The 72,089-nt window shown below is 36.4% G+C and overlaps 1 protein-coding gene across 1 annotated transcript; it reads right to left on the bottom strand.

Moving 5' to 3' along the window:
• Nucleotides 1-41,586: 41,586 nt before the first annotated feature.
• Nucleotides 41,587-46,608, bottom strand: LOC130613854 (uncharacterized). The gene is made up of 7 exons (XM_057435209.1): nt 45,948-46,608; nt 45,635-45,817; nt 45,397-45,542; nt 45,063-45,234; nt 44,103-44,825; nt 43,347-43,678; nt 41,587-43,113 (listed from the first exon to the last, which is right to left on the bottom strand). Exons 1-7 carry the CDS (start codon nt 46,312-46,314, stop codon nt 42,451-42,453), a joined length of 2,586 nt encoding a protein of 861 aa, XP_057291192.1. The 5' UTR covers nt 46,315-46,608; the 3' UTR covers nt 41,587-42,450.
• Nucleotides 46,609-72,089: the final 25,481 nt, after the last annotated feature.

Genomic DNA, 72,089 nt, shown 5'->3' with positions numbered 1-72,089 from the left:
CGTTTTAGTGGTGAAAAAGTAATTTAAAAAATCGTTCGGGAAATGAGTTTACTCACTAAGTACTTTCTTTGTATACTTTTGACTATACGAGCCAAGCCCGGGATTTACGGGAAATCGCGGATTTTTGTTTGCCGGCGATTAAACTTCTTTTATTCAGCGTCCCATCAAATATAAAAATATTTTTGAAAACTACGAGTCTCATGCGTTTAGTGGTAAAAAAATAATATAAAAAATCGTTCGGGAAATGAGTTTACTCCCTGGGTACTTTCTTTGTGTACTTTTGACTATACGGGTCAAGCCCGGGATTTACGGGAAATCGCGGGTTTTCGTTTGCCGGCGATTAAACCTCTTTTATTCAGCGTCTCATCAAAAATGAAAACATTTTTAAAAACTACAAGTCTCATGCGTTTTAGTGGTGAAAAAGTAATTTAAAAAATCGTTCAGGAAATGAGTTTACTCACTGGGTACTTTCTTTGTATACTTTTGACTATACGGGCCGAGTCCGGGATTTACGGGAAATCGCGGATTTTCGTTTGCCTGCGATTAAACTGCTTTTATTCAGCGTCTCATCAAAAATGAAAACATTTTTGAAAACTACAAGTCTCATGCGTTTTAGTGGTGAAAAAATAATTTAAAAAATCGTTCGGGAAATGAGTTTACTCTCTGGGTACTTTCTTTGTATACTTTTGACTATACGGGCCGAGTCCGGGATTTACGGAAAATCGCGGATTTTCGTTTGCCGGCGATTAAACTGCTTTTATTCAGCGTCTCATCAAAAATGAAAACATTTTTGAAAACTACAAGTCTCATGCGTTTTAGTGGTGAAAAAATAATTTAAAAAATCGTTCGGGAAATGAGTTTACTCTCTGGGTACTTTCTTTGTATACTTTTGACTATACGGACCAAGCCGGGATTTACGGGAAATCGCGGGTTTTCGTTTGCCGGCAATTAAACTACTTTTATTCAGCGTCTCATCAAAAATGAAAACATTTTTAAAAACTACAAGTCTTATGCGTTTTAGTGGTGAAAAAATAATTTAAAAAATCGCTCTGGAAATGAGTTTACTCACAGGGTACTTTCTTTGTATACATTCGACTATACGTGCCAAGCCCGGGATTTACGGGAAATCGCGGGTTTTCGTTTGCCGGCGATTAAACTGCTTTTATTCAGGGTCTCATCCAAAATGAGAACATTCTTGAAAACTACAAGTGTCATGCGTTTTAGTGGTGAAATAATAATTTAAAAAATCGTTTGGGAAATGAGTTTACTCCCTGGGTACTTTCTTTGTATACTTTTGACTATACGGGCCGAGTCCGGGATTTACGGGAAATCGCGGATTTTCGTTTGCCGGCGATTAAACTGCTTTTATTCAGCGTCTCATCAAAAATGAAAACATTTTTGAAAACTACAAGTCTCATGCGTTTTAGTGGTGAAAAAATAATTTAAAAAATCGTTCGGGAAATGAGATTACTCTCTGGGTACTTTCTTTGTATACTTTTGACTATACGGGCCGAGTCCGGGATTTACGGGAAATCGTGGATTTTCGTTTGCCGGCGATTAAACTGCTTTTATTCAGCGTCTCATCAAAAATGAAAACATTTTTGAAAACTACAAGTCTCATGCGTTTTAGTGGTGAAAAAATAATTTAAAAAATCGTTCGGGAAATGAGTTTACTCTCTGGGTACTTTCTTTGTATACTTTTGACTATACGGACCAAGCCGGGATTTACGGGAAATCGCGGGTTTTCGTTTGCCGGCAATTAAACTACTTTTATTCAGCGTCTCATCAAAAATGAAAACATTTTTAAAAACTACAAGTCTTATGCGTTTTAGTGGTGAAAAAATAATTTAAAAAATCGCTCTGGAAATGAGTTTACTCACAGGGTACTTTCTTTGTATACATTCGACTATACGTGCCAAGCCCGGCATTTACGGGAAATCGCGGGTTTTCGTTTGCCGGCGATTAAACTGCTTTTATTCAGGGTCTCATCCAAAATGAGAACATTCTTGAAAACTACAAGTCTCATGCGTTTTAGTGGTGAAATAATAATTTAAAAAATCGTTTGGGAAATGAGTTTACTCCCTGGGTACTTTCTTTGTATACTTTTGACTATACGGGCCGAGTCCAGGATTTACGGGAAATCGCAGGTTTTCGTTTGCCGGCGATTAAACTTCTTTTATTCAGCGTCTCATTTAAAAATGAAAACATTTTTAAAAACTACAAGTCTCATGCGTTTTAGTGGTGAAAAAGTAATTTAAAAAATCGTTCGGGAAATGAGTTTACTCACTGGGTACTTTCTTTGTATACTTTTGACTATACGGGCCAAGCCCGGGATTTACGGGAAATCGCGGATTTTTGTTTGCCGGCGATTAAACTTCTTTTATTCAGCGTCTCATCAAAAATGAAAACATTTTTGAAAACTACAAGTCTCATGCGTTTTAGTGGTGAAAAAATAATTTAAACAATCGTTCGGGAAATGAGTTTACTCCCTGGGTACTTTCTTTGTATACTTTTGACTATACGGGCCGAGTCCAGGATTTACGGGAAATTGCAGGTTTTCGTTTGCCGGCGATTAAACTTCTTTTATTCAGCGTCTCATTTAAAAATGAAAACATTTTTAAAAACTACAAGTCTCATGCGTTTTAGTGGTGAAAAAGTAATTTAAAAAATCGTTCGGGAAATGAGTTTACTCACTAAGTACTTTCTTTGTATACTTTTGACTATACGAGCCAAGCCCGGGATTTACGGGAAATCGCGGATTTTTGTTTGCCGGCGATTAAACTTCTTTTATTCAGCGTCCCATCAAATATAAAAATATTTTTGAAAACTACGAGTCTCATGCGTTTAGTGGTAAAAAAATAATATAAAAAATCGTTCGGGAAATGAGTTTACTCCCTGGGTACTTTCTTTGTGTACTTTTGACTATACGGGCCAAGCCCGGGATTTACGGGAAATCGCGGGTTTTCGTTTGCCGGCGATTAAACCTCTTTTATTCAGCGTCTCATCAAAAATGAAAACATTTTTAAAAACTACAAGTCTTATGCGTTTTAGTGGTGAAAAAATAATTTAAAAAATCGTTCTGGAAATGAGTTTACTCCCTGGGTACTTTGTTTGTATACTTTTGACTATACGGGCCGAGTCCGGGATTTAGGGAAATCGCAGGTTTTCGTTTGCCGGCGGTTAAACTGCTTTTATTCAGCGTCTCATCAAAAATGAAAATATTTTTGAAAACTACAAGTCTCATGCGTTTTAGTGGTGAAAAAAAAATTTAAAAAATCGTTCGGGAAATGAGTTTACTCTCTGGGTACTTTCTTTGTATACATTCGACTATACGGGCCAAGCCCCGGATTTACGGGAAAACGCGGAATTTCGTTTGCCGGAGATTAAACCTCTTTCATTAAGCGTCTCATCAAAAATGAAAACATTTTTGAAAACTACAAGTCTCATGCGCTTTAGTGGTGAAAAAATAATTTAAAAAATCGTTCGGGAAATGAGTTTACTCCCTGGGTACTTTCTTTGTATACTTTTGACTATACGGGCCAAGCCCGGGATTTACGGGAAATCGCGGGTTTTCGTTTGCCGGCGATTAAACTTCTTTTATTCAGCGTCTCATTTAAAAATGAAAACATTTCTAAAAACTACAAGTCTCATGCGTTTTAGTGGTGAAAAAGTATTTTAAAAAATCGTTCGGGAAATGAGTTTACTCACTGGGTACTTTCTTTGTATACTTTTGCCTATACGGGCCAAGCCCGGGATTTACGGGAAATCGCGGATTTTTGTTTGCCGGCGATTAAACTTCTTTTATTCAGCGTCTCATCAAAAATGAAAACATTTTTGAAAACTACAAGTCTCATGCGTGTTAGTGGTTAAAAAATAATTTAAACAATCGTTCGGGAAATGAGTTTACTCCCTGGGTACTTTCTATGTATACTTTTGACTATACGGGCCAAGCCCGGGATTTACGGGAAATCGCGGGTTTTCGTTTGCCGGCGATTAAACTTCTTTTATTCAGCCTCTCATTTAAAAATGAAAACATTTTTAAAAACTACAAGTCTCATGCGTTTTAGTGGTGAAAAAGTAATTTAAAAAATCGTTCGGGAAATGAGTTTACTCACTGGGTACTTTCTTTGTATACTTTTGACTATACGAGCCAAGCCCGGGATTTACGGGAAATCGCGGATTTTTGTTTGCCGGCGATTAAACTTCTTTTATTCAGCGTCCCATCAAATATAAAAATATTTTTGAAAACTACGAGTCTCATGCGTTTAGTGGTAAAAAAATAATATAAAAAATCGTTCGGGAAATGAGTTTACTCCCTGGGTACTTTCTTTGTGTACTTTTGACTATACGGGCCAAGCCCGGGATTTACGGGAAATCGCGGGTTTTCGTTTGCCGGCGATTAAACCTCTTTTATTCAGCGTCTCATCAAAAATGAAAACATTTTTAAAAACTACAAGTCTTATGCGTTTTAGTGGTGAAAAAATAATTAAAAAAATCGTTCTGGAAATGAGTTTACTCCCTGGGTACTTTGTTTGTATACTTTTGACTATACGGGCCGAGTCCGGGATTTAGGGAAATCGCAGGTTTTCGTTTGCCGGCGGTGAAACTGCTTTTATTCAGCGTCTCATCAAAAATGAAAATATTTTTGAAAACTACAAGTCTCATGCGTTTTAGTGGTGAAAAAAAAATTTAAAAAATCGTTCGGGAAATGAGTTTACTCTCTGGGTACTTTCTTTGTATACATTCGACTATACGGGCCAAGCCCCGGATTTACGGGAAAACGCGGAATTTCGTTTGCCGGAGATTAAACCTCTTTTATTAAGCGTCTCATCAAAAATGAAAACATTTTTGAAAACTACAAGTCTCATGCGCTTTAGTGGTGAAAAAATAATTTAAAAAATCGTTCGGGAAATGAGTTTACTCCCTGGGTACTTTCTTTGTATACTTTTGACTATACGGGCCAAGCCCGGGATTTACGGGAAATCGCGGGTTTTCGTTTGCCGGCGATTAAACTTCTTTTATTCAGCGTCTCATTTAAAAATGAAAACATTTCTAAAAACTACAAGTCTCATGCGTTTTAGTGGTGAAAAAGTATTTTAAAAAATCGTTCGGGAAATGAGTTTACTCACTGGGTACTTTCTTTGTATACTTTTGCCTATACGGGCCAAGCCCGGGATTTACGGGAAATCGCGGATTTTTGTTTGCCGGCGATTAAACTTCTTTTATTCAGCGTCTCATCAAAAATGAAAACATTTTTGAAAACTACAAGTCTCATGCGTGTTAGTGTTTAAAAAATAATTTAAACAATCGTTCGGGAAATGAGTTTACTCCCTGGGTACTTTCTTTGTATACTTTTGACTATACGGGCCGAGTCCGGGATTTACGGGAAATCGCGGATTTTCGTTTGCCGGCGATTAAACTGCTTTTATTCAGCGTCTCATCAAAAATGAAAACATTTTTGAAAACTACAAGTCTCATGCGTTTTAGTGGTGAAAAAATAATTTAAAAAATCGTTCGGGAAATGAGTTTACTCTCTGGGTACTCTCTTTGTATACTTTTGACTATACGGACCAAGCCGGGATTTACGGGAAATCGCGGTTTTTCGTTTGCCGGCGATTAAACTACTTTTATTCAGCGTCTCATCAAAAATGTAAACATTTTTAAAAACTACAAGTCTTATGCGTTTTAGTGGTGAAAAAATAATTTAAAAAATCGTTCTGGAAATGAGTTTACTCACAGGGTACTTTCTTTGTATACATTCGACTATACGTGCCAAGCCCGGGATTTACGGGAAATCGCGGGTTTTCGTTTGCCGGCGATTAAACTGCTTTTATTCAGCGTCTCATCAAAAATGAAAACATTCTTGAAAACTACAAGTCTCATGCGTTTTAGTGGTGAAATAATAATTTAAAAAATCGTTTGGGAAATGAGTTTACTCCCTGGGTACTTTCTTTGTATACTTTAGACTATACGGGCCGAGTCCAGGATTTACGGGAAATCGCAGGTTTTCGTTTGCCGGCGATTAAACTTCTTCTATTCAGCGTCCCATCAAATATGAAAATATTTTTGAAAACTACGAGTCTCATGCGTTTAGTGGTAAAAAAATAATATAAAAAATCGTTCGGGAAATGAGTTTACTCCCTGGGTACTTTCTTTGTATACTTTTGACTATACGGGCCAAGCCCGGGATTTACGGGAAATCGCGGGTTTTCTTTTGCCGGCGATTAAACTTCTTTTATTCAGCGTCTCATCAAAAATGAAAACATTTTTAAAAACTACAAGTCTTATGCGTTTTAGTGGTGAAAAAGTAATTTAAAAAATCGTTCGGGAAATGAGTTTACTCCCTGGGTACTTTGTTTGTATACTTTTGACTATACGGGCCAAGCCCGGGATTTACGGGAAATCGCAGGTTTTCGTTTGCCGGCGATTAAACTTCTTTTATTCAGCGTCTCATCAAAAATGAAAACATTTTTGAAAACTTCAAGTCTCATGCGTGTTAGTGGTGAAAAAATAATTTAAACAATCGTTCGGGAAATGAGTTTACTCCCTGGGTACTTTCTTTGTATACTTTTGACTATACGGGCCGAGTCCGGGATTTACGGGAAATCGCGGATTTTCGTTTGCCGGCGATTAAACTGCTTTTATTCAGCGTCTCATCAAAAATGAAAACATTTTTGAAAACTACAAGTCTCATGCGTTTTAGTGGTGAAAAAATAATTTAAAAAATCGTTCGGGAAATGAGTTTGCTCTCTGGGTACTTTCTTTGTATACTTTTGACTATACGGACCAAGCCGGGATTTACGGGAAATCGCGGGTTTTCGTTTGCCGGCGATTAAACTACTTTTATTCAGCGTCTCATCAAAAATGTAAACATTTTTAAAAACTACAAGTCTTATGCGTTTTAGTGGTGAAAGAATAATTTAAAAAATCGTTCTTCAAATGAGTTTACTCACAGGATACTTTCTTTGTATACATTCGACTATACGTGCCAAGCCCGGGATTTACGGGAAATCGCGGGTTTTCGTTTGCCGGCGATTAAACTGCTTTTATTCAGCGTCTCATCAAAAATGAAAACATTCTTAAAAACTACAAGTCTCATGCGTTTTAGTGGTGAAATAATAATTTAAAAAATCGTTTGGGAAATGAGTTTACTCCCTGGGTACTATCTTTGTATACTTTTGACTATACGGGCCGAGTCCAGGATTTACGGGAAATCGCAGGTTTTCGTTTGCCGGCGATTAAACTTCTTTTATTCAGCGTCTCATTTAAAAATGAAAACATTTTTAAAAACTACAAGTCTCATGCGTTTTAGTGGTGAAAAAGTAATTTAAAAAATCGTTCGGGAAATGAGTTTACTCACTGGGTACTTTCTTTGTATACTTTTGACTACACGGGCCAAGCCCGGGATTTACGGGAAATCGCGGATTTTTGTTTGCCGGCGATTAAACTTCTTTTATTCAGCGTCCCATCAAATATGAAAATATTTTTGAAAACTACGAGTCTCATGCGTTTAGTGGTAAAAAAATAATATAAAAAATCGTTCGGGAAATGAGTTTACTCCCTGGGTACTTTCTTTGTATACTTTTGACTATACGGGCCAATCCCGGGATTTACAGGAAATCGCGGGTTTTCGTTTGCCGGCGATTAAACTTCTTTTATTCAGCGTCTCATCAAAAATGAAAATCATTTTAAAAACTACAAGTCTTATGCGTTTTAGTGGTGAAAAAATAATTTAAAAAATCGTTCTGGAAATGAGTTTACTCCCTGGGTACTTTCTTTGTATACTTTTGACTATACGGGCTAAGCCCGGGACTTACAGGAAATCGCGGGTTTTCGTTTGCCGGCGATTAAACTACTTTTATTCAGCGTCTCATCAAAAATGAAAACATTTTTAAAAACTACAAGTCTCATGGGCTTTACTGGTGAAAAAATAATTTAAAAAATCGTTCGGGAAATGAGTTTACTCTCTGGGTACTTTCTTTGTATACTTTTGACTATACGGACCAAGCCGGGACTTACAGGAAATCGCGGGTTTTCGTTTGCCGGCGATTAAACTACTTTTATTCAGCGTCTCATCAAAAATGTAAACATTTTTAAGAACTACAAGTCTTATGCGTTTTAGTGGTAAAAAAATAATTTAAAAAATCGTTCTAGAAATGAGTTTACTCACAGGGTACTTTCTTTGTATACATTCGACTATGCGTGCCAAGCCCGGGATTTACGGGAAATCGCGGGTTTTCGTTTGCCGGCGATTAAACTGCTTTTATTCAGCGTCTCATCAAAAATGAAAACATTCTTGAAAACTACAAGTCTCATGCGTTTTAGTGGTGAAATAATATATTAAAAAATCGTTTGGGAAATGAGTTTACTCCCTGGGTACTTTCTTTGTATACTTTTGAATATACGGGCCGAGTCCAGGATTTACGGGAAATCGCAGGTTTTCGTTTGCCGGCGATTAAACTTCTTTTATTCAGCGTCTCATTTAAAAATGAAAACATTTTTAAAAACTACAAGTCTCATGCGTTTTAGTGGTGAAAAAGTAATTTAAAAAATCGTTCGGGAAATGAGTTTACTCACTGGGTACTTTCTTTGTATACTTTTGACTATACGGGCCAAGCCCGGGATTTACGGGAAATCGCGGATTTTTGTTTGCCGGCGATTAAACTTCTTTTATTCAGCGTCCCATCAAATATGAAAATATTTTTGAAAACTACGAGTCTCATGCGTTTAGTGGTAAAAAAATAATATAAAAAATCGTTCGGGAAATGAGTTTGCTCTCTGGGTACTTTCTTTGTATACTTTTGACTATACGGACCAAGCCGGGATTTACGGGAAATCGCGGGTTTTCGTTTGCCGGCGATTAAACTACTTTTATTCAGCGTCTCATCAAAAATGTAAACATTTTTAAAAACTACAAGTCTCATGCGTTTTAGTGGTGAAAAAGTAATTTAAAAAATCGTTCGGGAAATGAGTTTACTCACTGGGTACTTTCTTTGTATACTTTTGACTACACGGGCCAAGCCCGGGATTTACGGGAAATCGCGGATTTTTGTTTGCCGGCGATTAAACTTCTTTTATTCAGCGTCCCATCAAATATGAAAATATTTTTGAAAACTACGAGTCTCATGCGTTTAGTGGTAAAAAAATAATATAAAAAATCGTTCGGGAAATGAGTTTACTCCCTGGGTACTTTCTTTGTATACTTTTGACTATACGGGCCAATCCCGGGATTTACAGGAAATCGCGGGTTTTCGTTTGCCGGCGATTAAACTTCTTTTATTCAGCGTCTCATCAAAAATGAAAATCATTTTAAAAACTACAAGTCTTATGCGTTTTAGTGGTGAAAAAATAATTTAAAAAATCGTTCTGGAAATGAGTTTACTCCCTGGGTACTTTCTTTGTATACTTTTGACTATACGGGCTAAGCCCGGGACTTACAGGAAATCGCGGGTTTTCGTTTGCCGGCGATTAAACTACTTTTATTCAGCGTCTCATCAAAAATGAAAACATTTTTAAAAACTACAAGTCTCATGGGCTTTACTGGTAAAAAAATAATTTAAAAAATCGTTCGGGAAATGAGTTTACTCCCTGGGTACTTTCTTTGTATACTTTTGACTATACGGACCAAGCCGGGACTTACAGGAAATCGCGGGTTTTCGTTTGACGGCGATTAAACTACTTTTATTCAGCGTCTCATCAAAAATGTAAACATTTTTAAGAACTACAAGTCTTATGCGTTTTAGTGGTAAAAAAATAATTTAAAAAATCGTTCTAGAAATGAGTTTACTCACAGGGTACTTTCTTTGTATACATTCGACTATGCGTGCCAAGCCCGGGATTTACGGGAAATCGCGGGTTTTCGTTTGCCGGCGATTAAACTGCTTTTATTCAGCGTCTCATCAAAAATGAAAACATTCTTGAAAACTACAAGTCTCATGCGTTTTAGTGGTGAAATAATATATTAAAAAATCGTTTGGGAAATGAGTTTACTCCCTGGGTACTTTCTTTGTATACTTTTGAATATACGGGCCGAGTCCAGGATTTACGGGAAATCGCAGGTTTTCGTTTGCCGGCGATTAAACTTCTTTTATTCAGCGTCTCATTTAAAAATGAAAACATTTTTAAAAACTACAAGTCTCATGCGTTTTAGTGGTGAAAAAGTAATTTAAAAAATCGTTCGGGAAATGAGTTTACTCACTGGGTACTTTCTTTGTATACTTTTGACTATACGGGCCAAGCCCGGGATTTACGGGAAATCGCGGATTTTTGTTTGCCGGCGATTAAACTTCTTTTATTCAGCGTCCCATCAAATATGAAAATATTTTTGAAAACTACGAGTCTCATGCGTTTAGTGGTAAAAAAATAATATAAAAAATCGTTCGGGAAATGAGTTTACTCCCTGGGTACTTTGTTTGTATACTTTTGACTATACGGGCCGAGTCTGGGATTTAGGAAAATCGCAGGTTTTCGTTTGCCGGCGGTTAAACTGCTTTTATTCAGCGTTTCATCAAAAATGAAAATATTTTTGAAAACTACAAGTCTCATGCGTTTTAGTGGTGAAAAAGTAATTTAAAAAATCGTTCGGGAAATGAGTTTACTCACTGGGTACTTTCTTTGTATACTTTTGACTACACGGGCCAAGCCCGGGATTTACGGGAAATCGCGGATTTTTGTTTGCCGGCGATTAAACTTCTTTTATTCAGCGTCCCATCAAATATGAAAATATTTTTGAAAACTACGAGTCTCATGCGTTTAGTGGTAAAAAAATAATATAAAAAATCGTTCGGGAAATGAGTTTACTCCCTGGGTACTTTCTTTGTATACTTTTGACTATACGGGCCAATCCCGGGATTTACAGGAAATCGCGGGTTTTCGTTTGCCGGCGATTAAACTTCTTTTATTCAGCGTCTCATCAAAAATGAAAATCATTTTAAAAACTACAAGTCTTATGCGTTTTAGTGGTGAAAAAATAATTTAAAAAATCGTTCTGGAAATGAGTTTACTCCCTGGGTACTTTCTTTGTATACTTTTGACTATACGGGCTAAGCCCGGGACTTACAGGAAATCGCGGGTTTTCGTTTGCCGGCGATTAAACTACTTTTATTCAGCGTCTCATCAAAAATGAAAACATTTTTAAAAACTACAAGTCTCATGGGCTTTACTGGTAAAAAAATAATTTAAAAAATCGTTCGGGAAATGAGTTTACTCCCTGGGTACTTTCTTTGTATACTTTTGACTATACGGACCAAGCCGGGACTTACAGGAAATCGCGGGTTTTCGTTTGACGGCGATTAAACTACTTTTATTCAGCGTCTCATCAAAAATGTAAACATTTTTAAGAACTACAAGTCTTATGCGTTTTAGTGGTAAAAAAATAATTTAAAAAATCGTTCTAGAAATGAGTTTACTCACAGGGTACTTTCTTTGTATACATTCGACTATGCGTGCCAAGCCCGGGATTTACGGGAAATCGCGGGTTTTCGTTTGCCGGCGATTAAACTGCTTTTATTCAGCGTCTCATCAAAAATGAAAACATTCTTGAAAACTACAAGTCTCATGCGTTTTAGTGGTGAAATAATATATTAAAAAATCGTTTGGGAAATGAGTTTACTCCCTGGGTACTTTCTTTGTATACTTTTGAATATACGGGCCGAGTCCAGGATTTACGGGAAATCGCAGGTTTTCGTTTGCCGGCGATTAAACTTCTTTTATTCAGCGTCTCATTTAAAAATGAAAACATTTTTAAAAACTACAAGTCTCATGCGTTTTAGTGGTGAAAAAGTAATTTAAAAAATCGTTCGGGAAATGAGTTTACTCACTGGGTACTTTCTTTGTATACTTTTGACTATACGGGCCAAGCCCGGGATTTACGGGAAATCGCGGATTTTTGTTTGCCGGCGATTAAACTTCTTTTATTCAGCGTCCCATCAAATATGAAAATATTTTTGAAAACTACGAGTCTCATGCGTTTAGTGGTAAAAAAATAATATAAAAAATCGTTCGGGAAATGAGTTTACTCCCTGGGTACTTTGTTTGTATACTTTTGACTATACGGGCCGAGTCTGGGATTTAGGAAAATCGCAGGTTTTCGTTTGCCGGCGGTTAAACTGCTTTTATTCAGCGTTTCATCAAAAATGAAAATATTTTTGAAAACTACAAGTCTCATGCGTTTTAGTGGTAAAAAAAAAATTTAAAAAATCGTTCGGGAAATGAGTTTACTCCCTGGGTACTTTCTTTGTATACATTCGACTATACGGGCCAAGCCCCGGATTTACGGGAAAACGCGGGATTTCGTTTGCCGGAGATTAAACCTCTTTCATTAAGCGTCTCATCAAAAATGAAAACATTTTTGAAAACTACAAGTCTCATGCGTTTTAGTGGTGAAAAATAATTTAAAAAATCGTTCGGGAAATGAGTTTACTCCCTGGGTACTTTCTTTGTATACTTTTGACTATACGGGCCAAGCCCGGGATTTACGGGAAATCGCGGATTTTCGTTTGCCGGCGATTAAACTTCTTTTATTCAGCGTCTCATTTAAAAATGAAAACATTTTTAAAAACTACAAGTCTCATGCGTTTTAGTGGTGAAAAAGTAATTTAAAAAATCGTTCGGGAAATGAGTTTACTCACTGGGTACTTTCTTTGTATACTTTTGACTATACGGGCCAAGCCCGGGATTTACGGGAAATCGCGGATTTTTGTTTGCCGGCGATTAAACTTCTTTTATTAAGCGTCTCATCAAAAATGAAAACATTTTTGAAAACTACAAGTCTCATGCGTTTTAGTGGTGAAAAAATAATTTAAACAATCGTTCGGGAAATGAGTTTACTCCCTAGGTACTTTCTTTGTATACTTTTGACTATACGGGCCGAGTCCGGGATTTACGGGAAATCGCGGATTTTCGTTTGCCGGCGATTAAACTGCTTTTATTCAGCGTCTCATCAAAAATGAAAACATTTTTGAAAACTACAAGTCTCATGCGTTTTAGTGGTGAAAAAATAATTTAAAAAATCGTTCGGGAAATGAGTTTACTCTCTGGGTACTTTCTTTGTATACTTTTGACTATACGGACCAAGCCGGGATTTACGGGAAATCGCGGGTTTTCGTTTGCCGGCGATTAAACTACTTTTATTCAGCGTCTCATCAAAAATGTAAACATTTTAAAAACTACAAGTCTTATGCGTTTTAGTGGTGAAAAAATAATTTAAAAAATCGTTCTGGAAATGAGTTTACTCTCTGGGTACTTTCTTTGTATACATTCGACTATACGTGCCAAGCCCGGGATTTACGGGAAATCGCGGGTTTTCGTTTGCCGGCGATTAAACTGCGTTTATTCAGCGTCTCATCAAAAATGAAAACATTCTTGAAAACTACAAGTCTCATGCGTTTTAGTGGTGAAATAATAATTTAAAAAATCGTTTGGGAAATGAGTTTACTCCCTGGGTACTTTCTTTGTATACTTTTGACTATACGGGCCGAGTCCAGGATTTACGGGAAATCGCAGGTTTTCGTTTGCCGGCAATTAAACTTCTTTTATTCAGCGTCTCATTTAAAAATGAAAACATTTTTAAAAACTATAAGTCTCATGCGTTTTAGTGGTGAAAAAGTAATTTAAAAAATCGTTCGGGAAATGAGTTTACTCACTGGGTACTTTCTTTGTATACTTTTGACTATACGGGCCAAGCCCGGGATTTACGGGAAATCGCGGATTTTTGTTTGCCGGCGATTAAACTTCTTTTATTCAGCGTCCCATCAAATATGAAAATATTTTTGAAAACTACGAGTCTCATGCGTTTAGTGGTAAAAAAAATAATATAAAAAATCGTTCGGGAAATGAGTTTACTCCCTGGGTACTTTCTTTGTATACTTTTGACTATACGGGCCAAGCCCGGGATTTACGGGAAATCGCGGGTTTTCGTTTGCCAGCGATTAAACATCTTTTATTCAGCGTCTCATCAAAAATGAAAACATTTTTAAAAACTACAAGTCTTATGCGTTTTAGTGGTGAAAAAATAATTTAAAAAATCGTTCTGGAAATGAGTTTACTTCCTGGGTACTTTCTTTGTATACTTTTGACTATACGGGCCGAGTCCGGGATTCAGGGAAATCGCAGGTTTTCGTTTGCCGCCGGTTAAACTGCTTTTTTTCAGCGTCTCATCAAAAATGAAAACATTTTTGAAAACTACAAGTCTCATGCGTTTTAGTGGTGAAAAAAAATTTTAAAAAATCGTTCGGGAAATGAGTTTACTCCCTGGGTACTTTCTTTGTATACATTCGACTATACGGTTCAAGCACCGGATTTACGGGAAAACGCGGGATTTCGTTTGCCGGAGATTAAACCTCTTTCATTAAGCGTCTCATCAAAAATGAAAACATTTTTGAAAACTACAAGTCTCATGCGTTTTAGTGGTGAAAAAATAATTTAAAAAATCGTTCGGGAAATGAGTTTACTCCCTGGGTACTTTCTTTGTATACTTTTGACTATACGGGCCAAGCCCGGGATTTACGGGAATCGCGGGTTTTCGTTTGCCGGCGATTAAACTTCTTTTATTCAGCGTCTCATCAAAAATAAAAACATTTTTAAAAACTACAAGTCTCATGGGCTTTAGTGGTGAAAAAATAATTTAAAAAATCGTTCTGGAAATGCGTTTACTCCCTGGGTACTTTCTTTGTATACTTTTGACTATACGGGCCGAGTCCGGGATTCAGGGAAATCGCAGGTTTTCGTTTGCCGCCGGTTAAACTGCTTTTTTTCAGCGTCTCATCAAAAATGAAAACATTTTTGAAAACTACAAGTCTCATGCGTTTTAGTGGTGAAAAAAAATTTTAAAAAATCGTTCGGGAAATGAGTTTACTCCCTGGGTACTTTCTTTGTATACATTCGACTATACGGTTCAAGCACCGGATTTACGGGAAAACGCGGGATTTCGTTTGCCGGAGATTAAACCTCTTTCATTAAGCGTCTCATCAAAAATGAAAACATTTTTGAAAACTACAAGTCTCATGCGTTTTAGTGGTGAAAAAATAATTTAAAAAATCGTTCGGGAAATGAGTTTACTCCCTGGGTACTTTCTTTGTATACTTTTGACTATACGGGCCAAGCCCGGGATTTACGGGAATCGCGGGTTTTCGTTTGCCGGCGATTAAACTTCTTTTATTCAGCGTCTCATCAAAAATAAAAACATTTTTAAAAACTACAAGTCTCATGGGCTTTAGTGGTGAAAAAATAATTTAAAAAATCGTTCTGGAAATGCGTTTACTCCCTGGGTACTTTCTTTGTATACTTTTGACTATACGGGCCGATTCCGGGATTTAGGGAAATCGCAAGTTTTCGTTTGCCGGCGATTAAACTGCTTTTATTCAGCGTCTCATCAAAAATGAAAACATTTTTGAAAACTACAAGTCTCATGCGTTTTAGTGGTGAAAAAATAATTTAAAAAATCGTTCGGGAAATGAGTTTACTCCCTGGGTACTTTCTTTGTATACTTTTGACTATACGGGCCAAGCCGGGATTTACGGGAAATCGCAGGTTTTCGTTTGCCGGCGATTAAACTTCTTTTATTCAGCGTCTCATCAAAAATGAAAACATTTTTAAAAACTACAAGTCTCATGGGCTTTAGTGGTGAAAAAATAATTTAAAAAATCGTTCTGGAAATGAGTTTACTCACAGGGTACTTTCTTTGTATACATTCGACTATACGTGCCAAGCCCGGGATTTGCGGGAAATCGCGGGTTTTCGTTTGCCGGCGATTAAACTTCTTTTATTCAGCGTCTCATCAAAAATGAAAACATTTTTGAAAACTACAAGTCTCATGCGTTTTAGTGGTGAAAAAATAATTTAAAAAATCGTTCGGGAAATGAGTTTACTCCCTGGGTACTTTCTTTGTATACTTTTGACTATACGGGCCAAGCCGGGATTTACGAGAAATCGCGGGTTTTCGTTTGCCGGCGATTAAACTTCTTTTATTCAGCGTCCCATCAAATATGAAAATATTTTTAAAAACTACGAGTCTCATGCGTTTTAGTGGTGAAATAATAATTTAAAAAATCGTTTGGGAAATGAGTTTACTCCCTGGGTACTTTCTTTGTATACTTTTGACTATACGGGCCGAGTCCAGGATTTACGGGAAATCGCAGGTTTTCGTTTGCCGGCAATTAAACTTCTTTTATTCAGCGTCTCATTTAAAAATGAAAACATTTTTAAAAACTATAAGTCTCATGCGTTTTAGTGGTGAAAAAGTAATTTAAAAAATCGTTCGGGAAATGAGTTTACTCACTGGGTACTTTCTTTGTATACTTTTGACTATACGGGCCAAGCCCGGGATTTACGGGAAATCGCGGATTTTTGTTTGCCGGCGATTAAACTTCTTTTATTCAGCGTCCCATCAAATATGAAAATATTTTTGAAAACTACGAGTCTCATGCGTTTAGTGGTAAAAAAAATAATATAAAAAATCGTTCGGGAAATGAGTTTACTCCCTGGGTACTTTCTTTGTATACTTTTGACTATACGGGCCAAGCCCGGGATTTACGGGAAATCGCGGGTTTTCGTTTGCCAGCGATTAAACATCTTTTATTCAGCGTCTCATCAAAAATGAAAACATTTTTAAAAACTACAAGTCTTATGCGTTTTAGTGGTGAAAAAATAATTTAAAAAATCGTTCTGGAAATGAGTTTACTTCCTGGGTACTTTCTTTGTATACTTTTGACTATACGGGCCGAGTCCGGGATTCAGGGAAATCGCAGGTTTTCGTTTGCCGCCGGTTAAACTGCTTTTTTTCAGCGTCTCATCAAAAATGAAAACATTTTTGAAAACTACAAGTCTCATGCGTTTTAGTGGTGAAAAAAAATTTTAAAAAATCGTTCGGGAAATGAGTTTACTCCCTGGGTACTTTCTTTGTATACATTCGACTATACGGTTCAAGCACCGGATTTACGGGAAAACGCGGGATTTCGTTTGCCGGAGATTAAACCTCTTTCATTAAGCGTCTCATCAAAAATGAAAACATTTTTGAAAACTACAAGTCTCATGCGTTTTAGTGGTGAAAAAATAATTTAAAAAATCGTTCGGGAAATGAGTTTACTCCCTGGGTACTTTCTTTGTATACTTTTGACTATACGGGCCAAGCCCGGGATTTACGGGAATCGCGGGTTTTCGTTTGCCGGCGATTAAACTTCTTTTATTCAGCGTCTCATCAAAAATAAAAACATTTTTAAAAACTACAAGTCTTATGCGTTTTAGTGGTGAAAAAATAATTTAAAAAATCGTTCTGGAAATGAGTTTACTCCCTGGGTACTTTCTTTGTATACTTTTGACTATACGGGCCGAGTCCGGGATTTAGGGAAATCGCAGGTTTTCGTTTGCCGGCGATTAAACATCTTTTATTCAGCGTCTCATCAAAAATGAAAACATTTTTAAAAACTACAAGTCTTATGCGTTTTAGTGGTGAAAAAATAATTTAAAAAATCGTTCTGGAAATGAGTTTACTTCCTGGGTACTTTCTTTGTATACTTTTGACTATACGGGCCGAGTCCGGGATTCAGGGAAATCGCAGGTTTTCGTTTGCCGCCGGTTAAACTGCTTTTTTTCAGCGTCTCATCAAAAATGAAAACATTTTTGAAAACTACAAGTCTCATGCGTTTTAGTGGTGAAAAAAAATTTTAAAAAATCGTTCGGGAAATGAGTTTACTCCCTGGGTACTTTCTTTGTATACATTCGACTATACGGTTCAAGCACCGGATTTACGGGAAAACGCGGGATTTCGTTTGCCGGAGATTAAACCTCTTTCATTAAGCGTCTCATCAAAAATGAAAACATTTTTGAAAACTACAAGTCTCATGCGTTTTAGTGGTGAAAAAATAATTTAAAAAATCGTTCGGGAAATGAGTTTACTCCCTGGGTACTTTCTTTGTATACTTTTGACTATACGGGCCAAGCCCGGGATTTACGGGAATCGCGGGTTTTCGTTTGCCGGCGATTAAACTTCTTTTATTCAGCGTCTCATCAAAAATAAAAACATTTTTAAAAACTACAAGTCTCATGGGCTTTAGTGGTGAAAAAATAATTTAAAAAATCGTTCTGGAAATGCGTTTACTCCCTGGGTACTTTCTTTGTATACTTTTGACTATACGGGCCGATTCCGGGATTTAGGGAAATCGCAAGTTTTCGTTTGCCGGCGATTAAACTGCTTTTATTCAGCGTCTCATCAAAAATGAAAACATTTTTGAAAACTACAAGTCTCATGCGTTTTAGTGGTGAAAAAATAATTTAAAAAATCGTTCGGGAAATGAGTTTACTCCCTGGGTACTTTCTTTGTATACTTTTGACTATACGGGCCAAGCCGGGATTTACGGGAAATCGCAGGTTTTCGTTTGCCGGCGATTAAACTTCTTTTATTCAGCGTCTCATCAAAAATGAAAACATTTTTAAAAACTACAAGTCTCATGGGCTTTAGTGGTGAAAAAATAATTTAAAAAATCGTTCTGGAAATGAGTTTACTCACAGGGTACTTTCTTTGTATACATTCGACTATACGTGCCAAGCCCGGGATTTGCGGGAAATCGCGGGTTTTCGTTTGCCGGCGATTAAACTTCTTTTATTCAGCGTCTCATCAAAAATGAAAACATTTTTGAAAACTACAAGTCTCATGCGTTTTAGTGGTGAAAAAATAATTTAAAAAATCGTTCGGGAAATGAGTTTACTCCCTGGGTACTTTCTTTGTATACTTTTGACTATACGGGCCAAGCCGGGATTTACGAGAAATCGCGGGTTTTCGTTTGCCGGCGATTAAACTTCTTTTATTCAGCGTCCCATCAAATATGAAAATATTTTTGAAAACTACGAGTCTCATGCGTTTAGTGGTAAAAAAATAATAAAAAAAATCGTTCGGGAAATACTTTACTCCCTGGGTACTTTCTTTGTATACTTTTGACTATACGGGCCGAGCCCTGGATTTACGGGAAATCGCGGGTTTTCGTTTGCCGGCGATTAAACTTCTTTTATTCAGCGTCTCATCAAAACTGAAAACATTTTTTAAAACTACAAGTCTCATGCATTTTAGTGGTGAAAAAGTAATTTAAAAAATCGTTCGGGAAATGAGTTTACTCCCTGGGTACTTTCTTTGTATACTTTTGACTATACGGGCCAAGCCCGGGATTTACGGGAAATCGCGGGTTTTCGTTTGCCGGCGATTAAACTTCTTTTATTCAGCGTCTCATCAAAAATAAAAACATTTTTAAAAACTACAAGTCTTATGGGCTTTAGTGGTGAAAAAATAATTTAAAAAATCGTTCTGGAAATGCGTTTACTCCCTGGGTACTTTCTTTGTATACTTTTGACTATACGGGCCGATTCCGGGATTTAGGGAAATCGCAAGTTTTCGTTTGCCGGCGATTAAACTGCTTTTATTCAGCATCTCATCAAAAATGAAAACATTTTTGAAAACTACAAGTCTCATGCGTTTTAGTGGTGAAAAAATAATTTAAAAAATCGTTCGGGAAATGAGTTTACTCCCTGGGTACTTTCTTTGTATACTTTTGACTATACGGGCCAAGCCGGGATTTACGGGAAATCGCAGGTTTTCGTTTGCCGGCGATTAAACTTCTTTTATTCAGCGTCTCATCAAAAATGAAAACATTTTTAAAAACTACAAGTCTCATGGGTTTTAGTGGTGAAAAAATAATTTAAAAAATCGTTCTGGAAATGAGTTTACTCACAGGGTACTTTCTTTGTATACATTCGACTATACGTGCCAAGCCCGGGATTTGCGGGAAATCTCGGGTTTTCGTTTGCCGGCGATTAAACTTCTTTTATTCAGCGTCTCATCAAAAATGAAAACATTTTTGAAAACTACAAGTCTCATGCGTTTTAGTGGTGAAAAAATAATTTAAAAAATCGTTCGGGAAATGAGTTTACTCCCTGGGTACTTTCTTTGTATACTTTTGACTATACGGGCCAAGCCGGGATTTACGAGAAATCGCGGGTTTTCGTTTGCCGGCGATTAAACTTCTTTTATTCAGCGTCCCATCAAATATGAAAATATTTTTGAAAACTACGAGTCTCATGCGTTTAGTGGTAAAAAAATAATAAAAAAAATCGTTCGGGAAATACTTTACTCCCTGGGTACTTTCTTTGTATACTTTTGACTATACGGGCCGAGCCCTGGATTTACGGGAAATCGCGGGTTTTCGTTTGCCGGCGATTAAACTTCTTTTATTCAGCGTCTCATCAAAAATGAAAACATTTTTGAAAACTACAAGTCTCATGCGTTTTAGTGGTGAAAAAGTAATTTAAAAAATCGTTCGGGAAATGAGTTTACTCACTGGGTACTTTCTTTGTATACTTTTGACTATACGGGCCAAGCCCGGGATTTACGGGAAATCGCTGATTTTTGTTTGCCGGCGATTAAACTTCTTTTATTCAGCGTCCCATCAAACATGAAAATATTTTTGAAAACTACGAGTCTCATGCGTTTAGTGGTAAAAAAATAATATAAAAAATCGTTCGGGAAATGAGTTTACTCCCTGGGTACTTTCTTTGTATACTTTTGACTATACGGGCCAAGCCCGGGATTTACGGGAAATCACGGGTTTTCGTTTGCCGGCGATTAAACTTCTTTTATTCAGCGTCTCATCAAAAATGAAAACATTTTTAAAAACTACAAGCCTTATGCGTTTTGGTGGTGAAAAAATAATTTAAAAAATCGTTTTGGAAATGAGTTTACTCCCTGGGTACTTTCTTTGTATACTTTTGACTATACGGGCCGAGTCCGGGATTCAGGGAAATCGCAGGTTTTCGTTTGCCAGCGGTTAAACTGCTTTTATTCAGCGTCTCATCAAAAATGAAAACATTTTTGAAAACTACAAGTCTCATGCGTTTTAGTGGTGAAAAAAAAATTTAAAAAATCGTTCGGGAAATGAGTTTACTTCCTGGGTACTTTCTTTGTATACATTCGACTATACGGGCCAAGCACCGGATTTACGGGAAAACGCGGGATTTCGTTTGCCGGAGATTAAACCTCTTTCATTAAGCGTCTCATCAAAAATGAAAACATTTTTGAAAACTACAAGTCTCATGCGTTTTAGTGGTGAAAAAATAATTTAAAAAATCGTTCGGGAAATGAGTTTACTCCCTGGGTACTTTCTTTGTATACTTTTGACTATACGGGCCAAGCCGGGATTTACGAGAAATCGCGGGTTTTCGTTTGCCGGCGATTAAACTTCTTTTATTCAGCGTCCCATCAAATATGAAAATATTTTTGAAAACTACGAGTCTCATGCGTTTAGTGGTAAAAAAATAATATAAAAAATCGTTCGGGAAATACTTTACTCCCTGGGTACTTTCTTTGTATACTTTTGACTATACGGGCCGAGCCCTGGATGTTCGGGAAATCGCAGGTTTTCGTTTGCCGGCGATTAAACTTCTTTTATTCAGCGTCTCATCAAAAATGAAACCATTTTTGAAAACTACAAGTCTCATGCGTTTTAGTGGTGAAAAAGTAATTTAAAAAATCGTTCGGGAAATGAGTTTACTCACTGGGTACTTTCTTTGTATACTTTTGACTATACGGGCCAAGCCCGGGATTTACGGGAAATCGCGGATTTTTGTTTGCCGGCGATTAAACTTCTTTTATTCAGCGTCCCATCAAATATGAAAATATTTTTGAAAACTACGAGTCTCATGCGTTTAGTGGTAAAAAAATAATATAAAAAATCGTTCGGGAAATGAGTTTACTCCCTGGGTACTTTCTTTGTATACTTTTGACTATACGGGCCAAGCCCGGGATTTACGGGAAATAGCGGGTTTTCGTTTGCCGGCGATTAAACTTCTTTTATTCAGCGTCTCATCAAAAATGAAAACATTTTTAAAAACTACAAGTCTTATGCGTTTTAGTGGTGAAAAAATAATTTAAAAAATCGTTCTGGAAATGAGTTTACTCCCTGGGTACTTTCTTTGTATACTTTTGACTATACGGGCCAAGCCGGGATTTACGAGAAATCGCGGGTTTTCGTTTGCCGGCGATTAAACTTCTTTTATTCAGCGTCCCATCAAATATGAAAATATTTTTGAAAACTACGAGTCTCATGCGTTTAGTGGTAAAAAAATAATATAAAAAATCGTTCGGGAAATACTTTACTCCCTGGGTACTTTCTTTGTATACTTTTGACTATACGGGCCGAGCCCTGGATTTTCAGGAAATCGCAGGTTTTCGTTTGCCGGCGATTAAACTTCTTTTATTCAGCGTCTCATCAAAAATGAAACCATTTTTGAAAACTACAAGTCTCATGCGTTTTAGTGGTGAAAAAGTAATTTAAAAAATCGTTCGGGAAATGAGTTTACTCACTGGGTACTTTCTTTGTATACTTTTGACTATACGGGCCAAGCCCGGGATTTACGGGAAATCGCGGATTTTTGTTTGCCGGCGATTAAACTTCTTTTATTCAGCGTCCCATCAAATATGAAAATATTTTTGAAAACTACGAGTCTCATGCGTTTAGTGGTAAAAAAATAATATAAAAAATCGTTCGGGAAATGAGTTTACTCCCTGGGTACTTTCTTTGTATACTTTTGACTATACGGGCCAAGCCCGGGATTTACGGGAAATAGCGGGTTTTCGTTTGCCGGCGATTAAACTTCTTTTATTCAGCGTCTCATCAAAAATGAAAACATTTTTAAAAACTACAAGTCTTATGCGTTTTAGTGGTGAAAAAATAATTTAAAAAATCGTTCTGGAAATGAGTTTACTCCCTGGGTACTTTCTTTGTATACTTTTGACTATACGGGCCGAGTCCGGGATTCAGGGAAATCGCAGGTTTTCGTTTGCCGGCGGTTAAACTGCTTTTATTCAGCGTCTCATCAAAAATGAAAACATTTTTGAAAACTACAAGTCTCATGCGTTTTAGTGGTGAAAAAAAAATTTAAAAAATCGTTCGGGAAATGAGTTTACTCCCTGGGTACTTTCTTTGTATACATTCGACTATACGGGCCAAGCACCGGATGTACGGGAAAACGCGGGATTTCGTTTGCCGGAGATTAAACCTCTTTCATTAAGCGTCTCATCAAAAATGAAAACATTTTTGAAAACTACAAGTCTCATGCGTTTTAGTGGTGAAAAAATAATTTAAAAAATCGTTCGGGAAATGAGTTTACTCCCTGGGTACTTTCTTTGTATACTTTTGACTATACGGGCTAAGCCCGGGATTTACGGGAAATCGCGGGTTTTCGTTTGCCGGCGATTAAACTTCTTTTATTCAGCGTCTCATCAAAAATGAAAACATTTTTAAAAACTACAAGTCTCATGGGCTTTACTGGTGAAAAAATAATTTAAAAAATCGTTCTGGAAATGCGTTTACTCCCTGGGTACTTTCTTTGTATACTTTTGACTATACGGGCCGATTCCGGGATTTAGGGAAATCGCAAGTTTTCGTTTGCCGGCGATTAAACTGCTTTTATTCAGCGTCTCTTCAAAAATGAAAACATTTTTGAAAACTACAAGTCTCATGCGTTTTAGTGGTGAAAAATTAATTTCAAAAATCGTTCGGGAAATGAGTTTACTCCCTGGGTACTTTCTTTGTATACTTTTGACTATACGGGCTGATTCCGGGATTTACGGGAAATCGCGGGTTTTCGTTTGCCGGCGATTAAACTTCTTTTATTCAGCGTTTCATCAAAAATGAAAACATTTTTGAAAACTACAAGTCTCATGCGTTTTAGTGGTGAAAAAATAATTTAAAAAATCGTTCGGGAAATGAGTTTACTCCCTGGGTACTTTCTTTGTATACTTTTGACTATACGGGCCAAGCCGGGATTTACGGGAAATCGCGGGTTTTCGTTTGCCGGCGATTAAACTTCTTTTATTCAGCGTCTCATCAAAAATGAAAACATTTTTAAAAACTACAAGTCTCATGGGCTTTAGTGGTGAAAAAATAATTTAAAAAATCGTTCTGGAAATGAGTTTACTCACAGGGTACTTTCTTTGTATACATTCGACTATACGTGCCAAGCCCGGGATTTGCGGGAAATCGCGGGTTTTCGTTTGCCGGCGATTAAACTTCTTTTATTCAGCGTCTCATCAAAAATGAAAACATTTTTGAAAACTACAAGTCTCATGCGTTTTAGTGGTGAAAAAATAATTTAAAAAATCGTTCGGGAAATAAGTTTACTCCCTGGGTACTTTCTTTGTATACTTTTGACTATACGGGCCAAGCCGGGATTTACGAGAAATCGCGGGTTTTCGTTTGCCGGCGATTAAACTTCTTTTATTCAGCGTCCCATCAAATATGAAAATATTTTTGAAAACTACGAGTCTCATGCGTTTAGTGGTAAAAAAATAATATAAAAAATCGTTCGGGAAATACTTTACTCCCTGGGTACTTTCTTTGTATACTTTTGACTATACGGGCCGAGCCCTGGATTTACGGGAAATCGCGGGTTTTTGTTTGCCGGCGATTAAACTTCTTTTATTCAGCGTCTCATCAAAAATGAAAACATTTTTGAAAACTACAAGTCTAATGCGTTTTAGTGGTGAAAAAGTAATTTAAAAAATCGTTCGGGAAATGAGTTTACTCACTGGGTACTTTCTTTGTATACTTTTGACTATACGGGCCAAGCCCGGGATTTACGGGAAATCGCGGATTTTTGTTTGCCGGCGATTAAACTTCTTTTATTCAGCGTCCCATCAAATATGAAAATATTTTTGAAAACTACGAGTCTCATGCGTTTAGTGGTAAAAAAATAATATAAAAAATCGTTCGGGAAATGAGTTTACTCCCTGGGTACTTTCTTTGTATACTTTTGACTATACGGGCCAAGCCCGGGATTTACGGGAAATAGCGGGTTTTCGTTTGCCGGCGATTAAACTTCTTTTATTCAGCGTCTCATCAAAAATGAAAACATTTTTAAAAACTACAAGTCTTATACGTTTTAGTGGTGAAAAAATAATTTAAAAAATCGTTCTGGAAATGAGTTTACTCCCTGGGTACTTTCTTTGTATACTTTTGACTATACGGGCCGAGTCCGGGATTCAGGGAAATCGCAGGTTTTCGTTTGCCGGCGGTTAAACTGCTTTTATTCAGCGTCTCATCAAAAATGAAAACATTTTTGAAAACTACAAGTCTCATGCGTTTTAGTGGTGAAAAAAAAATTTAAAAAATCGTTCGGGAAATGAGTTTACTCCCTGGGTACTTTCTTTGTATACATTCGACTATACGGGCCAAGCACCGGATTTACGGGAAAACGCGGGATTTCGTTTGCCGGAGATTAAACCTCTTTCATTAAGCGTCTCATCAAAAATGAAAACATTTTTGAAAACTACAAGTCTCATGCGTTTTAGTGGTGAAAAAATAATTTAAAAAATCGTTTGGGAAATGAGTTTACTCCCTGGGTACTTTCTTTGTATACTTTTGACTATACGGGCTAAGCCCGGGATTTACGGGAAATCGCGGGTTTTCGTTTGCCGGCGATTAAACTTCTTTTATTCAGCGTCTCATCAAAAATGAAAACATTTTTAAAAACTACAAGTCTCATGGGCTTTACTGGTGAAAAAATAATTTAAAAAATCGTTCTGGAAATGCGTTTACTCCCTGGGTACTTTCTTTGTATACTTTTGACTATACGGGCCGATTCCGGGATTTAGGGAAATCGCAAGTTTTCGTTTGCCGGCGATTAAACTGCTTTTATTCAGCGTCTCTTCAAAAATGAAAACATTTTTGAAAACTACAAGTCTCATGCGTTTTAGTGGTGAAAAATTAATTTCAAAAACCGTTCGGGAAATGAGTTTACTCCCTGGGTACTTTCTTTGTATACTTTTGACTATACGGGCTGATTCCGGGATTTACGGGAAATCGCGGGTTTTCGTTTGCCGGCGATTAAACTTCTTTTATTCAGCGTTTCATCAAAAATGAAAACATTTTTGAAAACTACAAGTCTCATGCGTTTTAGTGGTGAAAAAATAATTTAAAAAATCGTTCGGGAAATGAGTTTACTCCCTGGGTACTTTCTTTGTATACTTTTGACTATACGGTCCAAGCCGGGATTTACGGGAAATCGCGGGTTTTCGTTTGCCGGCGATTAAACTTCTTTTATTCAGCGTCTCATCAAAAATGAAAACATTTTTAAAAACTACAAGTCTCATGGGCTTTAGTGGTGAAAAAATAATTTAAAAAATCGTTCTGGAAATGAGTTTACTCACAGGGTACTTTCTTTGTATACATTCGACTATACGTGCCAAGCCCGGGATTTGCGGGAAATCGCGGGTTTTCGTTTGCCGGCGATTAAACTTCTTTTATTCAGCGTCTCATCAAAAATGAAAACATTTTTGAAAACTACAAGTCTCATGCGTTTTAGTGGTGAAAAAATAATTTAAAAAATCGTTCGGGAAATAAGTTTACTCCCTTGGTACTTTCTTTGTATACTTTTGACTATACGGGCCAAGCCGGGATTTACGAGAAATCGCGGGTTTTCGTTTGCCGGCGATTAAACTTCTTTTATTCAGCGTCCCATCAAATATGAAAATATTTTTGAAAACTACGAGTCTCATGCGTTTAGTGGTAAAAAAATAATATAAAAAATCGTTCGGGAAATACTTTACTCCCTGGGTACTTTCTTTGTATACTTTTGACTATACGGGCCAAGCCCGGGATTTACGGGAAATCGCGGATTTTTGTTTGCCGGCGATTAAACTTCTTTTATTCAGCGTCCCATCAAATATGAAAATATTTTTGAAAACTACTAGTCTCATGCATTTAGTGGTAAAAAAATAATATAAAAAATCGTTCGGGAAATGAGTTTACTCCCAGGGTACTTTCTTTGTATACTTTTGACTATACGGGCCAAGCCCGGGATTTACGGGAAATCGCGGGTTTTCGTTTGCCGGCGATTAAACTTCTTTTATTCAGCGTCTCATCAAAAATGAAAACATTTTTAAAAACTACAAGTCTCATGGGCTTTAGTGGTGAAAAAATAATTTAAAAAATCGTTCTGGAAATGAGTTTACTCACAGGGTACTTTCTTTGTATACATTCGACTATACGTGCCAAGCCCGGGATTTGCGGGAAATCGCGGGTTTTCGTTTGCCGGCGATTAAACTTCTTTTATTCAGCGTCTCATCAAAAATGAAAACATTTTTGAAAACTACAAGTCTCATGCGTTTTAGTGGTGAAAAAATAATTTAAAAAATCGTTCGGGAAATAAGTTTACTCCCTGGGTACTTTCTTTGTATACTTTTGACTATACGGGCCAAGCCGGGATTTACGAGAAATCGCGGGTTTTCGTTTGCCGGCGATTAAACTTCTTTTATTCAGCGTCCCATCAAATATGAAAATATTTTTGAAAACTACGAGTCTCATGCGTTTAGTGGTAAAAAAATAATATAAAAAATCGTTCGGGAAATACTTTACTCCCTGGGTACTTTCTTTGTATACTTTTGACTATACGGGCCGAGCCCTGGATTTACGGGAAATCGCGGGTTTTCGTTTGCCGGCGATTAAACTTCTTTTATTCAGCGTCTCATCAAAAATGAAAACATTTTTGAAAACTACAAGTCTAATGCGTTTTAGTGGTGAAAAAGTAATTTAAAAAATCGTTCGGGAAATGAGTTTACTCACTGGGTACTTTCTTTGTATACTTTTGACTATACGGGCCAAGCCCGGGATTTACGGGAAATCGCGGATTTTTGTTTGCCGGCGATTAAACTTCTTTTATTCAGCGTCCCATCAAATATGAAAATATTTTTGAAAACTACGAGTCTCATGCGTTTAGTGGTAAAAAAATAATATAAAAAATCGTTCGGGAAATGAGTTTACTCCCAGGGTACTTTCTTTGTATACTTTTGACTATACGGGCCAAGCCCGGGATTTACGGGAAATCGCGGGTTTTCGTTTGCCGGCGATTAAACTTCTTTTATTCAGCGTCTCATCAAAAATGAAAACATTTTTAAAAACTACAAGTCTTATGCGTTTTAGTGGTGAAAAAATAATTTAAAAAATCGTTCTGGAAATGAGTTTACTCCCTGGGTATTTTCTTTGTATACTTTTGACTATACGGGCCGAGTCCGGGATTCAGGGAAATCGCAGGTTTTCGTTTGCCGGCGGTTAAACTGCTTTTATTCAGCGTCTCATCAAAAATGAAAACATTTTTGAAAACTACAAGTCTCATGCGTTTTAGTGGTGAAAAAAAAATTTAAAAAATCGTTCGGGAAATGAGTTTACTCCCTGGGTACTTTCTTTGTATACATTCGACTATACGGGCCAAGCACCGGATTTACGGGAAAACGCGGGATTTCGTTTGCCGGAGATTAAACCTCTTTCATTAAGCGTCTCATCAAAAATGAAAACATTTTTGAAAACTACAAGTCTCATGCGTTTTAGTGGTGAAAAAATAATTTAAAAAATCGTTCGGGAAATGAGTTTACTCCCTGGGTACTTTCTTTGTATACTTTTGACTATACGGGCTAAGCCCGGGATTTACGGGAAATCGCGGGTTTTCGTTTGCCGGCGATTAAACTTCTTTTATTCAGCGTCTCATCAAAAATGAAAACATTTTTGAAAACTACAAGTCTCATGCGTTTTAGTGGTGAAAAAATAATTTAAAAAATCGTTCGGGAAATGAGTTTACTCCCTGGGTACTTTCTTTGTATACTTTTGACTATACGGGCCAAGCCGGGATTTACGAGAAATCGCGGGTTTTCGTTTGCCGGCGATTAATCTTCTTTTATTCAGCGTCCCATCAAATATGAAAATATTTTTGAAAACTACAAGTCTCATGCGTTTTAGTGGTGAAAAAAAATTTAAAAAATCGTTCGGGAAATGAGTTTACTCCCTGGGTACTTTCTTTGTATACTTTTGACTATACGGGCCAAGCCGGGATTTACGGGAAATCGCGGGTTTTCGTTTGCCGGCGATTAAACTTCTTTTATTCAGCGTCTCATCAAAAATGAAAACATTTTTGAAAACTACAAGTCTCATGCGTTTTAGTGGTGAAAAAATAATTTAAAAAATCGTTCGGGAAATGAGTTTACTCCCTGGGTACTTTCTTTGTATACTTTTGACTATACGGGCCAAGCCGGGATTTACGAGAAATCGCGGGTTTTCGTTTGCCGGCGATTAAACTTCTTTTATTCAGCGTCCCATCAAATATGAAAATATTTTTGAAAACTACGAGTCTCATGCGTTTAGTGGTAAAAAAATAATATAAAAAATCGTTCGGGATATACTTTACTCCCTGGGTACTTTCTTTGTATACTTTTGACTATACGGGCCGAGCCCTGGATTTACGGGAAATCGCGGGTTTTCGTTTGCCGGCGATTAAACTTCTTTTATTCAGCGTCTCATCAAAAATGAAAACATTTTTGAAAACTACAAGTCTAATGCGTTTTAGTGGTGAAAAAGTAATTTAAAAAATCGTTCGGGAAATGAGTTTACTCACTGGGTACTTTCTTTGTATACTTTTGACTATACGGGCCAAGCCCGGGATTTACGGGAAATCGCGGATTTTTGTTTGCCGGCGATTAAACTTCTTTTATTCAGCGTCCCATCAAATATGAAAATATTTTTGAAAACTACGAGTCTCATGCGTTTAGTGGTAAAAAAATAATATAAAAAATCGTTCGGGAAATGAGTTTACTCCCAGGGTACTTTCTTTGTATACTTTTGACTATACGGGCCAAGCCCGGGATTTACGGGAAATCGCGGGTTTTCGTTTGCCGGCGATTAAACTTCTTTTATTCAGCGTCTCATCAAAAATGAAAACATTTTTAAAAACTACAAGTCTTATGCGTTTTAGTGGTGAAAAAATAATTTAAAAAATCGTTCTGGAAATGAGTTTACTCCCTGGGTACTTTCTTTGTATACTTTTGACTATACGGGCCGAGTCCGGGATTCAGGGAAATCGCAGGTTTTCGTTTGCCGGCGGTTAAACTGCTTTTATTCAGCGTCTCATCAAAAATGAAAACATTTTTGAAAACTACAAGTCTCATGCGTTTTAGTGGTGAAAAAAAAATTTAAAAAATCGTTCGGGAAATGAGTTTACTCCCTGGGTACTTTCTTTGTATACATTCGACTATACGGGCCAAGCACCGGATTTACGGGAAAACGCGGGATTTCGTTTGCCGGAGATTAAACCTCTTTCATTAAGCGTTTCATCAAAAATGAAAACATTTTTGAAAACTACAAGTCTCATGCGTTTTAGTGGTGAAAAAATAATTTAAAAAATCGTTCGGGAAATGAGTTTACTCCCTGGGTACTTTCTTTGTATACTTTTGACTATACGGGCTAAGCCCGGGATTTACGGGAAATCGCGGGTTTTCGTTTGCCGGCGATTAAACTTCTTTTATTCAGCGTCTCATCAAAAATGAAAACATTTTTAAAAACTACAAGTCTCATGGGCTTTACTGGTGAAAAAATAATTTAAAAAATAGTTCTGGAAATGTGTTTACTCCCTGGGTACTTTCTTTGTATACTTTTGACTATACGGGCCGATTCCGGGATTTAGGGAAATCGCAAGTTTTCGTTTGCCGGCGATTAAACTGCTTTTATTCAGGGTCTCTTCAAAAATGAAAACATTTTTGAAAACTACAAGTCTCATGCGTTTTAGTGGTGAAAAAATAATTTAAAAAATCGTTCGGGAAATGAGTTTACTCCCTGGGTACTTTCTTTGTATACTTTTGACTATACGGGCCGATTCCGGGATTTACGGGAAATCGCGGGTTTTCGTTTGCCGGCGATTAAACTTCTTTTATTCAGCGTCTCATCAAAAATGAAAACATTTTTAAAAACTACAAGTCTCATGGGCTTTAGTGGTGAAAAAATAATTTAAAAAATCGTTCTGGAAATGCGTTTACTCCCTGGGTACTTTCTTTGTATACTTTTGACTATACGGGCCGATTCCGGGATTTAGGGAAATCGCAAGTTTTCGTTTGCCGGCGATTAAACTGCTTTTATTCAGCGTCTCATCAAAAATGAAAACATTTTTGAAAACTACAAGTCTCATGCGTTTTAGTGGTGAAAAAATAATTTAAAAAATCGTTCGGGAAATGAGTTTACTCCCTGGGTACTTTCTTTGTATACTTTTGACTATACGGGCCAAGCCGGGATGTACGGGAAATCGCGGGTTTTCGTTTGCCGGCGATTAAACTTCTTTTATTCAGCGTCTCATCAAAAATGAAAACATTTTTGAAAACTACAAGTCTCATGGGCTTTAGTGGTGAAAAAATAATTTAAAAAATCGTTCTGGATATGAGTTTACTCACAGGGTACTTTCTTTGTATACATTCGACTATACGTGCCAAGCCCGGGATTTGCGGGAAATCGCGGGTTTTCGTTTGCCGGCGATTAAACTTCTTTTATTCAGCGTCTCATCAAAAATGAAAACATTTTTGAAAACTACAAGTCTCATGCGTTTTAGTGGTGAAAAAATAATTTAAAAAGTCGTTCGGGAAATGAGTTTACTCCCTGGGTACTTTCTTTGTATACTTTTGACTATACGGGCCAAGCCGGGATTTACGAGAAATCGCGGGTTTTCGTTTGCCGGCGATTAATCTTCTTTTATTCAGCGTCCCATCAAATATGAAAATATTTTTGAAAACTACGAGTCTCATGCGTTTAGTGGTAAAAAAATAATATAAAAAATCGTTCGGGAAATATTTTACTCCCTGGGTACTTTCTTTGTATACATTTGACTATACGGGCCGAGCCCTGGATTTACGGGAAATCGCGGGTTTTCGTTTGCCGGCGATTAAACTTCTTTTATTCAGCGTCTCATCAAAAATGAAAACATTTTTAAAAACTACAAGTCTAATGCGTTTTAGTGGTGAAAAAGTAATTTAAAAAATCGTTCGGGAAATGAGTTTACTCACTGGGTACTTTCTTTGTATACTTTTGACTATACGGGCCAAGCCCGGGATTTACGGGAAATCGCGGATTTTTGTTTGCCGGCGATTAAACTTCTTTTATTCAGCGTCCCATCAAATATGAAAATATTTTTGAAAACTACGAGTCTCATGCGTTTAGTGGTAAAAAAATAATATAAAAAATCGTTCGGGAAATGAGTTTACTCCCTGGGTACTTTCTTTGTATACTTTTGACTATACGGGCCAAGCCCGGGATTTATGGGAAATTGCGGGTTTTCGTTTGCCGGCGATTAAACTTCTTTTATTCAGCGTCTCATCAAAAATGAAAACATTTTTAAAAACTACAAGTCTTATGCGTTTTAGTGGTGAAAAAATAATTTAAAAAATCGTTCTGGAAATGAGTTTACTCCCTGGGTACTTTCTTTGTATACTTTTGACTCTACGGGCCAAGCCCGGGATTTACGGGAAATCGCGGGTTTTCGTTTGCCGGCGATTAAACTTCTCTTATTCAGCGTCTCATCAAAAATGAAAACATTTTTAAAAACTACAAGTCTCATGGGCTTTAGTGGTGAAAAAATAATTTAAAAAATCGTTCTGGAAATGCGTTTACTCCCTGGGTACTTTCTTTTTATACTTTTGACTATACGGGCCGATTCCGGGATTTAGGGAAATCGCAAGTTTTCGTTTGCCGGCGATTAAACTGCTTTTATTCAGCGTCTCATCAAAAATGAAAACATTTTTGAAAACTACAAGTCTCATGCGTTTTAGTGGTGAAAAAATAATTTAAAAAATCGTTCGGGAAATGAGTTTACTCCCTGGGTACTTTCCTTGTATACTTTTGACTATACGGGCCAAGCCGGGATTTACGGGAAATCGCGGGTTTTCGTTTGCCGGCGATTAAACTTCTTTTATTCAGCGTCTCATCAAAAATGAAAACATTTTTAAAAACTACAAGTCTCATGGGCTTTAGTGGTGAAGAAATAATTTAAAAAATCGTTCTGGAAATGAGTTTACTCACAGGGTACTTTCTTTGTATACATTCGACTATACGTGCCAAGCCCGGGATTTGCGGGAAATCGCAAGTTTTCGTTTGCCGGCGATTAAACTTCTTTTATTCAGCGTCCCATCAAATATGAAAATATTTTTGAAAACTACGAGTCTCATGCGTTTTAGTGGTGAAAAAATAATTTAAAAAATCGTTCGGGAAATGAGTTTACTCCCTGGGTACTTTCTTTGTATACTTTTGACTATACGGGCCAAGCCGGGATTTACGGGAAATCGCGGGTTTTCGTTTGCCGGCGATTAAACTTCTTTTATTCAGCGTCTCATCAAAAATGAAAACATTTTTAAAAACTACAAGTCTCATGGGCTTCAGTGGTGAAATAATAATTTAAAAAATCGTTCTGGAAATGAGTTTACTCACAGGGTACTTTCTTTGTATACATTCGACTATACGTGCCAAGCCCGGGATTTGCGGGAAATCGCGGGTTTTCGTTTGCCGGCGATTAAACTTCTTTTATTCAGCGTCTCATCAAAAATGAAACCATTTTTGAAAACTACAAGTCTCATGCGTTTTAGTGGTGAAAAAATAATTTAAAAAATCGTTCGGGAAATGAGTTTACTCCCTGGGTACTTTCTTTGTATACTTTTGACTATACGGGCCAAGCCGGGATTTACGAGAAATCGCGGGTTTTCGTTTGCCGGCGATTAAACTTCTTTTATTCAGCGTCCCATCAAATATGAAAATATTTTTGAAAACTACGAGTCTCATGCGTTTAGTGGTAAAAAAATAATATAAAAAATCGTTCGGGAAATACTTTACTCCCTGGGTACTTTCTTTGTATACTTTTGACTATACGGGCCGAGCCCTGGATTTACGGGAAATCGCGGGTTTTCGTTTGCCGGCGATTAAACTTCTTTTATTCAGCGTCTCATCAAAAATGAAAACATTTTTGAAAACTACAAGTCTAATGCGTTTTAGTGGTGAAAAAGTAATTTAAAAAACCGTTCGGGAAATGAGTTTACTCACTGGGTACTTTCTTTGTATACTTTTGACTATACGGGCCAAGCCCGGGATTTACGGGAAATCGCGGATTTTTGTTTGCCGGCGATTAAACTTCTTTTATTCAGCGTCCCATTAAATATGAAAATATTTTTGAAAACTACGAGTCTCATGCGTTTAGTGGTAAAAAAATAATATAAAAAATCGTTCGGGAAATGAGTTTACTCCCTGGGTACTTTCTTTGTATACTTTTGACTATACGGGCCAAGCCCGGGATTTATGGGAAATTGCGGGTTTTCGTTTGCCGGCGATAAAACTTCTTTTATTCAGCGTCTCATCAAAAATGAAAACATTTTTGAAAACTACAAGTCTCATGCGTTTTAGTGGTGAAAAAATAATTTAAAAAATCGTTCGGGAAATGAGTTTACTCCCTGGGTACTTTCTTTGTATACTTTTGACTATACCGGCCAAGCCGGGATGTACGGGAAATCGCGGGTTTTCGTTTGCCGGCGATTAAACTTCTTTTATTCAGCGTCTCATCAAAAATGAAAACATTTTTGACAACTACAAGTCTCATGGGCTTTAGTGGTGAAAAAATAATTTAAAAAATCGTTCTGGATATGAGTTTACTCACAGGGTACTTTCTTTGTATACATTCGACTATACGTGCCAAGCCCGGGATTTGCGGGAAATCGCGGGTTTTCGTTTGCCGGCGATTAAACTTCTTTTATTCAGCGTCTCATCAAAAATGAAAACATTTTTGAAAACTACAAGTCTCATGCGTTTTAGTGGTGAAAAAATAATTTAAAAAGTCGTTCGGGAAATGAGTTTACTCCCTGGGTACTTTCTTTGTATACTTTTGACTATACGGGCCAAGCCGGGATTTACGAGAAATCGCGGGTTTTCGTTTGCCGGCGATTAATCTTCTTTTATTCAGCGTCCCATCAAATATGAAAATATTTTTGAAAACTACGAGTCTCATGCGTTTAGTGGTAAAAAAATAATATAAAAAATCTTTCGGGAAATATTTTACTCCCTGGGTACTTTCTTTGTATACATTTGACTATACGGGCCGAGCCCTGGATTTACGGGAAATCGCGGGTTTTCGTTTGCCGGCGATTAAACTTCTTTTATTCAGCGTCTCATCAAAAATGAAAACATTTTTAAAAACTACAAGTCTAATGCGTTTTAGTGGTGAAAAAGTAATTTAAAAAATCGTTCGGGAAATGAGTTTACTCACTGGGTACTTTCTTTGTATACTTTTGACTATACGGGCCGAGCCCTGGATTTACGGGAAATCGCGGGTTTTCGTTTGCCGGCGATTAAACTTCTTTTATTCAGCGTCTCATCAAAAATGAAAACATTTTTGAAAACTACAAGTCTAATGCGTTTTAGTGGTGAAAAAGTAATTTAAAAAATCGTTCGGGAAATGAGTTTACTCACTGGGTACTTTCTTTGTATACTTTTGACTATACGGGCCAAGCCCGGGATTTACGGGAAATCGCGGATTTTTGTTTGCCGGCGATTAAACTTCTTTTATTCAGCGTCCCATCAAATATGAAAATATTTTTGAAAACTACGAGTCTCATGCGTTTAGTGGTAAAAAAATAATATAAAAAATCGTTCGGGAAATGAGTTTACTCCCTGGGTACTTTCTTTGTATACTTTTGACTATACGGGCCAAGCCCGGGATTTATGGGAAATTGCGGGTTTTCGTTTGCCGGCGATTAAACTTCTTTTATTCAGCGTCTCATCAAAAATGAAAACATTTTTAAAAACTACAAGTCTTATGCGTTTTAGTGCTGAAAAAATAATTTAAAAAATCGTTCTGGAAATGAGTTTACTCCCAGGGTACTTTCTTTGTATACTTTTGACTCTACGGGCCAAGCCCGGGATTTACGGGAAATCGCGGGTTTTCGTTTGCCGGCGATTAAACTTCTTTTATTCAGCGTCTCATCAAAAATGAAAACATTTTTAAAAACTACAAGTCTTATGCGTTTTAGTGGTGAAAAAATAATTTAAAAAATCGTTCTGGAAATGAGTTTACTCCCTGGGTACTTTCTTTGTATACTATTGACTATACGGGCCGAGTCCGGGATTCAGGGAAATCGCAGGTTTTCGTTTGCCGGCGGTTAAACTGCTTTTATTCAGCGTCTCATCAAAAATGAAAACATTTTTGAAAACTACAAGTCTCATGCGTTTTAGTGGTGAAAAAAAAATTTAAAAAATCGTTCGGGAAATGAGTTTACTCCCTGGGTACTTTCTTTGTATACATTCGACTATACGGGCCAAGCACCGGATTTACGGGAAAACGCGGGATTTCGTTTGCCGGAGATTAAACCTCTTTCATTAAGCGTTTCATCAAAAATGAAAACATTTTTGAAAACTACAAGTCTCATGCGTTTTAGTGGTGAAAAAATAATTTAAAAAATCGTTCGGGAAATGAGTTTACTCCCTGGGTACTTTCTTTGTATACTTTTGACTATACGGGCTAAGCCCGGGATTTACGGGAAATCGCGGGTTTTCGTTTGCCGGCGATTAAACTTCTTTTATTCAGCGTCTCATCAAAAATGAAAACATTTTTAAAAACTACAAGTCTCATGGGCTTTACTGGTGAAAAAATAATTTAAAAAATAGTTCTGGAAATGCGTTTACTCCCTGGGTACTTTCTTTGTATACTTTTGACTATACGGGCCGATTCCGGGATTTAGGGAAATCGCAAGTTTTCGTTTGCCGGCGATTAAACTGCTTTTATTCAGGGTCTCTTCAAAAATGAAAACATTTTTGAAAACTACAAGTCTCATGCGTTTTAGTGGTGAAAAAATAATTTAAAAAATCGTTCGGGAAATGAGTTTACTCCCTGGGTACTTTCTTTGTATACTTTTGACTATACGGGCCGATTCCGGGATTTACGGGAAATCGCGGGTTTTCGTTTGCCGGCGATTAAACTTCTTTTATTCAGCGTCTCATCAAAAATGAAAACATTTTTAAAAACTACAAGTCTCATGGGCTTTAGTGGTGAAAAAATAATTTAAAAAATCGTTCTGGAAATGCGTTTACTCCCTGGGTACTTTCTTTGTATACTTTTGACTATACGGGCCGATTCCGGGATTTAGGGAAATCGCAAGTTTTCGTTTGCCGGCGATTAAACTGCTTTTATTCAGCGTCTCATCAAAAATGAAAACATTTTTGAAAAATACAAGTCTCATGCGTTTTAGTGGTGAAAAAATAATTTAAAAAATCGTTCGGGAAATGAGTTTACTCCCTGGGTACTTTCTTTGTATACTTTTGACTATACGGGCCAAGCCGGGATGTACGGGAAATCGCGGGTTTTCGTTTGCCGGCGATTAAACTTCTTTTATTCAGCGTCTCATCAAAAATGAAAACATTTTTGAAAACTACAAGTCTCATGGGCTTTAGTGGTGAAAAAATAATTTAAAAAATCGTTCTGGATATGAGTTTACTCACAGGGTACTTTCTTTGTATACATTCGACTATACGTGCCAAGCCCGGGATTTGCGGGAAATCGCGGGTTTTCGTTTGCCGGCGATTAAACTTCTTTTATTCAGCGTCTCATCAAAAATGAAAACATTTTTGAAAACTACAAGTCTCATGCGTTTTAGTGGTGAAAAAATAATTTAAAAAGTCGTTCGGGAAATGAGTTTACTCCCTGGGTACTTTCTTTGTATACTTTTGACTATACGGGCAAAGCCGGGATTTACGAGAAATCGCGGGTTTTCGTTTGCCGGCGATTAATCTTCTTTTATTCAGCGTCCCATCAAATATGAAAATATTTTTGAAAACTACGAGTCTCATGCGTTTAGTGGTAAAAAAATAATATAAAAAATCGTTCGGGAAATACTTTACTCCCTGGGTACTTTCTTTGTATACATTTGACTATACGGGCCGAGCCCTGGATTTACGGGAAATCGCGGGTTTTCGTTTGCCGGCGATTAAACTTATTTTATTCAGCGTCTCATCAAAAATGAAAACATTTTTAAAAACTACAAGTCTAATGCGTTTTAGTGGTGAAAAAGTAATTTAAAAAATCGTTCGGGAAATGAGTTTACTCACTGGGTACTTTCTTTGTATACTTTTGACTATACGGGCCAAGCCCGGGATTTACGGGAAATCGCGGATTTTTGTTTGCCGGCGATTAAACTTCTTTTATTCAGCGTCCCATCAAATATGAAAATATTTTTGAAAACTACGAGTCTCATGCGTTTAGTGGTAAAAAAATAATATAAAAAATCGTTCGGGAAATGAGTTTACTCCCTGGGTACTTTCTTTGTATACTTTTGACTATACGGGCCAAGCCCGGGATTTATGGGAAATTGCGGGTTTTCGTTTGCCGGCGATTAAACTTCTTTTATTCAGCGTCTCATCAAAAATGAAAACATTTTTAAAAACTACAAGTCTTATGCGTTTTAGTGGTGAAAAAATAATTTAAAAAATCGTTCTGGAAATGAGTTTACTCCCTGGGTACTTTCTTTGTATACTTTTGACTCTACGGGCCAAGCCCGGGATTTACGGGAAATCGCGGGTTTTCGTTTGCCGGCGATTAAACTTCTCTTATTCAGCGTCTCATCAAAAATGAAAACATTTTTAAAAACTACAAGTCTCATGGGCTTTAGTGGTGAAAAAATAATTTAAAAAATCGTTCTGGAAATGCGTTTACTCCCTGGGTACTTTCTTTGTATACTTTTGACTATACGGGCCGATTCCGGGATTTTGGGAAATCGCAAGTTTTCGTTTGCCGGCGATTAAACTGCTTTTATTCAGCGTCTCATCAAAAATGAAACCATTTTTGAAAACTACAAGTCTCATGCGTTTTAGTGGTGAAAAAATAATTTAAAAAATCGTTCGGGAAATGAGTTTACTCCCTGGGTACTTTCCTTGTATACTTTTGACTATACGGGCCAAGCCGGGATTTACGGGAAATCGCGGGTTTTCGTTTGCCGGCGATTAAACTTCTTTTATTCAGCGTCTCATCAAAAATGAAAACATTTTTAAAAACTACAAGTCTCATGGGCTTTAGTGGTGAAGAAATAATTTAAAAAATCGTTCTGGAAATGAGTTTACTCACAGGGTACTTTCTTTGTATACATTCGACTATACGTGCCAAGCCCGGGATTTGCGGGAAATCGCAAGTTTTCGTTTGCCGGCGATTAAACTTCTTTTATTCAGCGTCCCATCAAATATGAAAATATTTTTGAAAACTACGAGTCTCATGCGTTTTAGTGGTGAAAAAATAATTTAAAAAATCGTTCGGGAAATGAGTTTACTCCCTGGGTACTTTCTTTGTATACTTTTGACTATACGGGCCAAGCCGGGATTTACGGGAAATCGCGGGTTTTCGTTTGCCGGCGATTAAACTTCTTTTATTCAGCGTCTCATCAAAAATGAAAACATTTTTAAAAACTACAAGTCTCATGGGCTTCAGTGGTGAAAAAATAATTTAAAAAATCGTTCTGGAAATGAGTTTACTCACAGGGTACTTTCTTTGTATACATTCGACTATACGTGCCAAGCCCGGGATTTGCGGGAAATCGCGGGTTTTCGTTTGCCGGCGATTAAACTTCTTTTATTCAGCGTCTCATCAAAAATGAAAACATTTTTGAAAACTACAAGTCTCATGCGTTTTAGTGGTGAAAAAATAATTTAAAAAATCGTTCGGGAAATGAGTTTACTCCCTGGGTACTTTCTTTGTATACTTTTGACTATACGGGCCAAGCCGGGATTTACGAGAAATCGCGGGTTTTCGTTTGCCGGCGATTAAACTTCTTTTATTCAGCGTCCCATCAAATATGAAAATATTTTTGAAAACTACGAGTCTCATGCGTTTAGTGGTAAAAAAATAATATAAAAAATCGTTCGGGAAATACTTTACTCCCTGGGTACTTTCTTTGTATACTTTTGACTATACGGGCCGAGTCCTGGATTTACGGGAAATCGCGGGTTTTCGTTTGCCGGCGATTAAACTTCTTTTATTCAGCGTCTCATCAAAAATGAAAACATTTTTGAAAACTACAAGTCTAATGCGTTTTAGTGGTGAAAAAGTAATTTAAAAAATCGTTCGGGAAATGAGTTTACTCACTGGGTACTTTCTTTGTATACTTTTGACTATACGGGCCAAGCCCGGGATTTACGGGAAATCGCGGATTTTTGTTTGCCGGCGATTAAACTTCTTTTATTCAGCGTCCCATCAAATATGAAAATATTTTTGAAATCTACGAGTCTCATGCGTTTAGTGGTAAAAAAATAATATAAAAAATCGTTCGGGAAATGAGTTTACTCCCTGGGTACTTTCTTTGTATACTTTTGACTATACGGGCCAAGCCCGGGATTTATGGGAAATTGCGGGTTTTCGTTTGCCGGCGATAAAACTTCTTTTATTCAGCGTCTCATCAAAAATGAAAACATTTTTGAAAACTACAAGTCTCATGCGTTTTAGTGGTGAAAAAATAATTTAAAAAATCGTTCGGGAAATGAGTTTACTCCCTGGGTACTTTCTTTGTATACTTTTGACTATACGGGCCGATTCCGGGATTTAGGGAAATCGCGGATTTTTGTTTGCCGGCGATTAAACTTCTTTTATTCAGCGTCCCATCAAATATGAAAATATTTTTGAAAACTACGAGTCTCATGCGTTTAGTGGTAAAAAAATAATATAAAAAATCGTTCAAGAAATGAGTTTACTCCCTGGGTACTTTCTTTGTATACTTTTGACTATACGGGCCAAGCCGGGATTTACGGGAAATCGCGGGTTTTCGTTTGTCGGCGATTAAACTTCTTTTATTCAGCGTCTCATCAAAAATGAAAACATTTTTAAAAACTACAAGTCTCATGGGCTTTAGTGGTGAAAAAATAATTTAAAAAATCGTTCTGGAAATGAGTTTACTCACAGGGTACTTTCTTTGTATACATTCGACTATACGTGCCAAGCCCGGGATTTGCGGGAAATGGCGGGTTTTCGTTTGCCGGCGATTAAACTTCTTTTATTCAGCGTCTCATCAAAAATGAAAACATTTTTGAAAACTACAAGTCTCATGCGTTTTAGTGTTGAAAAAATAATTTAAAAAATCGTTCGGGAAATGAGTTTACTCCCTGGGTACTTTCTTTGTATACTTTTGACTATACGGGCCAAGCCGGGATTTACGAGAAATCGCGGGTTTTCGTTTGCCGGCGATTAAACTTCTTTTATTCAGCGTCCCATCAAATATGAAAATATTTTTGAAAACTACGAGTCTCATGCGTTTAGTGGTAAAAAAATAATATAAAAAATCGTTCGGGAAATACTTTACTCCCTGGGTACTTTCTTTGTATACTTTTGACTATACGGGCCAAGCCCGGGATTTACGGGAAATCGCGGATTTTTGTTTGCCGGCGATTAAACTTCTTTTATTCAGCGTCCCATCAAATATGAAAATATTTTTGAAAACTACGAGTCTCATGCGTTTAGTGGTAAAAAAATAATATAAAAAATTGTTCGAGAAATGAGTTTACTCCCTGGGTACTTTCTTTGTATACTTTTGACTATACGGGCCAAGCCCGGGATTTATGGGAAATTGCGGGTTTTCGTTTGCCGGCGATTAAACTTCTTTTATTCAGCGTCTCATCAAAAATGAAAACATTTTTAAAAACTCGGGCAACTTACGGACAGTCTCCAATTATTTCGGGTAAAACACGGGTATACCGCGTTTTATCATAATCGTCTACCGCGTTTTGCTATCTGACGTGCTTTTTGTCGTTTCAAGTTTGTGAAGAAGACAAGAAGGTGCCGCCATTTTTGTGTTTTTGTGTTGACAGAAATGGTTGGTTGTACCATACATTTGGCTGTTAAGGTATTTGTGATCACGCAGTAAAAACAAGGTTTGTAATATTATTTATTCTATATATTTGAAATTTTCTATATTCTATTTGCCTATAGCTACCTGTCAAAATTATATATATAGTAGCTATAGCAAAAGCTAGCTATATATTTCTGGAAGTGTTTACCTAAACTTTGTAACTGTCAGAGCTATACATAGCCTTTCTGGCTGTTATATACATAGATATATACATAGATAGATATATACAATATAAAAACAGTTAGTCAAGAAATTAAACTGTTTATGTAGTTCTTAGATCACTGCAGATTACTTAGCTAAATAGTTGTGGGTGCAAATCCTACCTCTGTACGAAAGAGTAGCTTAATTAGAAAAGCAGTTTAGCTAGTATTCTCTTGATTTAGGGTGCAGATATATAACCCACATAATGGATTGTAAAAATGGACCTTTTTAAGACTGTTAGCTAGCTAGCTATTTCTTCTAAGTTTTGCACAATACAAGATTATTGCGTATTAAGCCCGTCAAAGCAACAACAAATACTTTGATATCTTTTTAAAGGTATTAATTTCCTTCTCGTGTTGTTCTTGTTTTTTCGTTTGTGCAAAATGATGATCCACAATAATATAAAAATACATTTCCCATACGAAACGTATCAGAAAAAAAGTTTTGTATATATATATATATCAAATGTTTTTATTTTAGCTAGCTCTGGCTAATTTGTTGAAAAATATGCTTCTTAAAATTTAAAAGCGCATATTGATCCTTTTGCTGAAAAACTAAATATTTGTCCATTGTTCAAGAATTTTTTTGGCGTGGTAATTTAATTTATATTTCTCCATGTAAATTTTATTTGATTTAAGCTCTTCTGTATTCGGCATCTTAAAATTTTTTGCTATGAAGTCTTTTTCCCAATCTTTCGTAGCTTTTTCTGCTTCATGCTGAACAGCCATCACTTTTTCACGAAAATGAATGATAAATGCTCTACATTTTTTTCTTGAATGTTCACTTTTAGTCAGCTTATATGACATATGATGACGGTCGAAGTCCTTCAATTTATCTGAATAGCCAAGAACATACATTATGTTCTTGCATACACCTGATTCAAGAATTGGGTTTTGGTCAGCTTTCGTCTGTCTGTCTCTACAGATCTTTTCCAACTTACTATTTTCTGCAGTTTTTTTAGGATTAGTAACTGAGTCAGCTATGCAAGGTTGTTGTTCCAATGTAATTGTGTTTGATGTTTCTTTCTTAAAATGAACAGCTTGGTCAACTTCTAAATCCAATAAGGAAGGTTGCTGTTCTAATGTGATATCTATCTCCATTTCTATCTCTTCATTATTATCATGTGATATATACGCATTATCATATTCTGCATTATCATCATCAGCCATCAGTTTGATATTACTTGTTATGTTTGCTTTTGGATTTGTAACGCCAGTCTGAGAGTAAGAAAGAGTTCATATGAGCTAAGAAGCAGGCTAGGTATCTGTAGAATTAAAGATAGATGTTGTCCAGATATAAGTAGATTAAGTTGGTTAGGACACTTGCAAGAATGAAGGAGGATAATTGGGTAAGAAAGTGTAGAGATAGACTTGATACAGAGGAATTTGAGTTGGGGGCTATTAATATACCCATCCTACAGACAGTAAGCCAAGAATGACGTATTACTTACTTCTTCAAGTGCCTTGCATTCTATTAAATCTCCATTTTCGTCGAAAGTATTTATCTTTGTGATTGGCAATTCAATACCACGATCAACGCATTTCTTCCAACAAGCTTCTACATCTTTTGCTACTGATTGCAGGTTGTCTTGTTTGAAATTTGTCATCAAAGGCCCTTCAACTCTGAAATCATCATCCTCTTTTCCATCATGAAATATGATAATATCATTTTCTCTATGCCACCAAACACCATTACCATAGAGCAAAAAATCTGCAATTCTTTCCAAGTGTGCCTGATATTTCCGTAGAGGTAAGTTAATGTTAAAACAACTTCTTTTCTCATCTGAAAATTCAAAAAAGTTTATTTCGAAACAAAATGACAATCATACACTTTTTATCACATGTTAAAATTTTAAACAAAATTAGAAAGATTAATGTTTGAATATCAAACCAGACTTTTTATTAAGTCAAGCACTTCAAAATATATTTAATTATCACATAGAACAGCCTTTCTGTTTCAGTTTATTCCATGACGACAGAACATTGCCTACGTAAAATGACATTTTCCTGTTTTGCGTTGGCAAACTCGTGTTCGACATTTGCAATTTATATTTGTTTTGCGGCCAAATGCTGCAGTACACAAATAACAGTTAAATATTTGCCAATGTGAATTGAAAACTTTTGTTTTCATGTGGACATTCGTCTCAGCAATTTCTGAATGCCAACATGAATTAGAAAGCCAGTAGAAACAGATATTTTAGACTTACCAAGTACACTCTCTGAAAATTTCGATATTTTAGATGTGTTAGTTGATTTTCTAGAACATTCTTTGGCAATAAATTTCTGTTCAGCTTGAATACGGATGATGCTATTATCACGTATGGATTCTAAGGATCTGGCTGATGTTCTCAAACTTATTTGATTAATTTTGCTGAATAGCTGTTCTTCATTCTCTGTGTGTAAGGAGCTTGGTGAGATAATTCTCGATACTTCTGCTAAATGTGTTGTCAAGCCATGATAATAAATGCCATAAAGCTTTTGTGTAGACATTGACTTTAAATTATGCCCAAACAGATCTTGGCACAACATGGCATGCTGGAAACTAATATTATGTAATCGTAGAATAATTCGTGAGGACCTTTTTTGGGATTTAAGATATGATAACCGAACTAGCTCCATCAATGTGTACAACAACTCTTTGATTTCCTTTCTGCAAGTGCTTTGCATTGATTGGTAAACAACTATTGATGACAGCCGATAGTCAGATCCTCTCACCTTGTCCTTCGAACCATATGTGGCATCTAGGGACTGTTGAAAAATTTTATTCTCTTGAGGTGTCAACACTTCATGCAAAACATCCCACAAATTCTTGATATGTCCTTTACAATCATGCAGTGGTTCAATCGGCATCACTTCATAATTAGCAAGATTCAAGGACTCCATTGTACTATGTTCATTTCCAAAGCAAAGAGCTGGAACACGGATAATTCCTTTAAAAAAAATTGTTGACTGAATTTATAAATTTTAATGAGTGTAATTTTGAAAATAAAATCAGAATTGTTTTTATGCTTTTCAATTTTCCTCAACATATCTGATTTTCTTTTGCTTTATTTGTAGAAAAATTTTCAGACAAATATCAACTAACATCAACTTATATAAAACTTTTGCGAAAAAGGCCAAAATTTGCAAAAGTTATTTTAGTTTATCAAAAATAAAATAGCCCTAACCTGTCAAATGATTTTTTAGTAGCTGTTCAAGGTCCTTTTTGTGCAACTTTTGATGAACTGGTAAGTCACGGTCAAGGTTTCTGTAATTTACTTCAAGACCCAGTTTCTCCACATTGAGTTGTTGAAATGGAGACACAGCTTTTTGTTGTTGTCCTGCTGGGCCTGATATTACCTAAAATAATCAAAAATAGTTAGTTAAAAATAGTTAATGTTATGTAATAGAAATCTATAAATTTGTCATTCATATTTTGTTTCATTTACCTGGAATAAATAATTTTCTATACTTTTTGTCAAAATTACAAATAACGAACAACTTATTTTGAAATTTATGTACCTTCTTCCTTCTTTGTTCCAAGGACACTATTTTGTTACTGTAGACATGGGCTATATCTGTAAATCTTGATTTTTTGCATCCACAAAGACAGGGAAAGTTTCCACCATGAGAGTTACCACTCTCGTATTGTATTTCAGGATGGTCACCTAAAATATAAATGAATTCCTGTTATCCTTTTTTAAATAAATTGTTGCATTATGCAGATTAAACTTGTGTGAATTGAATTCCATCAACATACCATGAAAAAACCTTATCACATCAACCACTTTCTTATCATTGACAATTAATGGGTCAGACAATTTTCTAATGTCATTAAGTCTGGTTTCGACATATGAAAGCTTCTCTGCAATGCTATCCTGGGCAAAACCAATAATATAAACGGATGGACGCTCCACAAGTTCTTGAACATCATGACAAATTCCTAAAATTTAATTTAGCGAACATTATTAAGTGGCATTTAATGTCTACTATCAAAGTAAAAGAAGTAAATATTTTTGATTTTAGATATCTAGAATTTTGGTGATCAATAACAATACTTCTAAATGACATACCTGTTTTTGCATACATTTCCTCATCTGTATAAAATAACTTGTCATCGTAAACAACTTTGACAGTCAATAGTAAATGGCCAGCACTCAAAAGTGATGCATGATCAGACCATAGTATGAAGTATCTTGTCAAAGCACCTTTTGGATTTCTCATAATCCCCAAACTTTGATGTTCTTCAAAAATCTTTCTGCGAATGTCACTCAGTGGTATACAACGACCAGATACTGTGAATTCTTCATTGAAAATCACTCCATTCTTTATCACAGCTTTTTTATATTTTTTTGGCTCAACCAAAGATCCTAATAGAATATCTCCAGATTCAATCTTCTTCAGTATCTCCTCTTTTATTTTTTCAAATGTAGGGGGCATAGGAACCGACACTCCACTTCCATCTGTAAAAAATGAAATGTTCTCAATATCTCTCTTTCTGAACAAGGAATGTTAAGTTGATTGTACAAACGCTACGATATATACATCCTCTTTTTGTATAATACATATTTCTAAAAGTATTGTGAAGATGCAATGTGTTTTAGGTAAACATTGTTCTACACACAGAAATCTACTGTAACACTTGAAAGAATTTAAGAATCTTTTGCTATAAATTATACAGATTTGATGACAAGACACAATGTTGGAAGCGTACATTATATATCAATTCTTCTTTTTTTTAGGTACTCACGTGGAAACTTTTCATATTTTCGACGATATTTGCATGGGTTAACAAAATTGTTTGCAAATTTTGATAAATCAACACCGTTATCTTCGAGAAATTCCTTAACAACTGTATTTCCAGTAGTTCCAGGTATATGATATTTTCGGGCCAAGTCAGAGTAATTTATCTGCAAGAGGAAATAAATCGATGTGTCACACAAGTTATTTTTTTGTTCAAAATTGGACAATGATATAAATGGCAATGTGTTCAACACAAATGTTAACAGATACATGAAGATATACCTTACTACCAACATCCATTCCTAACACTTCTTCAAGTAGAGCATGACGATCGAAATTTAATTTGTTTGGATCTGGACTATGTCGTTTTTTCTTGATTGGTGTGTCATCTACGTCTTGATTTTGTTGTAATTTTGTCCGCCCTATGGTTAGAAACAACTCCTTAATATATTTTGTTTAAAATAATTTTTACAGTTTTTAGTTTAGTCAATAATGATTTGCGAGACTGAATTCTACGAACCTAAGGTTTTATTTATTTTTGCTATTTTTTTTGCATTTATTCACACAGCAACTTATTTTCATAACATAGTTTTAATTATTTCTGCGTGTTAATTTCGTGGGGTTATATACTTCATCATGATATATGTTGATTGCTTATTTTTTCATTTTAATATTTGTTTATATATATATATATGCGTGTATATAATTATTTATAAATTTATATTCAAAAAATGCAACAATAAAATAATACCATTCAAGAAAAACCAGTGCCTGTAGGTGAATGGAGATACAGTACAGGTGAAAGATTAAAATTAAAAAATATATATAGCTATACCTATCATTCTTTTAATTGAATTTTCTTTACTTTCAAAGTATTGAATCGATCTTGATTTTTTGTAGGAAGCTTTTGATTGTCTGATGCCAAAGATTGTGTCTGTTGCTTTATTTTCACCAAAACATTTTTTTTCCAAGGATTTTTTTATTATTTTATTCCGTTCTCTAAGCTCTTTCTTTTTATCAGACTTGGACTTCACTTGAGCAATATTAGCTGATTTGACCTTTGTGAGAACCTTTGTGAATGGAGTGTCATATATACTGTCCCATTTTGAGTTGATACTATTAAGTACAGATTCTGCCGTTGTTTTCATATATGACATGTCAGTCTTTGTTTGAGGAATTGTCAAATTTATGGTGATTGGATGAACTGGTGTTGTGTTGATACTGTTTGGAGTAGTAATCGTTGATATGTTGTTATATGTTACATTTACAGGTGTGGACGTATTATTTGTTGTAGTTGGAGTTTTATTATTCGTACTATTTACAGTGTTTGATATATCTGTTAATGGTTTTTTAACATTGTTGATTTTTTTTGTTCTGTGTGATGTTGAAACAGGAAATGTATTTTTATTTTTTTCTAATAAACTGCATGCTTGACATGCATGTATAGTATGCCTAATCTTCTCATTATCTTTGAGTTTCTTCCAATTGTCTTGAGAAAAATCATCTAGGTATTTTTCCCTTACTTTACCGTTCCACTTTTTTTTTCTCACAAACGCAGTAAGTTCCTTGGACTTTCTGTCAAAATGATTTTTCGTTATGGATACATCAGGAAACATCGCCATAAAATTTGAAAAACGCAAGTCACAGTGATGATGACTTATATTTTTCATCCCATTCAATACTTCAGCACGCATAAAAGCGCATTCAAAAACGTTTGCCATGATATTCGTTATTCGTTCTTACTTTATTCCACAAAAAAAATTTCCCGCTGAAGCTACCATATTTATGTTTTTCTTTTCCCGCAGTTTTTGCGCGTCTTTTAATATAACGGGAAAAAAATCCGACACCGTAGTAAAAATGACGTCAAAGTACTGAAAATGACGAAAAATCAAAGAAAACGTCGTGTTTTACAGTTCGCACCACTTAGGGGTATGTGGCATCATCGGATATTTTTTTAATCCACAGATAATATGTCGACGACTTAAAAAAAAGCCGTTTATAGTTGATCGCGTATTTATTTATATGGGTTTTACCGAATTAAAAAGGTGAATAAAATCACGAAAGCGAGGCTATATCGACTTAAATACAACTAAAAAATTTTAAACAGCTTTTTTTCAAAAATCGATCCTTCACCTGAACGAATAAAAAAAACCAGGATGTTTTATTATCAGTCAGGTTGGTGCGCTTAGTAAAACCACGTTTTGGAGACTGTCCGTAAGTTGCCCGAGAACTACAAGTCTTATGCGTTTTAGTGCTGAAAAAATAATTTAAAAAATCGTTCTGGAAATGAGTTTACTCCCAGGGTACTTTCTTTGTATACTTTTGACTCTACGGGCCAAGCCCGGGATTTACGGGAAATCGCGGGTTTTTGTTTGCCGGCGATTAAACTTCTCTTATTCAGCGTCTCATCAAAAATGAAAAAATTTTTAAAAACTACAAGTCTCATGGGCTTTAGTGGTGAAAAAATAATTTAAAAAATCGTTCTGGAAATGCGTTTACTCCCTGGGTACTTTCTTTGTATACTTTTGACTATACGTGCCGATTCCGGGATTTAGGGAAATCGCAAGTTTTCGTTTGCCGGCGATTAAACTGCTTTTATTCAGCGTCTCATCAAAAATGAAAACATTTTTGAAAACTACAAGTCTCATGCGTTTTAGTGGTGAAAAAATAATTTAAAAAATCGTTCGGGAAATGAGTTTACTCCCTGGGTACTTTCTTTGTATACTTTTGACTATACGGGCCAAGCCGGGATTTACGGGAAATCGCGGGTTTTCGTTTGCCGGCGATTAAACTTCTTTTATTCAGCGTCTCATCAAAAATGAAAACATTTTTAAAAACTACAAGTCTCATGGGCTTTAGTGGTGAAGAAATAATTTAAAAAATCGTTCTGGAAATGAGTTTACTCACAGGGTACTTTCTTTGTATACATTCGATTATACGTGCCAAGCCCGGGATTTGCGGGAAATCGCGGGTTTTCGTTTGCCGGCTATTAAACTTCTTTTATTCAGCGTCTCATCAAAAATGAAAACATTTTTGAAAACTACAAGTCTCATGCGTTTTAGTGGTGAAAAAATAATTTAAAAAATCGTTCGGGAAATGAGTTTACTCCCTGGGTACTTTCTTTGTATACTTTTGACTATACGGGCCAAGCCGGGATTTACGAGAAATCGCGGGTTCTCGTTTGCCGGCGATTAAACTTCTTTTATTCAGCGTCCCATCAAATATGAAAATATTTTTGAAAACTACGAGTCTCATGCGTTTAGTGGTAAAAAAATAATATAAAAAATCGTTCGGGAAATACTTTACTCCCTGGGTACTTTCTTTGTATACTTTTGACTATACGGGCCAAGCCCTGGATTTTCGGGAAATCGCGGGTTTTCGTTTGCCGGCGATTAAACTTCTTTTATTCAGCGTCTCATCAAAAATGAAAACATTTTTGAAAACTACAAGTCTCATGCGTTATAGTGGTGAAAAAATAATTTAAAAAATCGTTCCGGAAATGAGTTTACTCACAGGGTACTTTCTTTGTATACATTCGACTATACGTGCCAAGCCGGGATTTACGGCAAAATCGAGGGTTTTCGTTTGCCGGCGATTAAACTTCTTTTATTCAGCGTCTCATCAAAAATGAAAACATTTTTGAAAACTACAAGTCTCATGCGTTTTAGTGGTGAAAAAATAATTTAAAAAATCGTTCGGGAAATAAGTTTACCCCCTGGGTACTTTCTTTGTATACTTTTGACTATACGGGCCAAGCCGGGATTTACGGGAAATCGCGGGTTTTCGTTTGCCGGCGATTAAACTTCTTTTATTCAGCGTCTCATCAAAAATGAAAACATTTTTGAAAACTACAAGTCTCATGCGTTTTAGTGGTGAAAAAATAATTTAAAAAATCGTTCGGGAAATGAGTTTACTCCCTGGGTACTTTCTTTGTATACTTTTGACTATACGGGCCAAGCCGGGATTTACGGGTAATCGCGGGTTTTCGTTTGCCGGCGATTAAACTTCTTTTATTCAGCTTCTCATCAAAAATGAAAACATTTTTGAAAACTACAAGTCTCATGCGTTTTAGTGGTGAAAAAATAATTTAAAAAATCGTTCTGGAAATGAGTTTACTCACAGGGTACTTTCTTTGTATACATTCGACTATACGGGCCAAGCCCGGGATTTACGGGAAATCGCGGGTTTTCGTTTGCCGGCGATTAAACTTCTTTTATTCAGCGTCTCATCAAAAATGAAAACATTTTTAAAAACTACAAGTCTTATGCGTTTTAGTGGTGAAAAAATAATTTAAAAAATCGTTCTGGAAATGAGTTTACTCCCTGGGTACCTTCTTTGTATACTTTTGACTATACGGGCCGAGTCCAGGATTTAGGGAAATCGCAGGTTTTCGTTTGCCGGCAATTAAACTGCTTTTATTCAGCGTCTCATCAAAAATGAAAACATTTTTGAGAACTACAAGTCTCATGTGTTTTAGTGGTGAAAAAATAATTTAAAAAATCGTTCTGGAAAAGCCGGGATTTACGGGAAATCGCGGGTTTTCGTTTGCCGGCGATTAAACTTCTTTTACTCAACGTCTCATCAAAAATGAAAACATTTTTGAAAACTACAAGTCTCATGCGTTTTAGTGGTGAAAAAATAATTTAAAAAATCGTTCGGGAAATGAGTTTACTCCCTGGGTACTTTCTTTTGTATACTTTTGACTATACGGGCCAAGCCGGGATTTACGAGAAATCGCGGGTTTTCGTTTGCCGGCGATTAAACTTCTTTTATTCAGCGTCTCATCAAAAATGAAAACATTTTTAAAAACTACAAGTCTTATGCGTTTTAGTGGTGAAAAAGTAATTTAAAAAATCGTTCTGGAAATGAGTTTACTCCCTGAGTACCTTCTTTGTATACTTTTGACTATACGGGCCGAGTCCGGGATTTAGGGAAATCGCAGGTTTTCGTTTGCCGGCGATAAAACTGCTTTTATTCAGCGTCTGATCAAAAATGAAAACATTTTTGAAAACTACAAGTCTCATGCGTTTTAGTGGTGAAAAAATAATTTAAAAAATCGTTCTCGAAATGAGTTTACTCACAGGGTACTTTCTTTGTATACATTCGACTATACGTGCCAAGTCCGGGATTTACGGGAAATCGCGGGTTTTCGTTTGCCGGCGATTAAACTGCTTTTATTCAGCGTCTCATCAAAAATGAAAATATTCTTGAAAACTACAAGTCTCATGCGTTTTAGTGGTGAAATAATAATTTAAAAAATCGTTTGGGAAATGAGCTTACTCCCTGGGTACTTTTTTGTATACTTTTGACTATACGGTCCGAGTCCAGGATTTACGGGAAATCGCAGGTTTTCGTTTGCCGGCGATTAAACTTCTTTTATTCAGCGTCTCATCAAAAATGAAAACATTTTTAAAAACTACAAGTCTCATGCGTTTTAGTGGTGAAAAAATAATTCGTTCGGGATATGAGTTTACTACCTGGGTACTTTCTTTGTATACTTTTGACTATACGGGCCGAGTCCGCGATTTACGGGAAATCGCGGATTTTCGTTTGCCGGCGATTAAACTTCTTTTATTCAGCGTCCCATCAAATATGAAAATATTTTTGAAAACTACAAGTCTCATGCGTTTAGTGGTAAAAAAATAATATAAAAAATCGTTCGGGAAATGAGTTTACTCCCTGGGTGCTTTATTTGTATACTTTTGACTATACGGGCCAAGCCCGGGATTTACGGGAAATCGCAGGTTTTCGTTTGCCGGCGATTAAACTTCTTTTATTCAGCGTCTCATCAAAAATGAAAACATTTTTAAAAACTACAAGTCTTATGCGTTTCAGTGGTGAAAAAATAATTTGAAAAATCGTTCTGGAAATGAGTTTACTCCCTGGGTACTTTCTTTGTATACTTTTGACTATACGGGCCGAGTCCGGGATTTAGGGAAATCGCAGGTTTTCGTTTGCCGGCGATTAAACTGCTTTTATTCAGCGTCTCATCAAAAATGAAAATATTTTTGAGAACTACAAGTCTCATGCGTTTTAGTGGTGAAAAAATAATTTAAAAAATCGTTCGGGAAATGAGTTTACTCCCTGGGTCCTTTCTTTTGTATACTTTTGACTATACGGGCCAAGCCGGGATTTACGGGAAATCGCGGGTTTTCGTTTGCCGGCGATTAAACTTCTTTTATTCAGCGTCTCATCAAAAATAAAAACATTTTTAAAAACTACAAGTCTTATGTGTTTTAGTGGTGAAATAATAATTTAAATAATCTTTTGGGAAATGAGTTTACTCCTTGGGTACTTTCTTTGTATACTTTTGACTATACGGGCCGAGTCCAGGATTTACGGGAAATCGCGGGTTTTCGTTTGCCGGCGATTAAACTGCTTTTATTCAGCGTCTCATCAAAAATGAAAACATTTTTGAAAACTACAAGTCTCATGCGTTTTAGTGTTGAAAAAATAATTTAAAAAATCGTTCGGGAAATGAGTTTACTCCCTGGGTACTTTCTTTGTATACTTTTGACTATACGGGCCAAGCCGGGATTTACGAGAAATCGCGGGTTTTCGTTTGCCGGCGATTAAACTTCTTTTATTCAGCGTCCCATCAAATATGAAAATATTTTTGAAAACTACGAGTCTCATGCGTTTAGTGGTAAAAAAATAATATAAAAAATCGTTCGGGAAATACTTTACTCCCTGGGTACTTTCTTTGTATACTTTTGACTATACGGGCCAAGCCCGGGATTTACGGGAAATCGCGGATTTTTGTTTGCCGGCGATTAAACTTCTTTTATTCAGCGTCCCATCAAATATGAAAATATTTTTGAAAACTACGAGTCTCATGCGTTTAGTGGTAAAAAAATAATATAAAAAATCGTTCGAGAAATGAGTTTACTCCCTGGGTACTTTCTTTGTATACTTTTGACTATACGGGCCAAGCCCGGGATTTATGGGAAATTGCGGGTTTTCGTTTGCCGGCGATTAAACTTCTTTTATTCAGCGTCTCATCAAAAATGAAAACATTTTTAAAAACTACAAGTCTTATGCGTTTTAGTGCTGAAAAAATAATTTAAAAAATCGTTCTGGAAATGAGTTTACTCCCAGGGTACTTTCTTTGTATACTTTTGACTCTACGGGCCAAGCCCGGGATTTACGGGAAATCGCGGGTTTTTGTTTGCCGGCGATTAAACTTCTCTTATTCAGCGTCTCATCAAAAATGAAAAAATTTTTAAAAACTACAAGTCTCATGGGCTTTAGTGGTGAAAAAATAATTTAAAAAATCGTTCTGGAAATGCGTTTACTCCCTGGGTACTTTCTTTGTATACTTTTGACTATACGTGCCGATTCCGGGATTTAGGGAAATCGCAAGTTTTCGTTTGCCGGCGATTAAACTGCTTTTATTCAGCGTCTCATCAAAAATGAAAACATTTTTGAAAACTACAAGTCTCATGCGTTTTAGTGGTGAAAAAATAATTTAAAAAATCGTTCGGGAAATGAGTTTACTCCCTGGGTACTTTCTTTGTATACTTTTGACTATACGGGCCGAGTCCGGAATTTACGGGAAATCGCAGGTTTTCGTTTGCCGGCGATTAAACTTCTTTTATTCAGCGTCTCATCAAAAATGAAAACATTTTTGAAAACTACAAGTCTCATGCGTTTTAGTGGTGAAAAAATAATTTAAAAATTCGTTAGGGAAATAAGTTTACTCACTGGGTACTTTCCTTGTATACTTTTGATTATACGGGCCGAGACCGGGATTTACGGGAAATTGCGGGTTTTCGTTTGCCGGCGATTAAAGTTCTTTTATTCAGAATCTTATCAAAAATGAAAACATTTTTAAAAACTACAAGTCTCATGAGCTTTAGTGGTGAAATAATAATTTAAAAAGTCGTTAGGGAAATAAGTTTACTCACTGGGTACTTTCCTTGTATACTTTTGATTATACGGGCCGAGACCGGGATTTACGGGAAATTGCGGGTTTTCGTTTGCCGGCGATTAAAGTTCTTTTATTCAGAATCTTATCAAAAATGAAAACATTTTTAAAAACTACAAGTCTCATGAGCTTTAGTGGTGAAATAATAATTTAAAAAGTCGTTTGGGAAATGAGTTTACTCCCTGGGTACTCTCTTTGTATACTTTTGACTATACGGGCCGAGTACGGGATTTACGGGAAATCACAGGTTTTCGTTTGCCGGCGATTAAACTTCTTTTATTCAGCGTCTCATCAAAAATGAAAATATTTTTGAAAACTACAAGTCTCATGCGTTTTAGTGATGAAAAAATAATTTAAAAAATCGTTCGGGAAATGAGTTTACGCCCTCGGTACTTTCTTTGTATACTTTTGACTATACGGGCCGAGTCCGGGATTTACGGGAAATCGCAGGTTTTCGTTTGCCGGCGATTAAACTTCTTTTATTCAGCGTCTCATCAAAAATGAAAATATTTTTGAAAACTACAAGTCTCATGCGTTTTAGTGGTGAAATAATAATTTAAATAATCTTTCGGGAAATGAGTTTACGCCCTCGGTACTTTCTTTGTATACTTTTGACTATACGGGCCGAGTCCGGGATTTACGGGAAATCGCAGGTTTTCGTTTGCCGGCGATTAAACTTCTTTTACTCAGCGTCTCATCAAAAATGAAAATATTTTTAAAAACTACAAGTCTCATGCGTTTTAGTGGTGAAATAATAATTTAAATAATCTTTTGGGAAATGAGTTTACTCCCTGGGTACTTTCTTTGTATACATTCGACTATACGGGCCAAGCCCCTGATTTACGGGAAAGCGTCTCATCAAAAATGAAAACATTTTTGAAAACTACAAGTCTCATGCGTTTTAGTGGTGAAAAAATAATTTAAAAAATCGTTCGGAATATGAGTTTACTCCCTGGGTACTTTCTTTGTATGCTTTTTACTATACGGGCCGAGTCCGGGATTTACGGGAAATCGCGGATTTTCGTTTGCCGGCGAATAAACTTCTTTTATTCAGCGTCCCATCAAATATGAAAACATTTTTGAAAACTACAAGTCTCATGCGTTTAGTGGTAAAAAAATAATATAAAAAATCGTTCGGGAAATGAGTTTACTCCCTGGGTACTTTCTTTGTATACTTTTGACTATACGGGCCGAGTCCGGAATTTACGGGAAATCGCAGGTTTTCGTTTGCCGGCGATTAAACTTCTTTTATTCAGCGTCTCATCAAAAATGAAAACATTTTTGAAAACTACAAGTCTCATGCGTTTTAGTGGTGAAAAAATAATTTAAAAAATCGTTCGGGAAATGAGTTTACTCCCTGGGTACTTTCTTTGTATGCTTTTTACTATACGGGCCGAGTCCGGGATTTACGGGAAATCGCGGATTTTCGTTTGCCGGCGAATAAACTTCTTTTATTCAGCGTCCCATCAAATATGAAAACATTTTTGAAAACTACAAGTCTCATGCGTTTAGTGGTTAAAAAAGAATATAAAAAATCGTTCGGGAAATGAGTTTACTCCCTGGGTACTTTCTTTGTATACTTTTGACTATACGGGCCGAGTCCGGAATTTACGGGAAATCGCAGGTTTTCGTTTGCCGGCGATTAAACTTATTTTATTCAGCGTCTCATCAAAAATGAAAACATTTTTGAAAACTACAAGTCTCATGCGTTTTAGTGGTGAAAAAATAATTTAAAAATTCGTTAGGGAAATAAGTTTACTCACTGGGTACTTTCCTTGTATACTTTTGACTATACGGGCCGAGACCGGGATTTACGGGAAATTGCGGGTTTTCGTTTGCCGGCGATTAAAGTTCTTTTATTCAGAATCTTATCAAAAATGAAAACATTTTTAAAAACTACAAGTCTCATGAGCTTTAGTGGTGAAATAATAATTTAAAAAGTCGTTTGGGAAATGAGTTTACTCCCTGGGTACTCTCTTTGTATACTTTTGACTATACGGGCCGAGTACGGGATTTACGGGAAATCACAGGTTTTCGTTTGCCGGCGATTAAACTTCTTTTATTCAGCGTCTCATCAAAAATGAAAATATTTTTGAAAACTACAAGTCTCATGCGTTTTAGTGGTGAAAAAATAATTTAAAAAATCGTTCGGGAAATGAGTTTACGCCCTCGGTACTTTCTTTGTATACTTTTGACTATACGGGCCGAGTCCGGGATTTACGGGAAATCGCAGGTTTTCGTTTGCCGGCGATTAAACTTCTTTTATTCAGCGTCTCATCAAAAATGAAAATATTTTTGAAAACTACAAGTCTCATGCGTTTTAGTGGTGAAATAATAATTTAAATAATCTTTCGGGAAATGAGTTTACGCCCTCGGTACTTTCTTTGTATACTTTTGACTATACGGGCCGAGTCTGGGATTTACAGGAAATCGCAGGTTTTCGTTTGCCGGCGATTAAACTTCTTTTATTCAGCGTCTCATCAAAAATGAAAATATTTTTGAAAACTACATGTCTCATGCGTTTTAGTGGTGAAATAATAATTTAAATAATCTTTTGGGAAATGAGTTTACTCCCTGGGTACTTTCTTTGTATACATTCGACTATACGGGCCAAGCCCCTGATTTACGGGAAAGCGTCTCATCAAAAATGAAAACATTTTTGAAAACTACAAGTCTCATGCGTTTTAGTGGTGAAAAAATAATTTAAAAAATCGTTCGGGAAATGAGTTTACTCCCTGGGTACTTTCTTTGTATGCTTTTTACTATACGGGCCGAGTCCGGGATTTACGGGAAATCGCGGATTTTCGTTTGCCGGCGAATAAACTTCTTTTATTCAGCGTCCCATCAAATATGAAAACATTTTTGAAAACTACAAGTCTCATGCGTTTAGTGGTAAAAAAATAATATAAAAAATCGTTCGGGAAATGAGTTTACTCCCTGGGTACTTTCTTTGTATACTTTTGACTATACGGGCCGAGTCCGGAATTTACGGGAAATCGCAGGTTTTCGTTTGCCGGCGATTAAACTTCTTTTATTCAGCGTCTCATCAAAAATGAAAACATTTTTGAAAACTACAAGTCTCATGCGTTTTAGTGGTGAAAAAATAATTTAAAAATTCGTTAGGGAAATAAGTTTACTCACTGGGTACTTTCCTTGTATACTTTTGACTATACGGGCCGAGACCGGGATTTACGGGAAATTGCGGGTTTTGGTTTGCCGGCGATTAAAGTTCTTTTATTCAGAATCTTATCAAAAATGAAAACATTTTTAAAAACTACAAGTCTCATGAGCTTTAGTGGTGAAATAATAATTTAAAAAGTCGTTTGGGAAATGAGTTTACTCCCTGGGTACTCTCTTTGTATACTTTTGACTATACGGGCCGAGTACGGGATTTACGGGAAATCACAGGTTTTCGTTTGCCGGCGATTAAACTTCTTTTATTCAGCGTCTCATCAAAAATGAAAATATTTTTGAAAACTACAAGTCTCATGCGTTTTAGTGGTGAAAAAATAATTTAAAAAATCGTTCGGGAAATGAGTTTACTCACTGGGTACTTTCCTTGTATACTTTTAACTATACGGGCCGAGTCCGGGATTTACGGGAAATCACGGGTTTTCGTTTGCCGGCGATTAAACTTCTTTTTTTCAGCGTCTCATCAAAAATAAAAACATTTTTAAAAACTACAAGTCTTATGTGTTTTAGTGGTGAGAATATAATTTAAAAAATCGTTCTGGAAATGAGTTTAATCACAGGGTACTTTCTTTGTATACATTCGAATATACGTGCCAAGCCCGGGATTTACGGGAAATCGCGGGTTTTCGTTTGCGGGCGATTAAACTGCTTTTATTCAGCGTCTCATCAAAAATGAAAACATTCTTGAAAACTACAAGTCTCATGCGTTTTAGTGGTGAAATAATAATTTAAATAATCTTTTGGGAAATGAGTTTACTCCTTGGGTATTTTCTTTGTATACTTTTGACTATACGGGCCGAGTCCAGGATTTACGGGAAATCGCGGGTTTTCGTTTTCCGGCGTTAAACCGCTTTCATTAAGCGTCTCATCAAAAATGAAAACATTTTTGAAATTTACAAGTCTCATGCGTTTTAGTGGTGAAAAAAAATTTAAAAAATCGTTCGGGAAATGGGTTTAATCCCTGGGTACTTTCTTTGTATACATTCGACTATACGGGCCAAGCCCCTGATTTACGGGAAAGCGTCTCATCAAAAATGAAAACATTTTTGAAAACTACAAGTCTCATGCGTTTAGTGGTAAAAAAATAATATAAAAAATCGTTCGGGAAATGAGTTTACTCCCTGGGTACTTTCTTTGTATACTTTTGACTATACGGGCCGAGTCCGGAATTTACGGGAAATCGCAGGTTTTCGTTTGCCGGCGATTAAACTTCTTTTATTCAGCGTCTCATCAAAAATGAAAACATTTTTCAAAACTACAAGTCTCATGCGTTTTAGTGGTGAAAAAATAATTTAAAAATTCGTTAGGGAAATAAGTTTACTCACTGGGTACTTTCCTTGTATACTTTTGACTATACGGGCCGAGACCGGGATTTACGGGAAATTGCGGGATTTCGTTTGCCGGCGATTAAAGTTCTTTTATTCAGAATCTTATCAAAAATGAAAACATTTTTAAAAACTACAAGTCTCATGAGCTTTAGTGGTGAAATAATAATTTAAAAAATCGTTTGGAAAATGAGTTTACTCCCTGGGTACTCTCTTTGTATACTTTTGACTATACGGGCCGAGTACGGGATTTACGGGAAATCACAGGTTTTCGTTTGCCGGCGATTAAACTTCTTTTATTCAGCGTCTCCTCAAAAATGAAAATATTTTTGAAAACTACAAGTCTCATGCGTTTTAGTGGTGAAAAAATAATTTAAAAAATCGTTCGGGAAATGAGTTTACACCCTCGGTACTTTCTTTGTATACTTTTGACTATACGGGCCGAGTCCGGGATTTACGGGAAATCGCGGGTTTTCGTTTGCCGGCGATTAAACTTCTTTTATTCAGCGTCTCATCAAAAATGAAAACATTTTTAAAAACTACAAGTCTCATGGGCTTTAGTGGTGAAATAATAATTTAAAAAATCGTTTGGGAAATGAGTTTACACCCTGGGTACTTTTTTTGTATACTTTTGACTATACGGGCCGAGTCCGGGATTTACGGGAAATCGCAGGTTTTCGTTTGCCGGCGATTAAACTTCTTTTATTCAGCGTCTCATCAAAAATGAAAACATTTTTGAAAACTACAAGTCTCATACGTTTTAGTGGTGAAAAAATAATTTAAAAATTCGTTCGGGAATAAGTTTACTCACTGGGTACTTTCCTTGTATACTTTTAACTATACGGGCCGAGTCCGGGATTTACGGGAAATCGCGGGTTTTCGTTTGCCGGCGATTAAACTTCTTTTATTCAGCGTCTCATCAAAAATGAAAACATTTTTAAAAACTACAAGTCTCATGGGCTTTAGTGGTGAAATAATAATTTAAAAAATCGTTTGGGAAATGAGTTTACACCCTGGGTACTTTTTTTGTATACTTTTGACTATACGGGCCGAGTCCGGGATTTACGGGAAATCGCAGGTTTTCGTTTGCCGGCGATTAAACTTCTTTTATTCAGCGTCTCATCAAAAATGAAAACATTTTTGAAAACTACAAGTCTCATACGTTTTAGTGGTGAAAAAATAATTTAAAAATTCGTTCGGGAATGAGTTTACTCACTGGGTACTTTCCTTGTATACTTTTAACTATATGGGCCGAGTCCGGGATTTACGGGAAATCGCGGGTTTTCGTTTGCCGGCGATTAAACTTCTTTTATTCAGCGTCTCATCAAAAATGAAAACATTTTTAAAAACTACAAGTCTCATGGGCTTTAGTGGTGAAATAATAATTTAAAAAATCGTTTGGGAAATGAGTTTACACCCTGGGTACTTTCTTTGTATACTTTTGACTATACGGGCCGAGTCCGGGGTTTACGGGAAATTGCAGGTTTTCGTTTGCCGGCGATTAAACTTCTTTTATTCAGCGTCTCATCAAAAATTAAAACATTTTTGAAAACTACAAGTCTCATACGTTTTAGTGGTGAAAAAATAATTTAAAAATTCGTTCGGGAAATGAGTTTACTCACTGGGTACTTTCTTTGGTATACTTTTGACTATACGGGCCGAGTCCGGGATTTACGGGAAATCGCAGGTTTTCGTTTGCCGGCGATTAAACTGCTTTTATTCAGCGTCTCATCAAAAATGAAAACATTCTTGAAAACTACAAGTCTCATGCGTTTTAGTGGTGAAATAATAATGTAAAAAATCGTTTGGGAAATGAGTTTACTCCCTGGGTACTTTCTTTGTATACTTTTGACTATACGGGCCGAGTCCAGGATTTACGGGAAATCGCAGGTTTTCGTTTGCCGGCAATTAAACTTCTTTTATTCACCGTCTCATCAAAAATGAAAACATTTTTGAAAACTACAAGTCTCATGCGTTTTAGTGGTGAAAAAATAATTTAAAAAATTGTTCGGGAAATGAGTTTACTCCCTGGGTACTTTCTTTGTATACTTTTGACTATGCGGGCCGAGTCTGGGGTTTACGGAAAATAGCGGGTTTTCGTTTGCCGGCGATTAAACGTCTTTTATTCAGCGTCTCATCAAAAATGAAAACATTTTTGAAAACTACAAGTGTCATGCGTTTTAGTGGTGAAAAAATAATTTAAAAAATCGTTCGGGAAATCAGTTTACTCCCTGGGTACTTTCTTTGTATAGTTTTGATTATACGGGCTGAGTCCAGGGTTTACGGGAAATGGCGGGTTTTCGTTTGCCGGCGATTTAACTTCTTTTATTCAGCCTCTCATTAAAAATGAAAACATTTTTAAAAACTACAAGTCTCATGGGCTTTAGTGGTGAAATAATAATTTAAAAAATCGTTCGGGAAATGAGTTTACTCCCTGGGTGCTTTCTTTGTATACTTTTGACTATACGGGCCAAGCCCGGGATTTACGGGAAATCGCGGGTTTTCGTTTGCCGGAGATTAAACTTCTTTTATTCAGCGTGTCATCAAAAATGAAAACATTTTTAAAAACTACAAGTCTTATGCGTTTTAGTGGTGAAAAAGTAATTTAAAAAATCGTTCTGGAAATGAGTTTACTCCCTGGGTACCTTCTTTGTATACTTTTGACTATACGGGCCGAGTCCGGGATTTACGGGAAATCACAGGTTTTCGTTTGCCGGCGATTAAACTTCTTTTATTCAGCGTCTCATCAAAAATGAAAATATTTTTAAAAACTACAAGTCTCATGCGTTTTAGTGGTGAAAAAATAATTTAAAATATCGTTCGGGAAATGAGTTTACACCCTCGGTACTTTCTTTGTATACTTTTGACTATACGGGCCGAGTCCGGGATTTACGGGAAATCGCGGGTTTTCGTTTGCCGGCGATTAAACTTCTTTTATTCAGCGTCTCATCAAAAATGAAAACATTTTTAAAAACTACAAGTCTCATGGGCTTTAGTGGTGAAATAATAATTTAAAAAATTGTTTGGGAAATGAGTTTACACCCTGGGTACTTTTTTTGTATACTTTTGACTATACGGGCCGAGTCCGGGATTTACGGGAAATCGCAGGTTTTCGTTTGCCGGCGATTAAACTTCTTTTATTCAGCGTCTCATCAAAAATGAAAACATTTTTGAAAACTACAAGTCTCATACGTTTTAGTGGGGAAAAAATAATTTAAAAATTCGTTCGGGAATGACTTTACTCACTGGGTACTTTCCTTGTATACTTTTAACTATACGGGCCGAGTCCGGGATTTACGGGAAATCGCGGGTTTCCGTTTGCCGGCGATTAAACTTCTTTTATTCAGCGTCTCATCAAAAATGAAAACATTTTTAAAAACTACAAGTCTCATGGGCTTTAGTGGTGAAATAATAATTTAAAAAATCGTTTGGGAAATGAGTTTACACCCTGGGTACTTTTTTTGTATACTTTTGACTATACGGGCCGAGTCCGGGATTTACGGGAAATCGCAGGTTTTCGTTTGCCGGCGATTAAACTTCTTTTATTCAGCGTCTCATCAAAAATGAAAACATTTTTGAAAACTACAAGTCTCATACGTTTTAGTGGTGAAAAAATAATTTAAAAATTCGTTCGGGAATGAGTTTACTCACTGGGTACTTTCCTTGTATACTTTTAACTATACGGGCCGAGTCCGGGATTTACGGGAAATCGCGGGTTTTCGTTTGCCGGCGATTAAACTTCTTTTATTCAGCGTCTCATCAAAAATGAAAACATTTTTGAAAACTACAAGTCTCATGCGTTTTAGTGGTGAAAAAATAATTTAAAAAATCGTTCTGGAAATGAGTTTACTCCCTGGGTACTTTCTTTGTATACTTTTGACTATGCGGGCCGAGTCTGGGGTTTACGGAAAATAGCGGGTTTTCGTTTGCCGGCGATTAAACGCCTTTTATTCAGCCTCTCATTAAAAATGAAAACATTTTTAAAAACTACAAGTCTCATGGGCTTTAGTGGTGAAATAATAATTTAAAAAATCGTTCGGGAAATGAGTTTACTCCCTGGGTGCTTTCTTTGTATACTTTTGACTATACGGGCCAAGCCCGGGATTTACGGGAAATCGCGGGTTTTCGTTTGCCGGAGATTAAACTTCTTTTATTCAGCGTCTCATCAAAAATGAAAACATTTTTAAAAACTACAAGTCTCATACGTTTTAGTGGTGAAAAAATAATTTAAAAATTCGTTCGGGAATGAGTTTACTCACTGGGTACTTTCCTTGTATACTTTTAACTATACGGGCCGAGTCCGGGATTTACGGGAAATCGCGTGTTTTCGTTTGCCGGCGATTAAACTTCTTTTATTCAGCGTCTCATCAAAAATGAAAACATTTTCAAAAACTACAAGTCTCATGGGCTTTAGTGGTTAAATAATAATTTAAAAAATCGTTTGGGAAATGAGTTTACACCCTGGGTACTTTCTTTGTATACTTTTGACTATACGGGCCGAGTCCGGGGTTTACGGGAAATCGCAGGTTTTCGTTTGCCGGCGATTAAACTTCTTTTATTCAGCGTCTCATCAAAAATTAAAACATTTTTGAAAACTACAAGTCTCATACGTTTTAGTGGTGAAAAAATAATTTAAAAATTCGTTCGGGAAATGAGTTTACTCACTGGGTACTTTCTTTGGTATACTTTTGACTATACGGGCCGAGTCCGGGATTTACGGGAAATCGCAGGTTTTCGTTTGCCGGCGATTAAACTGCTTTTATTCAGCGTCTCATCAAAAATGAAAACATTCTTGAAAACTACAAGTCTCATGCGTTTTAGTGGTGAAATAATAATGTAAAAAATCGTTTGGGAAATGAGTTTACTCCCTGGGTACTTTCTTTGTATACTTTTGACTATACGGGCCGAGTCCAGGATTTACGGGAAATCGCAGGTTTTCGTTTGCCGGCGATTAAACTGCTTTTATTCAGCGTCTCATCAAAAATGAAAACATTCTTGAAAACTACAAGTCTCATGCGTTTTAGTGGTGAAATAATAATGTAAAAAATCGTTTGGGAAATGAGTTTACTCCCTGGGTACTTTCTTTGTATACTTTTGACTATACGGGCCAAGCCCGGGATTTACGGGAAATCGCGGGTTTTCGTTTGCCGGAGATTAAACTTCTTTTATTCATCGTGTCATCAAAAATGAAAACATTTTTAAAAACTACAAGTCTCATACGTTTTAGTGGTGAAAAAATAATTTAAAAATTCGTTCGGGAATGAGTTTACTCACGGGATACTTTCCTTGTATACTTTTAACTATACGGGCCGAGTCCGGGATTTACGGGAAATCGCGGGTTTTCGTTTGCCGGCGATTAAACTTCTTTTATTCAGCGTCTCATCAAAAATGAAAACATTTTCAAAAACTACAAGTCTCATGGGCTTCAGTGGTTAAATAATAATTTAAAAAATCGTTTGGGAAATGAGTTTACACCCTGGGTACTTTCTTTGTATACTTTTGACTATACGGGCCGAGTCCGGGGTTTACGGGAAATCGCAGGTTTTCGTTTGCCGGCGATTAAACTTCTTTTATTCAGCGTCTCATCAAAAATTAAAACATTTTTGAAAACTACAAGTCTCATACGTTTTAGTGGTGAAAAAATAATTTAAAAATTCGTTCGGGAAATGAGTTTACTCACTGGGTACTTTCTTTGGTATACTTTTGACTATACTGGCCGAGTCCGGGATTTACGGGAAATCGCAGGTTTTCGTTTGCCGGCGATTAAACTGCTTTTATTCAGCGTCTCATCAAAAATGAAAACATTCTTGAAAACTACAAGTCTCATGCGTTTTAGTGGTGAAATAATAATGTAAAAAATCGTTTGGGAAATGAGTTTACTCCCTGGGTACTTTCTTTGTATACTTTTGACTATACGGGCCGAGTCCAGGATTTACGGGAAATCGCAGGTTTTCGTTTGCCGGCGATTAAACTGCTTTTATTCAGCGTCTCATCAAAAATGAAAACATTCTTGAAAACTACAAGTCTCATGCGTTTTAGTGGTGAAATAATAATGTAAAAAATCGTTTGGGAAATGAGTTTACTCCCTGGGTACTTTCTTTGTATACTTTTGACTATACGGGCCGAGTCCAGGATTTACGGGAAATCGCAGGTTTTCGTTTGCCGGCAATTAAACTTCTTTTATTCACCGTCTCATCAAAAATGAAAACATTTTTGAAAACTACAAGTCTCATGCGTTTTAGTGGTGAAAAAATAATTTAAAAAATCGTTCTGGAAATGAGTTTACTCCCTGGGTACTTTCTTTGTATACTTTTGACTATGCGGGCCGAGTCTGGGGTTTACGGAAAATAGCGGGTTTTCGTTTGCCGGCGATTAAACGCCTTTTATTCAGCCTCTCATTAAAAATGAAAACATTTTTAAAAACTACAAGTCTCATGGGCTTTAGTGGTGAAATAATAATTTAAAAAATCGTTCGGGAAATGAGTATACTCCCTGGGTGCTTTCTTTGTATACTTTTGACTATACGGGCCAAGCCCGGGATTTACGGGAAATCGCGGGTTTTCGTTTGCCGGAGATCAAACTTCTTTTATTCATCGTGTCATCAAAAATGAAAACATTTTTAAAAACTACAAGTCTTATGCGTTTTAGTGGTGAAAAAGTAATTTAAAAAATCGTTCTGGAAATGAGTTTACTCCCTGGGTACCTTCTTTGTATACTTTTGACTATACGGGCCGAGTCCGGGATTTAGGGAAATCGCAGGTTTTCGTTTGCCGGCGATTAAACTGCTTTTATTCAGCGTCTCATCAAAAATGAAAACATTTTTGAGAACTACAAGTCTCATGCGTTTTAGTGGTGAAAAAATAATTTAAAAAATCGTTCGGGAAATGAGTTTACTCCCTGGGTACTTTCTTTTGTATACTTTTGACTATACAGGCCAAGCCGGGATTTACGAGAAATCGTGGGTTTTCGTTTGCCGGCGATTAAACTTCTTTTATTCAGCGTCTCATCAAAAATGAAAACATTTTTAAAAACTACAAGTCTTATGCGTTTTAGTGGTGAAATAATAATTTAAAAAATCCTTTGGGAAATCAGTTTACTCCCTGGGTACTTTCTTTGTATACTTTTGACTATACGGGCCGAGTCCAGGATTTACGGGAAATCGCAGGTTTTCGTTTGCCGGCGATTAAACTTCTTTTATTCACCGTCTCATCAAAAATTAAAACATTTTTGAAAACTACAAGTCTCATACGTTTTAGTGGTGAAAAAATAATTTAAAAAATCGTTCGGGAAATGAGTTTACTCCCTGGGTGCTTTCTTTGTATACTTTTGACTATACGGGCCAAGCCCGGGATTTACGGGAAATCGCGGGTTTTCGTTTGCCGGAGATTAAACTTCTTTTATTCATCGTGTCATCAAAAATGAAAACATTTTTAAAAACTACAAGTCTTATGCGTTTTAGTGGTGAAAAAGTAATTTAAAAAATCGTTCTGGAAATGAGTTTACTCCCTGGGTACCTTCTTTGTATACTTTTGACTATACGGGCCGAGTCCGGGATTTAGGGAAATCGCAGGTTTTCGTTTGCCGGCGATTAAACTGCTTTTATTCAGCGTCTCATCAAAAATGAAAACATTTTTGAGAACTACAAGTCTCATGCGTTTTAGTGGTGAAAAAATAATTTAAAAAATCGTTCGGGAAATGAGTTTACTCCCTGGGTACTTTCTTTTGTATACTTTTGACTATACAGGCCAAGCCGGGATTTACGAGAAATCGTGGGTTTTCGTTTGCCGGCGATTAAACTTCTTTTATTCAGCGTCTCATCAAAAATGAAAACATTTTTAAAAACTACAAGTCTTATGCGTTTTAGTGGTGAAATAATAATTTAAAAAATCCTTTGGGAAATCAGTTTACTCCCTGGGTACTTTCTTTGTATACTTTTGACTATACGGGCCGAGTCCAGGATTTACGGGAAATCGCAGGTTTTCGTTTGCCTTCGATTAAACTGCTTTTATTCAGCGTCTCATCAAAAATGAAAACATTCTTGAAAACTACAAGTCTCATGCGTTTTAGTGGTGAAATAATAATGTAAAAAATCGTTTGGGAAATGAGTTTACTCCCTGGGTACTTTCTTTTTATACTTTTGACTATACGGGCCGAGTCCAGGATTTACGGGAAATCGCAGGTTTTCGTTTGCCGGCAATTACACTTCTTTTATTCACCGTCTCATCAAAAATGAAAACATTTTTGAAAACTACAAGTCTCATGAGTTTTAGTGGTGAAAAAATAATTTAAAAAATCGTTCGGGAAATGAGTTTACTCCCTGGGTACTTTCTTTGTATACTTTTGACTATACGGGCCGAGTCCGGGATTTACGGGAAATCGCAGGTTTTCGTTTGCCGGCGATTAAACTGCTTTTATTCAGCGTCTCATCAAAAATGAAAACATTCTTGAAAACTACAAGTCTCATGCGTTTTAGTGGTGAAATAATAATGTAAAAAATCGTTTGGGAAATGAGTTTACTCCCTGGGTACTTTCTTTGTATACTTTTGACTATACGGGCCGAGTCCAGGATTTACGGGAAATCGCAGGTTTTCGTTTGCCGGCAATTAAACTTCTTTTATTCACCGTCTCATCAAAAATGAAAACATTTTTGAAAACTACAAGTGTCATGCGTTTTAGTGGTGAAAAAATAATTTAAAAAATCGTTCGGGAAATCAGTTTACTCCCTGGGTACTTTCTTTGTATACTTTTGATTATACGGGCTGAGTCCAGGGTTTACGGGAAATGGCGGGTTTTCGTTTGCCGGCGATTTAACTTCTTTTATTCAGCCTCTCATTAAAAATGAAAACATTTTTAAAAACTGCAAGTCTCATGGGCTTTAGTGGTGAAATAATAATTTAAAAAATCGTTCGGGAAATGAGTTTAATCCCTGGGTGCTTTCTTTGTATACTTTTGACTATACGGGCCAAGCCCGGGATTTACGGGAAATCGCGGGTTTTCGTTTGCCGGAGATTAAACTTCTTTTATTCAGCGTCTCATCAAAAATGAAAACATTTTTAAAAACTACAAGTCTTATGCGTTTTAGTGGTGAAAAAGTAATTTAAAAAATCGTTCTGGAAATGAGTTTACTCCCTGGGTACCTTCTTTGTATACTTTCGACTATACGGGCCGAGTCCGGGATTTAGGGAAATCGCAGGTTTTCGTTTGCCGGCGATTAAACTGCTTTTATTCAGCGTCTCATCAAAAATGAAAACATTTTTGAGAACTACAAGTCTCATGCGTTTTAGTGGTGAAAAAATAATTTAAAAAATTGTTCGGGAAATGAGTTTACTCCATGGGTACTTTCTTTTGTATACTTTTGACTATACGGGCCAAGCCGGGATTTACGAGAAATCGCGGGTTTTCGTTTGCCGGCGATTAAACTTCTTTTATTCAGCGTCTCATCAAAAATGAAAACATTTTTAAAAACTACAAGTCTTATGCGTTTTAGTGGTTAAATAATAATTTAAAAAATCCTTTGGGAAATCAGTTTACTCCCTGGGTACTTTCTTTGTATACTTTTGACTATACGGGCCGAGTCCAGGATTTACGGGAAATCGCAGGTTTTCGTTTGCCGGCGATTAAACTTCTTTTATTCAGCGTCTCATCAAAAATGAAAACATTTTTAAAAACTACAAGTCTTATGCGTTTTAGTGGTGAAAAAATAATTTAAAAAATCGTTCTGGAAATGGGTTTACTCCCTGGGTACCTTCTTTGTATACTTTTGACTATACGAGCCGAGTCCGGGATTTAGGGAAATCGCAGGTTTTCGTTTGCCGGCGATAAAACTGCTTTTATTCAGCGTCTCATCAAAAATGAAAACATTTTTGAGAACTACAAGTCTCATGCGTTTTAGTGGTGAAAAAATAATTTAAAAAATCGTTCGGGAAATGAGTTTACTCCCTGGGTACTTTCTTTTGTATACTTTTGACTATACGGGCCAAGCCGGGATTTACGAGAAATCGTGGGTTTTCGTTTGCCGGCGATTAAACTTCTTTTATTCAGCGTCTCATCAAAAATGAAAACATTTTTAAAAACTACAAGTCTTATGCGTTTTAGTGGTGAAAAAATAATTTAAAAAATCGTTCTGGAAATGAGTTTACTCACAGGGTACTTTCTTTGTATACATTCGACTATACGTGCCAAGTCCGGGATTTACGGGAAATCGCGGGTTTTCGTTTGCCGGCGATTAAACTGCTTTTATTCAGCGTCTCATCAAAAATGAAAACATTCTTGAAAACCACAAGTCTCATGCGTTTTAGTGGTGAAATAATAATTTAAAAAATCGTTTGGGAAATGAGCTTACTCCCTGGGTACTTTCTTTGTATACTTTTGACTATACGGTCCGAGTCCAGGATTTACGGGAAATCGCAGGTTTTCGTTTGCCGGCGATTAAACTTCTTTTATTCAGCGTCTCATCAAAAATGAAAACATTTTTAAAAACTACAAGTCTCATGCGTTTTAGTGGTGAAAAAATAATATAAAAAATCGTTCGGGAAATGAGTTTACTCCCTGGGTGCTTTCTTTGTATACTTTTGACTATACGGGCCAAGCCCGGGATTTACGGGAAATCGCAGGTTTTCGTTTGCCGGCGATTAAACTGCTTTTATTCAGCGTCTCATCAAAAATGAAAATATTTTTGAGAACTACAAGTCTCATGCGTTTTAGTGGTGAAAAAATAATTTAAAAAATCGTTCGGGAAATGAGTTTACTCCCTGGGTACTTTCTTTTGTATACTTTTGACTATACGGGCCAAGCCGGGATTTACGAGAAATCGTGGGTTTTCGTTTGCCGGCGATTAAACTTCTTTTATTCAGCGTCTCATCAAAAATGAAAACATTTTTAAAAACTACAAGTCTTATGCGTTTTAGTGGTGAAAAAATAATTTAAAAAATCGTTCTGGAAATGAGTTTACTCACAGGGTACTTTCTTTGTATACATTCGACTATACGTGCCAAGTCCGGGATTTACGGGAAATCGCGGGTTTTCGTTTGCCGGCGATTAAACTGCTTTTATTCAGCGTCTCATCAAAAATGAAAACATTCTTGAAAACCACAAGTCTCATGCGTTTTAGTGGTGAAATAATAATTTAAAAAATCGTTTGGGAAATGAGCTTACTCCCTGGGTACTTTCTTTGTATACTTTTGACTATACGGTCCGAGTCCAGGATTTACGGGAAATCGCAGGTTTTCGTTTGCCGGCGATTAAACTTCTTTTATTCAGCGTCTCATCAAAAATGAAAACATTTTTAAAAACTACAAGTCTCATGCGTTTTAGTGGTGAAAAAATAATATAAAAAATCGTTCGGGAAATGAGTTTACTCCCTGGGTGCTTTCTTTGTATACTTTTGACTATACGGGCCAAGCCCGGGATTTACGGGAAATCGCAGGTTTTCGTTTGCCGGCGATTAAACTTCTTTTATTCAGCGTCTCATCAAAAATGAAAACATTTTTAAAAACTACAAGTCTTATGCGTTTTAGTGGTGAAAAAATAATTTGAAAAATCGTTCTGGAAATGAGTTTACTCCCTGGGTACTTTCTTTGTATACTTTTTACTATACGGGCCGAGTCCGGGATTTAGGGAAATCGCAGCTTTTCGTTTGCCGGCGATTAAACTGCTTTTATTCAGCGTCTCATCAAAAATGAAAATATTTTTGAGAACTACAAGTCTCATGCGTTTTAGTGGTGAAAAAATAATTTAAAAAATCGTTCGGGAAATGAGTTTACTCCCTGGGTACTTTCTTTTGTATGCTTTTGACTATACGGGTAAAGCCGGGATTTACGGGAAATCGCGGGTTTTCGTTTGCCAGCGATTAAACTTCTTTTATTCAGCGTCTCATCAAAAATAAAAACATTTTTAAAAACTACAAGTCTTATGTGTTTTAGTGGTGAAAAAATAATTTAAAAAATCGTTCTGGAAATGAGTTTAATCACAGGGTACTTTCTTTGTATACATTCGACTATACGTGCCAAGCCCGGGATTTACGGGAAATCGCGGGTTTTCGTTTGCCGGCGATTAAACTGCTTTTATTCAGCGTCTCATCAAAAATGAAAACATTCTTGAAAACTACAAGTCTCATGCGTTTTAGTGGTGAAATAATAATTTAAAAAATCTTTTGGGAAATGAGTGTACTCCCTGGGTACTTTCTTTGTATACTTTTGACTATACGGGCCGAGTCCAGGATTTACGGGAAATCGCGGGTTTTCGTTTTCCGGCGATTAAACCGCTTTCATTAAGCGTCTCATCAAAAATGAAAACATTTTTGAAAACTACAAGTCTCATGCGTTTTAGTGGTGAAAAAAAAATTTAAAAAATCGTTCGGGAAATGAGTATACTCCCTGGGTACTTTCTTTGTATACATTCGACTATACGGGCCAAGCCCCTGATTTACGGGAAAGCGTCTCATCAAAAATGAAAACATTTTTGAAAACTACAAGTCTCATGCGTTTTAGTGGTGAAAAAATAATTTAAAAAATCGTTCGGGGAATGAGTTTACTCCCTGGGTACTTTCTTTGTATGCTTTTTACTATACGGGCCGAGTCCGGGATTTACGGGAAATCGCGGATTTTCGTTTGCCGGCGAATAAACTTCTTTTATTCAGCGTCCCATCAAATATGAAAATATTTTTGAAAACTACAAGTCTCATGCGTTTAGTGGTAAAAAAATAATATAAAAAATCGTTCGGGAAATGAGTTTACTCCCTGGGTACTTTCTTTGTATACTTTTGACTATACGGGCCGAGTCCGGAATTTACGGGAAATCGCAGGTTTTCGTTTGCCGGCGATTAAACTTCTTTTATTCAGCGTCTCATCAAAAATGAAAACATTTTTGAAAACTACAAGTCTCATGCGTTTTAGTGGTGAAAAAATAATTTAAAAATTCGTTAGGGAAATAAGTTTACTCACTGGGTACTTTCCTTGTTTACTTTTGACTATACGGGCCGAGACCGGGATTTACGGGAAATTGCGGGTTTTCGTTTGCCGGCGATTAAA

Source organism: Hydractinia symbiolongicarpus, chromosome 11, assembly GCF_029227915.1.
Source record: "Hydractinia symbiolongicarpus strain clone_291-10 chromosome 11, HSymV2.1, whole genome shotgun sequence".
Lineage (NCBI taxonomy): Eukaryota > Metazoa > Cnidaria > Hydrozoa > Anthoathecata > Hydractiniidae > Hydractinia > Hydractinia symbiolongicarpus.
The sequence above is the reverse complement of the archived record's forward strand: the minus strand, read 5'-3'. Positions and strand labels throughout refer to the sequence as shown.

Bases quoted from the DNA above. Each gene is read 5' to 3' on its own strand.
- LOC130613854 (XM_057435209.1), bottom strand. From the start codon at position 46,314: ATGCCCCCTACATTTGAAAAAATAAAAGAGGAGATACTGAAGAAGATT. The intron at 45,235-45,396 runs GTACATAAATTT...TGATTATTTTAG, and splicing joins TGGAACAAAGAAGGAAGAAG to GTAATATCAGGCCCAGCAGG. The intron at 43,114-43,346 runs GTAAGTAATACG...TCTTACTCTCAG, and splicing joins AATGCAAGGCACTTGAAGAA to ACTGGCGTTACAAATCCAAA.